We start from the raw sequence: 61,331 nt of genomic DNA on the forward strand, positions 1-61,331 counted from the left end.
GAGAGAGCACAGCTGAATGAGGGTTGGTTGTTATTCTGCCTGAGCTTGCTGTCTGTTAGCTTCACTTTGCCTGTCCATGGTTGTTTGGAGCTCCTTCTACTCTGCAGAACCCTGCCTGACTTTTTACCCTTTGCGTATATTCTGCTCTAGTTACACTGGACTCGGTGCTTTCCATGCCTTAATTTCTTCACATACTCTTCTCTACCTGTCCCTCTGCTGATCCTTTCTCTCCATCTCTGACAACTGCAGCAGATTTAGGAGAGGATTTCCATCCCCAAATGCATTTTTACATTTCAGTTTCACTGTCACCTTATCTCTGACAGGTACTTGACCCATTCCAGGCCTCTCAGCAGACCAGGAAAGACAGGAAAAGCTGAGGCTGTTTTTAGCTGCTTGGAGGAACAGGAGCAATGCTGTAACCATGTAGTTGGCAATGCAGATAACCCTCACACAGCTGCTCTGCTCCTTGGAGTACTCAGTAGTTTGCTCATTGAGTAATGTGTGGCAAGTCATCCTGGGCCAGACAAGAAGGGAGGGATACCTGCTTCCTACTTTTCTCCTGCCTGCTTTGAGACTTGCCACGGGAGGAGGTGTGGGGAGGAAGAGAACAGAACAGGGAGAGAAATTTAAACAGTCAAATGCCTTTCAGTTTATGTAGTAAGAGTCCTGTGCTGTCAGCTCTTCCACCTCCAGAGGTCATTTCCTTTTGTACTTTAGACTATCCCTGGATTCCTCTCTCCTCACCTTGCTGTTTTCCTTTACTGTCTTCCAAACTGCAGAAACCAAAAGCTGAATCTTTCACTGCTCTTACAAACCTTCCAAGAATTGCCCGTGGTGGGAAGCCACTCTCCAGAAGGGCACCTCAGACCAGGGTGTTTGCTCTCTGTAAGATGGCCAGTGGTGCAGTGTGCCTTCAGCATGCACTGCTGTAGTTCTGGTTGTCTGCTGCTGGACAAGGGAGAAAACCTGTCTCCTCTAGCAGAGCTAAGCAGTGCTACTGCCTCACCATAGTTCAAGAGCTCCTCTGTACAACTGACTGAGAGTCAGTGTTTGAAAGTCTTATAAGGGCTTTCTTCTTTTGTACTGCTTCAACTTCCTTCTAGAAGGAACTCTTCCATTTTACAGCCAGGAGACACTTCACGCCCTCCAGTGCTGCAGTGTATAAATACATCTGCAGAACCTACAGCACGTGCAGCAGAAAGAAGCCCGCTCAGGCAGGGGAGCCAAAACACACTCCCTGCTAAGTCCACACTGGTTAAACACAGAGCAGGAGTTCTGCTCAGGAAGGCCACCAGCAAGACTCACTTCTGAGAGAGGCTGCTGCTACCAGAGTCACATTTAAGTGACACCCACCCTCTGGCAGTCAGGCTTGGCTTGCAAGGTTCTGTCACAAGCAAGAAGCAGTTGTGAAAATGGAGGGAAGCCTCACTGGTGGTTTGGGAGAAGAATGGAAACTCCCTGTCCCAAACAATAATCTTAGTAGACTGAAGAGGAATACTGGAACAGTTTTCCCAGTGATGTGGTTAAGGCCCTGTCCCTGGAGACAGTCAAGATCAGTGTAGCCCAGGACAGCCTGATGTAGTTGGAGGTGTCCCTGCTGAGTGCAGGGGGGTTGGGCAAGATGACCTTTGAGGGTCCCTTCCAACCCAGTGCTATCTGTGACGTGAGACCTGTGTCTCCACTGTGAAAATGAAATACTTAAAATGTGATAGGTTACTTACAAAAAGCTACTGGAAAAGATGTCTGAAGTGGTTTTCTGCATGTTTTAAAACACACAGGTTTTATTCAGTGTACTTTGGTTAGCCAAGAACTTCCAGCCATCTGATTTGAGGCAAGGGAGGAGAATCAGATTTGTCCTAACTTAAACTCAGTTTTTGTGGATTCCTTCTCTTTGCTGAGGCAGTGATGATTACCCTGCTGTAAGTGACAAGTATTTAGATACAACAACCCAGATACATTAAGAGAATGTTTTACATAAGCAATGTATTAGTGGAAAAAAGCCCTCCAAATACAGGCAATGCCGTATTTTGGATGCTGTCCCTTTGCCTGAGCTCTTGAGCCCACCACCAGGCACACCCACTCCAGCACACCCACTCCAGCAAAGGCAAAAAATCATACCAAATAATCAACTCACATTTCGTGCCGCTGTGAAGTGCCATCGTCTGCCAGGGGTGCAGAGCAGGAAGCCAAGTCCATCCCCGACAGGACAGCAGTATGTCAGATGATGACTGCTTTAGCAAACAGCTGATACTGACCTGAAAAATCCTCCCAAGCCTGTTCCAACGCTGGGGGCATTTTGTAAGCAAAGCCCCCCCCCAGCCAGCCCCTGCCATTGAGCCCTCTGCCTGCACTGAGATCCTGGCACAGTGCTGCTCCTGTGACAGATGGAGATGGCAGAGGTTGACCGACACACGCTTGTTAAGTCCTATCCGCTGTCCAGCCAGGAAATCTGGATGTGAATCCATTGCCTTAACCCTACCCAAAGCCTTTCTTCCCTAATGGAGGATGAGCTACATCTGTCTCCTGTTGCATGGTGTTTAAAGCCAGCATCCCATCACTGTTTCGTGTTCAGGGCATGGCACACTCGATGAACTCTTGTATGCTTTTCTAAAATAAAAGTGTTTTCCAGCTATGTGCTTCTCCTTCCTGATGAATTTCCTCTCCCCTCTCCCTCCAGCATAGCTCCCTGAAGGAACCTGCCATTCTCCTTCTCCACTCACGACAGATCCGTACCAGCCTGAAGCCAAATTCCTAAGGTGGCAGTGAGGTCTGGCAGTCACAGGCACACATACAGCAAAGCAGGACGAAGCTCTCTCCCTGCCCTCACTTGGTGCATGGCCAAGTTCAGCAGCTGAACAGGGAACCTCCCACCGTCACCTACCCGCGGTAAAACAGCTGCAGACAAATGTGCCAGTGTACAGGCAGGTGCAGCGTTGCAAGCACATCTCCTTGATCAGAAAGTGGAAGTACTGCCACACCTCACCCTGCACTGGGCAGCCTCCAGCTCCGGACTGTGAGGTTACAAATGCAATCCAGTTCAGACTGTCACTCACAGTGTCCTGTAGGCTTCCATACCAGCCTGTTTGTGCTGTGCATTGTGTGCATCCCCTGTGTTCTCCCCACCCCACAGAAGGGAATTTTTGCCTACAGTTGGGACTTAAAGAGATTTTAATGTTTTGCAAGGAGGGCTCTGCAGAAGGATCTGGACAGGCTGGATCAATGGGCTGAGGATACTGTGTGAGGTTCAACAAGGCCAAGTGCCAGGTCCTGGACTTGCTTGGGTCACAATAACCCCATGAATGCTCCAGGCTTAAGGCAGGGAGGCTGGCAGTTGCCCAGTGGAAAAGGACCTGGGGGCATTGGTTGACACTCAGCTGGACACAAGCCAGTAGTGTGTTCAGGGGGCCAAGAAGGCCAACAGCGTCCTGGCCTGGATCAGCAATAGTGTCATCCCCCTGTACTCAGTGCTCCAGGCTGCACCTTAAGTACCAGGTTCAGTTCTGGGGCCCTCACACCAAGAAAGACATTGAGGAGCTGGAGTGTGTCCAGAAAAGGGCAACAAAACTGGTGAAGGGTCTAGAGAACACATCTGGTGAGGAGCAGCTAAGAGAACTGGGGTTGTTTAGTCTGGAGGAAAGGAGGCTGAGGAGAGACCTTCTTGTTCTCTACAATTACCTGAAAGGAGGTTGAAGTGAGGTGGGTGTTGGTCTCTTCTCCCAGGCAGCAAGTGATAGGATGGGAGGAAGTGGCCTCAAGTTGCACCAGGGGAGGTTTAGGTTGAATATGAGAAGAAACTTCTCCCCTGAAAGGGTTCTCAAACACTGCAACAGGCTCCCCAGGGAGGTGGTTGAATCCCCATCCCTAAAGGTGTTCAAAAAAGGCAGAGATGTGCTGAGGGACATGGTTTAGCACCAGACTTGGTAGAGTTAAGTCATGGTTGGATCTAATGATCTTAAAGGTCCAACCAAAATGCTTCTCCACTTCCAAAAGCAGTTCCCAGGCTCTAGGCTCACTGTCCTGCAGGCAGCGGCCCTCAGTGTACCGAGCAAAAGGTCATCCTCAGTGAATTATTTTCAGTGCAGGTGACTGTGGGGGCTGCTGGCACCATCGTGGGAGCACAAGAGGAGTGGACAAGGAGAGAAGTCAACACCTTATGGATATTTTATATTTCTTACCACAGCTTGTACAGTGTCACAAACACCAAACCCCAGGTGCACACGTCCCGTGCGCAACACAGAGCGACAAAACAACTCCCCCAGGAGCAGGCATTTTGAACGCATGATTCCGAGGTGGCAGCACAGCAGGCAAGCTCCTTCCACCCAGCTGCTGTGCACCAGCAGCCCAGGGAACACAGCAGCAACTCAACAGGTGCTTGCTTTGCCTCCAGATGATTTCTAGCATCCTTCCATCCTGTCACCTGTTCAGTCTTTAGCTCTCCCCCCACTCGATGTACAAAGATACAATAAATACATTGCTGATCTTAAAGGACACTTAAGACAAGTCATGAGGATTTATGTGAGTACAGTACATTTGAGTGCAAAAAAAGTAACTAGTGGCTAGTCATCAATGTTTCTTCTTGTCCATGGTGTTGGTCCCAGGCACCACCAGAACACGAGTTGTTCTAAAAGCACAGCTAAAGCACAGCTAAGGGATACCCCTTCCATCAAGCCAGCTGGATGTCAACGTGCAGGATGCCTCCTGCGTTGGTCAAGCTAGCTACACGTCCAAGTGCAGGATGTCTCTCCTGCTTCGCTGCTCTCTCCTGCTTCCTTTCCCCTGACCCCATGCCCCCATTAGTCCTGCCTCTGGATCACAGCACAGCCCCACCACACACCTTCCCTGACACAAAATACATCTGACTTCAAGGAGGGCTGAGCTGCATGCAGTCCTGTAGGAGCTGAGCACTCTCAATCTCCTGGGCAGCAGCTCTTAATAAAAGCTAAAGGGCCAAAGCACTCCTGACTAAACCCCACCAACTCCTCCCTGAGCCCAAGCATTCCCCTCCAGCAGCATGTCACCACCTGCAGCCAGTCAGCTGGCTGCAAAACACAACAGCATCCCAAGTCTTCCAGTGTCTGGACATCAGGCAAAGCAATTTCCTAAACATACTGCAGCTGGCTTCCTCCTGAGAATCTCCCACTCTGCTCCACAGCTTTGCTTCTACAATCCTTAAAGGGTTTTACATGATTCCTCCCTACCTTCCACCTTCCCTAGGCACTTAGAGCTTACAGTTTTCTTCATAAATAACCACATAACCACTCTGCATTAAATAAACCATTGTCCAGACGACAAAATAAAGCCCAAGCGGCAGCCTGACCATTGAAACCCTTCAGCAGCCTCAGGCTGTGCAATCCTGAGCTCCTCCCAACAAGCATCAAATCGCAAATGACCCCCAAATGACCCCCGCAAATGACGCCCAAGCCGAGGGCTGCGAGCGCAGAGGTGACCTTCAGAAGCCTTCCTTCAGTTCCAAACCTTTGCTTTGCAGAACTAAATCTTGATCTCAAACAAGATCACTTTAGCTTCACGATCACACTCTGAATGCGTCTGTGTGTGAGACTCCATCCATCACCAGAATGCTTCCTGCAGCTACTCTGTTGCTGAGAAATCCTTGCAGACAGTTTCATGCTGTTCCTGTATTTAATGGAGCGAGATGTTTCTTAACAGACAATGCAGGGAAACTCAGTTTCTCTCCTGAAAAGTCTTTTGATTTGGTCTGTAGAACAAATTCAAAGAAGAAGAGCAAAATAAATAAAATGAAAAACCATCACTCAGTGGCAGTCGGACACTCTGTGCCCCGACAAAGGAGGAGTGAACTCCTCTTCTTTCACAGGCTGCAAAGGAATCTCATCGTGCTTGACTCAGCTTCGGCAAAGCAGCCAAGAATTCCTCCTGCCATCAGACCCAGGCCACAGCACTTCCCTCTAGCACTCCAGACTTTCGGCTTCCCTGCTCACGCTGCTCTGTGTAGTCATATGAATATTCTTTATATAGTTAAAAGCTTGCACTGCATCACATTATGATCGTTAAGATGAAGGAAGTCCTACTTTTGAGCTCCTACTCCAGCGTTTTCCCAGGTGAGAAGCGGAATTCCATGCAGGGGATTTGGTGAGGTGAGGGCCCCTCAGAGCCGCGCGGCAGCGGGCTGGGCGGCACGATCCGACGCAACGCGGTCGCCATCCGCCGGGGGGTCGGATGTTGCTGGAGGTGTTGGTGCTGAACGGGTTCTGGACTGCCCAGAATCCGTCGGACCTGGGGGCTGTCCTGCCGGGCTGGCTGATGAAGCGCCGCAGCTCTCACTGGGTTTCTGGAGAGAGGGGAAAGGATGGCATGGCACAAAGTAAGGACAGGGCCTCGCGGCACTGGCCCCGGCGGGATACTGCCCCAATGCATTCAGGCACTTCTGGAAAGTCACAAAGCACTGACTTCGGATGCCCGCAACGTAACAAATCAAACTCAAAGCGGCAAAGCAAAAGTAGTACATTGAAACCCAGAGGACACCAAGAGCAAGCAGGACAGTCACTTACCTTCCATCTCTTTTCCTAACTGCACTTTCCCAAGAAGCATGCAAAAAACAAACTTGTTGTGTTTCAAGGGAAAAAAACCACAATTAACTGGACTTCAAAGCGTGCAGACAAGATCATTCCTTTGACCAAACAATTTATAGCCTGTTTTAATGCTTGCCTCAATGGCACCCTCCCGCCGCCCTCCCCGAGATACTGCTCAGGCTTTCTGCATGGCAGACCTGCGCTGCCGATGGAGCACGCTACTCAAACAGGCCTCACTGAGGGACACGATGAGCACGTTTCAGCACCAGTCATGTTGCCCAGGGTGAAGCAGCAAGCCTTCACACTCAGACGCTGCACATCAGACAGGTGGTGGAACGCTGCAGCGGGTTGCCCAGGGAGGTAGTTGAGGCCCCATCCCTGGAGATATTCCAGGTGGGGCTCAACAAGGCTCTAGGCAACCTGATCCAGTTGAGGATGTCCCTGCTGACTGCAGAGGGGTTTGGCCTAGATGACCTTTGGAGGTCCCTTCCAACCCAGAGCATTCCATGACACACAGGCTAGGATTATTTGTTTCGCACTTAAGCATACAGAATAGGACAGGTAAGACTCTTTGCTTGAAGCAAGCAGCAGCAAACCCAAGCTGAATCTGAATGAAGTAATTTTTGTCACTAATTCCATTTCCTGTGCACTGACTCTCCTTCCAGATAATCCATTTTCATTTGAAGGAGGCTGTTTAACCAAGTTAGTAAGAGAGCTAGGCAGCCTTTGTTTCTACTTTTGGTGTTTCGGTACCAGCAGCCCAAAATAAATGACTAGGCACAGACGTGTTCTGGAGCACCTTTGTCCTTTTGGGGATAAGAGGGATAAGAGATTTGTGGAGAATAGAGATGATGGAGAGGATAATACAGTGGGGTGAACTGAATTTTGGCAATCAACCACAACCCCCTCCCTGGAGGTGTTCAAGGCCAGTTTGGATGAGGCCTCGAGAGCAACCTGGTCTAGTGGAAGGTGTTCCTGCCCATGGCAGGGTGGGTTGGAACTAGATAATCTTCAGGGTCCCTTCCAACCTCAGCCATGTTATTAATCTATGAAACTGCTTTTCTATCAGCACTGTGTGCTTTCAGGAAGGAAAGGCCAATGAGGAGATCATGTACCACAGAGAACAGGCACGAGAGCCTTTCTGGCCTCTTCACAGTTCTCAGTGAAGCAGCTGGGTGCTGTCCAGCAGTGTGGGACAAGTACCCCTCAGACACCACACCACTACAAACCATTCTCTGTCACTGTGGAAGTTCTGTGCCACTGCTTTTCTCTGATTGTAAAGGGTACAGCTTATGCTAACCACCACCCTGAGGCCGTTTACCAGCAGGATGCAGAACAGTTTGGCTGGAAAAAGTACTTTTGATGTCACAGACCATGTGAGATCTTCAGAGTCACTATAAAAAACCATTTCTTTGACTCAGGGAGTTCAAAACCAAACCAAAGCCCCAACCAACCCAAAGCAGGCGTGCTCATAGATATATCTTTAAGCATAAAGCCAAATCAAGGCAGGAAACAGCTAACCGGGTGACATTCTTCCACACACTGCTCTGCTGATTCATGCTGCTGTCCCAAACGACCCACTTCCAGAGGCAGCCACTTCTGTGTTCAGGCACAGCTGGGTATGTAAGAAGGAAGATCAGCCACTCCTTCTGGACAGGCAAGCACCATGGGTTCAACATGAACTATGCTGCTCTGGACCTTGCACTGACAGCACTCCCCTTCTGTGCTCAGCAGTGTGCTTCAGCGCCGTGCTGAAAGGCGTGGCCAAAGCATCGGAGAGAGCTCTCGATCCCAGCCCATCCTGATGCAGCTGCTGAAAGGTACTGTGGGGGGAGGGACTGAAGGGAAATGGTGTAAAGCAAGCACCAGCAACCAGGCATTTTAAGTCACAGAATGGCTCTTATCTGGTGAATTGTAGATAAAAAGGAGATCAGAAGGCTCTGTATCCCATCAGCAGCTGTCTGGAACAGCTACTTTACCTACCATGCAGACATCTGACAGCACCAGCCAAGACAGCAAAACTAAACAGAAGTCATTTTACACACTGTTAAGCAGCTGTGCATCTTTGTGTTCAACTACTTTCTTTTGCAGAATTCCAACTGCTATGAAACCAATGTAAGCTTAAAGGCAATTCAAGTATATCCCAGCCATGCCTTTCTCTGTCTCTCCCTCTGCTCCCATCTTCAGGAAGATACCACTTGCATAAAGCTATTCCTGCTGTCCTATACACAGAAACCCACTCTGTTTCATACAGTAGTTCAACTGGTGTCTCACAGCTCCACGTCTGTTACAAGCTGACAAAGAATACCTGCCAGGTGCTACCAGATTTACACAACTAGATGGGTTTTCAAGCACCTAGCAAATACTTGAAAGCTTCCTGTAGGTTAGAGGATTACCTGCAAAGGCTGATTCTCAGGCGTTGGGTTGGTTTTGGACAGTCTAACCATCTCTTTTATCTGGTAGACAGCATAAGCTAAGGTGACCCAAGGAGAAGAGCTGATGCCCCAGGCAGGCTTGTTCACATCCTCTTGCTCCTCCTGGTGTTTCGTTTTCTTTAGAGGGAGCCTGGGCTCAGTTCGAGGCATGATGTCTTCTGCTTGCTGCTGCACAAGGTCAATAGTTGCTATGGGAACAGGACTGGAAGGCACTGGGATCCTTTCTGCCAGCATGGTCTTTTCTGAAGTTTAAAACAAAATAATCACTGGCAAAGCAAACAAACTCACAAAGCCCACAAAGCTGCCAGTGGAATGCTGCTTGCTGTCATTACATGGCTATCACTGCACTGAAAGCAGAACACCAGAACAAGGGGCCACCAGTGAGCCACACCACAGTCTGGTTAAGGGAACACCCTGTGGATGTCACCTGTCCTGCAGGCTGCAGCGAGCTGTGTTAGAAGTCTGCAGAAACAGGAGGGGGTAAGGAGTGTGAAGTGCTCCATTAGCTCCCAGCTAGCTATTAGAAGTCCCTCTTTTCACCTTACAGACACTGGCTGCAAACAGGAATCACCTCACAGAGCAAGGCTGTGTGGCTCACATCAGAGCGGCCATTTCTGATCTGGACAATTCCAAACCTACTGATTTGCCTTCTTGAAAGAAGTTGTACTACATCTGCATCACTTTCTGTAAGAAGCAAACCATCCCTCCATAGCTAAGATGGAGTTCTGCAGTTTGTGAGGTCCCTTCCACCCCCTGACATTCTGTGATTCTGTGTGCATCAAAGGGAAACCAAAGACTGACACAAACAACTAGAGTAAGGCCACTAAACAAACTATTCTTCTGGAGGCTGATGTGTAATTAACCTGAAGTTGATGAGAAACTGAAGCAGCAAATATCCTCTTCACCTTTCCTTTTTTTTTGCTACTATCATTTGAACAGAGGTGAAGAAATTGCCACAAAAATGACTACTTGAACACTTCTGCAGCAGCAACTTGGTAACAAGCCAAGGGCAATTAATTCAATACCCAGCTATGGAGAACTAACTTTCATTTCACACTCAAAGCTTCCACTGGAAAGTAACATTTGGGTAAAAAGCAGCTCCAAAATTCATTATTTTAAAGATTTTTAGTTTTATTGTCTGGCAAGAATTAGATTTATGTTAAGTCCTTAACTTTGCACCACAATATTTCATTTCTGGTTAGCCTCTGTATTAATAAAGGTAGACATGAAAAAGTTCCAAGTTCCACCTGAGGGGAAGCTTCCCAGGTACCAGAAGAGAACTGAAGCAGCTATAACAGTCTGTGTTCTCTGAAGCCATCTCTGGTTTCTAGCAAAAGGTGTTTGGCACTGGCAGAATGAGAACACACACAGTGGTCAAAGAGACCTTGAAGAACTGATGCAACTGAAATCACTCACTCCAGCTGTTAGGAGTAGCCTAAGGGATTCCCAGAACTGAGAGGACCTACAGGTACTAAAATTTGTTATGCTTTCCTCCTATTGACATCTAAGAGCTCAATCCTGTCCTTACACCAGCAGCACACCACGTCAGTGTCTATCATTGCTCAGGAAGAGAGGTCTCACTTGCAAACAACCAGTTTGGTGAGCACACCAAGCATACAAAATGATAGCTGCAGGGAGCAGCTTCAGAGACCTTTTCTTCACCAGCTCTAATTTTGTAGTGTTTCAGTGGCATGAATATTTACCTTCTTCTTCATCAGGAACCAGCATCCACTGGATCAGTGCAAACAGCAGAAGGATCACTAAACAAGCCATCCCTATTCCTCTGAATGTGGCAGCAGGGCCTGTAATGAGATTGGGTTGGGTTTTTTGCCTCCTTGGAAAATCTACTTACTTACTAAAATGAGTCAGCACTGTATGCTCCTTGGGTAAGCATTGTCCTGTGCAGACTCTGATTAGCTTGATTCATTGTATCTTCCGCCCCCAATGTTTCTTCAGCAGGCTTTGTAAAGGATTTTTAAGCAAGTAATTAGATTCTCCTTTGTTCATCAAGAGGCTGCACAGTATCAACCTGTTCTCTTGCAAAGGAGTCATTCATCCTATTTAAGGATCAGGCTGGAGAGCTTTGCTCAGACAACACTAAAATATCTAGGCATAACACAGTTAATCAATCTGGAACTTGACAGGACAAAGCCATGAGCTCTCTGCTCTGCATTCAGTGCTGACCTTGCTTTGATCAGTGGCCTGGGATAGAGATCTCCTCAGATCCCTCCCAGCCTGAGCAGTTCTATGATTCCATGACTTAACGCCCATTCCTCTTTAAAACACAACAATACCTTAAGAAGAAGTAAGTTTAAGGCTGGTAGTTGAGTGAAAAACCCAAAACTGCAATGAATAAAAACTTCAATATAATTTTTGCTTACCAAAGTAATTGACCAGAACCCCTCCAACCATAGCACCACATCCTCTGCCCAGGCCCAGGTGGAGCCCTTGGAGGATTCCCTGGGCTGATGTCCTCAGCTCTGGTGGCACAGCTGCACTAAGGTAGGAGATACAAGCTGCCCATATAGCTGCATGTGTGACACCTGGAGAGAGAACACAGAATCAACCAGGCTGGAAGAGACCTTCGAGATCATCAAGTCCAACCTATTATCCAACACTATCTAATCAACTAAACCATGGCACCAAGTGCCCCATCCAGTCTCCTTTTTAAACACTTCCAGTGATGGGGACTCTGCCACCTCCCAATGGCCAATCACTCTTTCTGTGAAGAATTTCTTCCTAACATCCAGCCTGAACCTCCCCTGGTGCAGCTTGAGACTGTGTCCTCTTGTTCTGGTGCTGGTTGCCTGGGAGAAGAGACCAACCCCCACCTCGCTACAACCTCCCTTCAGGTAGTTGTAGACAGCAATAAGGTCTCCTCTGAGCCTCCTCTTCTCCAGGCTAAGCAACCCCAGCTCCCTCAGCCTCTCCTCACAGGGCTGTGCTCCAACACCAACAGAAGGAGAACAGTTAAAGGGTAAGACAGTGAATGACCATCAGTACACAGGAAGATGCTGCAAGAGGAGCAGGTCTTTGAGCAAACATATGGTGGGCTTCTTGTGGAGTGGGAAGAAAACAGGACAGGGAAAAGCAGGGTCATGGAGAAGCTGGGAAAACAAAACAGCTCTGTAGCTCGTCACACACTCAATAAGCCTGAACTATTTTGCCACCCTCAGACTGAGTGGGAACATTCTTTTTCTTATTTGAGTGGTATTAAAAATAGTCCTCACAGCTTACAAAAGCCTAAGCTCTACTACCTCAGTTTGAATAAAAAAGTTGTCATAAGTGATGATTCAGTCAACATGTTTCTGTCCTCTACACTTGACTTACTAATGAAGAGCTGGACACTCAATAATTACTTGAGCATTTGGGCTGAAGACTCATTACAAAAAGAGAGTATGTGGGTTTGTAACACACTGCCAGATTAATTTGGATTTTGCTTAGCTGTAGAATGCTAAAGAGCACTGTGTGGTATTGAAACAGCTCAGGCATAGACATGTCAGATGTCCATGAGGCATCTGAATGCAGAAGTCCCAAGCTCTGGGTTGGTAAAGGCCTCATTGCACAGCTGGGGTTGGTAACAGTCACAGAATGGCAAGCTGGAATGATAGAATTGTCAGGGCTGAAAGGGACCTCAAGGATCATCGAGTCACAACCCCCCTGCCAGGGGCAGGGACCCCTCACACTACATCAGGTTGCTCAGAGCCACATCCAGCCTGGCCTTAAAAACCTCCAGGGATGAGGCTTCTACCACCTCCCTGGGCAACCTGTGCCAGTGTCTCACCACCCTCATGGTGAAGAACTTCTTCCTAACATCCAATCTGAATCTCCACACTTTCAGTTTTGCTCCATTCCCCCTAGTCCTATCACTACCTGACATCCTAAAGAGTCCCTCCCCAGCTTTCCTGGAGCCCCCTTCAGACACTGGAAGGCCACAATAAGATCTGCTTGGAGCCTTCTCCTCTCCAGACTGAACAGCCCCAACTCTCTCAGCCTGTCTCCAGATGATGAAGGGCATAATCAGAAAATGATCCATCTCTCCTTTTTCTATTGATTCATAACAGGAAAATGAGGAGGTTGAACAATGAATGACCATCATGGCAGTGTCAGACAAATGAAAGGTGCCACTTTACACAGCACCTGGGCACCTGATGAAATTTCCTGTCCTCTAAATGTCAGAGGGGGGTGAATGGAAACGCAGTTGTACAGCACAGTTGCAAGTGGGATGAATGCTGGGTAAGCATGGGGATGCCATTCCTGCAGTCATGTGCTCCAGCCCTCTGCTAATCCTTGTGGCCCTGCTCTGGACACGTTGCAGCATGTCCATGTCTTTCCTGTAACGGGGGCTCCAGAAGGGAAGGGACCTGTGTTGTCATCCTGGTAAAAGGTACAGCTCTTACAAAAGGATGAAGGTGTTTCGCCCTCCCACTTGCAATTGAAGGCTTTAAAACTCACAAGTTTTTTCCATGCCAAAAGCTCTGAGTTTCAAACTTACTGAATACTGACACTGGGTTTCAATGCAGGGCTGTGTATGTGCTGAAAATCACATCAGTGTGGAATGGTTTGGGCTGGAAGGAACCTTCAAGATCATCTAATTCCAGCCTCCTGCCACAGGCAGGGACACCTCCTACAGAGCGGTTTGCTCAAGGCCTCCTCATCCACCCTGGCTTTGAACAGCTCAAGGCTTGCAGCTTCCAGAACTTCTCTGGGCAACCTGTTCCAAGGCCTCAGCGCCCTCATGGTAATGAATTTCCTCCTAATGCCTAATCTGGTAGCAACCAAGAACTGTCCCAGTAACAAAGCAAAGCCAGTCTAACATAGATAATGTGGGTTTGTTTTCAGAAGGATATCAATTAGTGCCACACATTCCATTGTTAAGTTTTAAAGCCAGGCAAAACAAAAGCACATCAGAAATTATTTGACCTGTGAAGCACAAGATCCCTGGTTTGTTTGGAAACCAACAAGGTGAAGAGGAGTGCTTGTGTGTTCACAGCCTGATGACACCTGCACACTCTCTGCAGCTACCTGCAAGGGTGTCTTGACATTTTCTGTTGTTCAGGTGCAACCTAAGCTCTTTTCTTTCCTATGCATTGCATTTGCAGACCAATACAACACACAGATTCAAAACCCTGAACTAAGGAGTTTAAATTTGCTCATTTACTCCCTAGTGCACTTAGAGTCCTCCCCATCCCAGTTACAGACAGCAGCTGGGTTCTTATTACAATCAATAGAAGCCTGCAGAGTCATCCTCCAGAAATCTCCCTGTGCCCTTCAGCACTGCACATGGGACAATCCTCCTTTGATTCACGGAGTGGCTGGGGCTGGAAGGCACCTTCAGGATCATCTGGTCCCAACCCCCTCTTTGCCATGAGCAGCGATGCCTCCTACCAGGCCCCATCCAACCTGGCTTACAACACTTCCAGCCTTGGAACCTCCATCACCTTCTCTGTGCAACCTGTTCCAGTGCCTCACCACCCGCACGGGGAAGAATTCCTTCTAATGTCCAATCTAAATCAAGCTTCTTCCAGTTTGATGCTCTATGTCCTACTGCAGAAACATTACAAAGCAAAATGAAATCTTTGTAAAACTCAGCTGAGCATGCTGTTGAGATGAAAACCCCTCCAGCTGATGGAACTGCAGTTTAACACAGAATTTGGTATCTTGGGAAGAGTCCTGGACCATTATGACAAGGACTTTGCCAAGGGATTTATTTAAGACCACCAACCTGATGCAGTCATGTGGCACCTGCACCTGCTGCACAACCCATTATTCTCTTTTTTAAATACTCCTAACTCTTAAATATGCAAGGCAGCTACAACTCTTAGCTCCCCCTGTCAAAACCCTCACCGAACAAAAACAGAGCTTCCACCTCACCACATTTCATATGAGATGTCACCTCTTCCAGAATTGTAGGATAGTGTTGGTTAGATCACCGAGTCCTACCAAGCCTGGTGCTAAACCATGTCCCTCAGCACCACATCACTGCCTCTTTTAAACACCTCCAGGGATGGAGATTCAATCCTGGGCAGCCTGTTCCAGTATCTGAGAACTCTTTCAGTGAAGATGTTTCTTCCAATATCCAACCTAAACCTCTGCTAAAATGTCAGGCTGTTTCCTCTCCTACTTGTTCCTAGGAAGAAGAGAATAGCAGCAGCCTCCTTTCAGGTAGTTGTAGAGAGCAAGGAGGTCTCCCCTCAGGCTCCTCTTCTCTAGGCTAAACAACCCCAGCTCCTCTCCAACCCTGTTCTCCAGGTCCTTCACCAGCTTTGTTGCCCCTCTCTGGACCTGCTTCAGCACCTCAGTGTCTTTCTTGTAGTGAGGGACCTAAAATTGAACTGAGTTCTCAAGGTGTGGCCCCAACAATGCTGAGTACAGGGGGACAATCACTTTCCTGGCCTGGCTGACCATACTATTGCTGATCCAGGCCAGGATGCTCCTGGCCTTCTTGGCTACCTGGGCAGACTACTGGCTCATCTTCAGCCAGCTGCTGACCAAGACCCCTTTCTGCTGGACAGTCTCCAGCCACTCTCCCCAAGCCTGTAGTGTTCACGGGGCTGTTGTGACTCAGGTGCAGGACCCAGTACTTGGCTTTGCTGACCCTCATACCATTGGCCTTGGCTCATTGATCCACTAAACCTTATCCCTACCACTAGTTTCAGTGGATGTGTAGGAAAGGAAGCAGAGCACAAAGAAACAGGATTTGGTAACTGCTGCAAAGGGAATGAATCAAGAGATTCAAACCAGTAGGGACAAGGAAGGGAAAAGAACAAAGAGGAGAAAAAGATTCAGCTTTCAGTTCTGAATATACAAACTTAGATATCCCATTCAGCATCACTAGAATGGAATAGAATAGACTAGAATATCCAGAAGGTAACCAAGGTAGTGGCAGTAATTAAGCACACACATAGTTTACATATGGATTTCATGGACACTAATAAACCATGGATGAGGCCTTGAGCAACCTGATCTAGCAGAAGGTGCCTCTGCCCATGGCAGGGGCATTGGAACTAGATGATTTTTAAGGTACCCACCAACCCAACCCATTCCATGTACCTATGAATCTATTTTAAATGTAGGCTGAAAAGTGCTTGCAGAACACAAAGAGGTTTGGGGCCTGGAGTGCAGGGCTGTGTGTGCACGCACGGGTGTGTTTTCTTTTCAACTTTCTCATCCCAGACTATAAATAACAGCACATAGCAAGATCAGCCCAAGTGTCCATGATTCAGCAGTGGCTAGATATAGAAAGTCTGGCAGATAGATTTATGAGAAATAATTATTTTGGAGGTCTTTCTTTGTTGTGTTTTTTTTTGCATACATGTCAATTGCTCGGGACTACACCCCACAAACACCTCCCTCACAGCCTTGCTGTAAAACCAAACCTACATATATTAAGCAACTCATATTGAAATTTCAGCTGAATAAAACCATGATTCAAAATGAAAGACACTTCTTTCTCAGCCATGAGGTGGTTGAAGTGTTTGAGGCCCCATCCCTGGAGATATTCAAGCTGAGACTTGATGGGGCTGTGGGCAACCTGATCTAGTTGAGGATGTCCCTGCCCACTGCAGGGCGGTTGGACTGGATGACCTTTGGAGGTCCCATCTAATCTGGGTGATTCTATGACTACAGGGTGCTTCTGGGCACAAAATTATGCCTGTATTGTGGAAACAAAAGTTTGGGGGTTTTCCCCTCTATTTTTGAGGTAAGGTGTCTTTGAAAGAGGATTACCTGGAAAGGTAATATCTGAAGCTTTGTATTCATCATTTGCTCCATCTAGATGTTTAGGCAGGCAAGAGTATAGCACACACACAGTCTTCAGGTTTTCTCTGATATTTGCTGATTTTAACACTGAAGCAGCAATTCAAGAGTTTGGGCTTGGGGTTTAACAGCAGAATTCAGAAGTTTGCTGTTGTGGAAACTTCAATACAATAAACTGGTTTGGTTAGCAGGGAGGGAAGGAGCCAGGACACAGACTTCCTGCTGTGGGTGTGGAGAGATGGACAGGGCTCTCCAATGGCCTTTTGAGAACTCCAATCTACTTTACAAAGCCTTCTGTAGAAAAAGCTAATGCCAGTTCATTGGAGAAATAAGGACAAAATGCTGGCTTTAACAGAGATGCTACCACTCATTTTAAGGGCAGGGAAAACATTTTCTGCTCTTAAGAGTTCTTTTGCAAGCTTGCAAACCCAAACACTTCAGTATTCTTCAGGGATAAAGACACAGAAAGGAGAACAGCTTCGATTTTTCCTGGTTTTGATAAGTGGTATCCACTACAAAGATACCAAAAATGCAGTAAAATTGAAGTTAGAACAATTTAACATTGCAATGAAATGAAGACCTTAAAGACTTCTTTGACTTGAAAGCAGTTGAAATCATTTTTTGTAGACCACACCTCTGTCCTTCCAAATAAACTGAAGGACAAGTAACTTAATGAAGTGCTGTTAACACAGAGCTACTAAAGGAGGCCAAAGGATGAGCCGGGGGCTGGAACACCTCCCTTGTACAGATGGGCTGGGAGAATTTGGTCTGTTTGACCTGGAGGAGACTCTGGGGAGACCTCAGAGCAGCCTTCCAGTGCCTGAGGGGGGCTGCAGGGGAGATGGGGAGGGACTTTTGACATGGGCTGTGGTAGTGAGACAAGGGGCAATGGCTGGAAGTTGGAGGAGGGGAGATTTAGACTGGATATTGTAAACCAATTCTTTGTAGCAAGGGTGGTGAGAAACTGGAACAGGTTGCTCAGAGACTGTGGATTCCCTCTCCCTGGTTGGACAGGGCCTTGGGCAGCCTGGTCTGGTGGGAGGTGTCCCTGCCTATGGAACTAGATGATCTCTAAGGTCCCTTCCAACTCAAACTGTTCCATGATTCACAGAATCACAGAACATCAGGGGCTGGAAGGGACCCTGATGAGTCATCCAATCCAACACCCCTGCCAGAGCAGGATCACCTAGAGCAGATCACACAGGAACACCTCTGGTGGGTTTTGAGTATCTCCAGAGAGGGAGACTCCACAACCCCCCTGGGCAGCCTGTTCCAGTGTTCTGTCACCCTCACAGTGAAATAAATTTTCCTCATGTTTCCATGGAACTTCCTATGCCTCAACTTCCCCCCATTGCCCCTTGTCCTGTCCCTGGGCATCACTCAGCAGAGCCTGAGTCCATCCTCTTAGCACTCTCCCTTCTTATCTTTATAAACACGAATGAGGTCACCTCTTAGACTCCTCTTCTCCAAGCTAAAGAGCCCCAGCTCCCTCAGTCTCTACTTGTAAGGAAGATGTTCCACTGCCTTTGCCATTTTCATGGCTCTGTGCTGGACTCTTTCAAGCAGTTCCCTGAGGTCCTTCTTGAACTGGACACAATATTCCAGATATGGCCTCACCAGGGCAGAGCAGAAAGGGAGCAGAACCTCTCTCGACCTACTGACCACACCCCTTCTAATACAACCCAGGATACCACTGGCCTTCTTGGCCACAAGAGCACATTGCTGGCTCTGAAATAAATTCCCCTCAAGCTATTAAAAAAGAAAATGTTATAGTCTAAAGGTATTGATTGAACAATACCCTTAAGAACTATGCAATGTTTTAACAGAGACAGAATGTTGCAGACTGTGTTCCTTACTTTGATGGCATCCTTTCAAGAGCTGTGACCTTCTGCAGGCAAGGAAGCTCCTGTTTACCACCAAACAGGATTTGCAGTAGGTGTGCAGCCAGCTCCTGCCCCTGCCCCTTTGTTTGGTTAAAGGGTGTGCTGGTCTCAGGCAGTTCTGTTTGAATACACACAGAACTCTGCACAATCACACGCAAACCTCACCCTTCTGACGTCAGCTCTCTCCTGAGATAAACAGCAGGGATTTATGGAACTGGGTATGCTGGGGCATGGGGGGGGGAGGGGGAAATCAAGAGAAGCATCCAATTTGGACTCAATCACAGTCTGCTTGAAAACAAGACACCTGTCTTATACTGGCAGGGTGCTCCTGCACTGCCTTACCTTGAAGCACTTCCATCGGGAGAACAGTCCAGGCGTTTTCCAGGTAGGAGATGTAAATGTATCGAGCTGTGTTGCAGGCAAGGCCAATGTACAGCACTCTACAGGAAGGAAGGAAAAGAGAAGTCAGGACAGCAGGGCCACCAAGATGATCAGAGGGCAGCAGCACCTCTCCTATGAAGGCAGGCTGAAAGAATTTGGGCTGTTCAGCCTGGAGAAGGCTCCGGGGAGGCATTAGAGCAGCATTTCAGTATCTGAAGGGGACCTACAGGAAGGCTGGGGAGGGACTGTTTCAGAAGGGCTTGGAGGATGAGGGCCAGTGGTTTGAAACTGGAGCAGGGCAAATGTATGCTGGACATAAGGAGGAAGTCCTTTACAGTGGAAGTGGTGAAATACAGAACAGGCTGCCCAGGGATGTGGTTGAGGCCCCATCCCTGGAGACACTCAAGATCAGATCCAATGTGTCCCTGGGCAGCCTGCTCTAGTCGCAGGTGTCCCTGCTCACTACTGCAGGGGTGTTGGACAAGATGACTTTGGAGGGTCCCTTCCAACCCAATGCAACCTGAGAATCTGTTTGCACTTGACTTTTTTGGCATGTTGCACCATACCTGGCCTGCTTCAGAAATCATTTGTACACATGCAGTTTGCCAGTCTGCTCAACACAGAATACATCCTACACCCAAACATCAACTGTTTTCTTGCCCACTCCAAACACATACTCAAAACAAGGCTCAAGTTAAGACTTTCTTCAAAATCCCAATGGAATAAAAAATATTCTGAGGGACAGCAGATCCACAGACCTTTTAACTAAACTCTGCAGCTCCACACCATGCTCTACACAGGATTGTATTTCAGATTCATAGAATGGTTTGGGTTGGAAGGGTCCTTCAAGATCCAACCCCTCTGCCCAGGGCAGGGACACCTTCCACTAGATGAGGCTGCTCAAGGCCTCATCCAAGCTGGCCTTCAACACCTCCAGACAGGAGGCATCCACAACCCCCAAGGGCAACCTGTTCCAGTGTCTCACCACCTTCACCATCAAGAATTTCTCCCTAATGGCCAGTCTAAATCTGCCCTCCCCAACCTTCAATCCATTTCCTCTCCTAGAGCTCCAAGCCCTTGTAAAAAGTCCCTTCTTGGCTTTCTTGTAGGTCCCCTTCAGGTACTGGAAGGCTGTTCTAAGGTCTCCCTGGAGCCGCCTTCTCTCCAGGCTGAGCAGCCCCAACTCTCCCAGCCTGTCCCCATGGAGGAAGTTCTCCAGGCCTCTGATGATCTTCGTGGCCTCCTCCAGACCTCCTCTGCTCCAGCAGATGTCCTTCTTGTGTTGGGGGGCCCCCAGGACTGGACACAGTACTCTGGGTGGGATCTCACCAGAGCAGAGCAGAGGAGGAGAATCACCTCTCTCATCTTGCTGGTCACACTTCCAGTATTTCAGAGTGATCCTTCCTAAGCACATTCAACAGCCCTTCCAATCTTCTTTTCTAACTGTTCCAAGATTCATTCTTCTATTTTCACAGAAGCCTGGTGCAGGTTTCAATTAGCTGAATTAATTTCACCCCAATCAGTCTAAGTTGATAGCCCAAGTATCTGCAAACTGCTCAGAACTACTCTCCAAACACATCCCACAGAAGCAATATGGTTCACAACAACATGCCTCAGGATAAAAACTTCACCATCCTGTTGAAAAGCAGCAGATGCTGCATCTCAGAAGGAAGAGAAAAAAGCTCCTCTAACAGCTCTTAAACAATGAAGCACAAAGGCTATTTCTGAGAGTGCATTTCCCATTGCACTTTTACCCTGATGTCTCCACCCTTTCCACTTTTCACATTCAGTTTAGCTCCCCTCCAGGGTGCCTACGCATCCAGCTACCTTTGCCTTATTTTCAGATGGATTTAGGAAACAAAAGACTTCACTGCTGAGGGAGCTGGAATTGTTCAGCCCAGAAAAGAGAAGGCTCTGGGGAGACTTAATAGCAGCCTTCCAGTACCTGAAGGGGGCTACAAGAAAGCTGCAGAGGGACTGTTTCCAAAGGCCTGCAGCAATAGGATGAGGAGCGATGGTTTGAAATTAGAGCAGAGCAGATTTAGATTGGATGTTAGGAACAAGTTCTGCACCATGAGGGTAGTGGAACACTGTAACAAGTTGCCCAGGGAGGTAGTTTTGATCCCATACCTGGAGATATTCAAGGTCAGGTTTGACAAAGCTCTGAGCAATCTCGTCTGGTGGAGAATGTCCCTGCTGACTGCAGGGGGTTGGACTACATGACCTTCAGAGATCCTTTCCAACCCAAACCATTCTATGAGTCTATGTTTTACTTTCAATAGGCTGGGTAAGCTTGAAGGATGTTCCTCCTCCCAGTCACACATCTGACCAAGCCATGTTGCTTCCAGATAGATGCAAGGTCCACAGACAGCTGATTTAAGCTGCCTTTAGGCAAAACAAATCCAAGCATTCGTTAAAGAAACCATGGGAAGCCATGAAAGCGTTATTACACAACAAAGGAAACAACCTTGCTCTTTGTGCTTTGTGTCAGAAATGTCATCTCCCCTTCTAATGAATGTCTTCTGTTCCAAAACTTAACTCCTTTCATAGCTACAACTTACTGAAATTCCTGTGCACAAGGACATTTCTGAAGTATACTGGGCCACACCTGTCACAACAGAGAAGCAAATACACGAGGTTTGCAGGCTCCTTTCTTCACTCCCTATCAGTAAGGCCCAGGGTGATGCGTGCTCTTGGGCATACAAAGCCATCACCTCAACATATTCTTGGTTTTCCTCATCAGAGGTACAGATGCAAACAGCTCTTTGCTTAGGACCTGTTCTTGCTAGCTTCATTTCACTTTTGCCCAGCAAAAGCTCTGCCTGTGCACCAAGACTTTCCCATCTCAGCTGCTCCCTACACAGCCAGACCGGGGATATGAAGAGTTCTCTTCCTGCTTCATGTTTTTTCCATCAGCACTAACACACTGAGCCACCTGTGCTTTTCTACCATGTTCTGCTTGCAGAAAGATTTGGATTCAGAGCTTAAGAACAGAATCACAGAGTCATTTTGGTTGGAAAAGACCTTTAGCATCACCAAGTTCAATCATGATCTAAGTCTACCAAGGCTGGAGCTAAACCATGTCCCTCGGCACCACCCCTCTGCTTCTTTTAAGTACATCCAGGGATGGGGCTTCAACCACCTCCCTGGAGAGCCTGTTCCAGTGTTTGAGAAGCCTTTCAGGGAAGAAGTTTCTTCTCACATCCAACCTAAACCTCCCCTGGTGCAACCTGAGTCCATTTCCTCCCAACCTATCACTTGCTGCTTGGGAGAAGAGACTCACCTCACTCCAACCTCCTTTCAGGCAGTTGTAGAGAGCAAGCAGCTCTCCTCCAAGCCCTCTTTTCTCCAGACTAAACAACCCCAGGTCCCTTAGCTGTTCCTCGTAAGACTTGTGCTCTAAACCCTTCACCATCTTCATTGCCCTTCTCTGGACATGCTCCATCACCTCAACATCCTTCTTGGATTAAGGGCCCCAAAACTGAAGGCTGTACTCAAGGTGTGGCCTCAATAGTGTTGAGCACAGGGAGACAATCATTTCCCTGGTCCTGCTAGTCACAGAGCAACAATTTAGCCAGGTTCTACCTTTTGATTTGTTGGAATATGTACAGAATTTGAGGTAAATTACAGTTTATCAAGTGCTGTGTAATTATGCTTTTGGAGGACTATGTCACATCAGAACTTGTGTATTTGCAATGGCATTTCAAAAATCTGTAACAATCACTTAAGCTCCTTACCAGGCCTTGATCAATGTAAAATGGATGCTCCTTATGAACCCTGTGTGCAGAACACAGGCAGACAGCCTCTCCAGGGTACGGGTTAAACATTTAAAGCACTGAATCTGCTTTTATGTTAAGGAGATGAAGCTGTTTACACCATGACTACCAGCCTCTGCTTCTTGTAACAACTCACATGCTGGAATTATGGTCAGAAAAACATATTCAATCTTAACCTCAAACAGAAGGTTATTTATGGAGGTTAACATCATCTTCCTAACCTCCATGGCAGCCAAGAGAGCTTCCATACAGGATACCAGGCAACAATGTTGTCTACGTGTTTGATAGGCAGTTTTGTGTGCTTTTCCATCACAGATTCTGCTCAAAGCACTCCTGGCCTTCACAACACTTTCTGATGAGTGAGTTACTCATCACTCTTTAATTTTAAATAAAGATCTACTCTATGGTCTCTCAGAAGGTGACTGGAGGAGGCAAGGTAAAAACCACCCAGCATAAGAAGGACACAGAACTACTGGAGCTGATCCAGAGGAGGGCCACAAAGATGATCAGAAGGCTGGAGAGCCTCCCCTGTGGGGACAAGCTGGGAGAGTTGGGGCTGTTCAGTCTGGAGAAGAGAAGACTCTGGGGAGACCTCCCAACAGCCTTCCAGTACCTGAAGAGGGCCTACAAGAAACTTGGGAAGGGACTTTTTACAAGGGCTTGGAGTGATAGGATGAGAAGGGGTGGACTGAAGCTTAAAGAGGACAGATTTAGACTGCAGACTAGGAAGAAATTATTTACAGTGAGGGTGGTGAGACACTGGAACAGGTTGCCCAGGGAGGTTGTGGATGATGTTGGATAAGGCCTTGGAGCAACCCGGTCTAGCGGAAGGTGTCCCTGGCCATGGCACGGGGTTGTAACTAAATGGTCTTCAGTGTCCCTTCCAACCTAAACCATTCTATGGATCTATGAATCAGGCTTTCTAATCAAGACACATTTGGTGTGGTCATGCTTTAAATGCCTTGACAATAATTAGAGTATTAGTTGAAAAATAACCAAGCTAAAACAACTGTGCGAAGTTTCTCTGCTCTTCAACAAGCGATACATTATATGGAGTGCAAAAAGCACGAGAACAAAGGCAACCAGGAGGAGCCAGCTCTGGAAGCTTTTCAGGCCAGGCTGGATGGGGCTCTGAGCAACCTGATCGAGTAGAAAGTGTCCCTGCCCATGGCAGGGGGGTTGGAACTGGATGATCCTTGAGGTCCCTGACAGTTCTCTGATTCCAAGATCTCAAACTGTGATGACTAAATACAAGTAAGCATTAGGTAACAATAAACTATGACTAATGTGCATGTCCCAGGTGGAGGTATAAAGCAAGCTATTTCACTGCAAATAAGAGCAAGTGTTTGAACAACAACTTCTTGAGCCAATCTTGGCTTCACAGGTTTAACAGTGCAGAGGGAAAAAGTTAATGCTGTACATCATCTTTCTTTCTATGGGCCAATGCTTCTAACCTCTTCACTTTTTCTCACACCCCTGCCATCCTTTTGGTTTGCACTCTTTCTCCAGTTGAATGCAAGCCTGAATTTTACACTCCAACAATATACATTAAAAAAGCACACTCAGGCTATCTTTAGCTATTGAGATTGTGATCTGTTCTCACCACTCCTCCATCACCATGTCCTTCCTCCAGTCTTCGCATGCGAGGTGTCAGATTTTTCTCATTCTAATTATCACCAAAGACAGAGATTAAAAGGCTGACTCAAAACAAAGATCTTCCTCAGTTTAAAGCAAGGGAAAAAAAAATATAAATCTTTTAAGTAATCTCTCAAATTATCCCAAGAAGCTCAACCCTGTTTAGTCTAGGTCAAAGAAATCAAAGTATCATCCCAGCAAAAGCGAAATGAATAAAAATAATCGAAGAGCAAAACCACAGAACAGAGAGCACAAGAAGAACAGTGGATGAAAAGTATTTTAGTTCTCAATGGCTGTATGATTAGAAGCAGGAATATTTCTTCTTAGGCTGTAGAGGGACAAAGGGCTGTAGTAACAGGACAAGGGATAGTGGTTTGAAATTAGAGAAGAGCAGATTTAGATTAGATGTTAGGCACAAGTTCTGTACCGTGAGGGTGGTGGAACACTGAAGCAGGCTGCCCAGGAAGCTGGTTGAGGCACCATGCCTGGAGATATTTAAAGTCAGGGCAACCTGATGTAATGAAGGATGTCCCTGATTACTGCAGGGGGTTTAGCAAGATGGAGGTCCCTCCCAACTCACACCATTCTATGATTTGTAAGTATGTTAATTGTTTCTTACTGATCCTACATGTGACAGCTGACAGAAGTAGTCACAGACACCTCTAAAACCAACAAACTGTAGGGAAGTTGGACTAGACGACCTTTGGAGGTCCCTTTCAACCCAACCTGTTCTATGATACTCAGAAAGGACATGATGCTAACAGAACGCAGAGCCCTGTGCTCAGCTGCAGAGTACCTCACTAGATACAGAAAACTTCTTTTTCAACTTCATGAACTCTGATTTCCTCATTTTGTCAGTCAAGAGGTTTTTTTAAAGAGCAGTGAAGGGAATTAGAACACACAAGAGTGAGCCAGTTGTGAAGTTGGTGCAGAACATTCACTGATGTGCTGGAAGTAATCAGCAACACGAACTTAAGCACTACAGGAGAAGCCCTGCAGCAGCCATCTCACTTCAGTAGCTAACACAGGCAGCTGCAACTGAAGTAAGAGAGGGAGGAACTGAACTGGTAAGTGCCACTACCAGGCTGCAACCTCATTCTGCCAACACCCAGAGTCTCATCAGAAGGGCATGTGCACAGGAGGTGCTTGCCTCGCTGATTGGACTCACCCAGCCCTCACGGTGTGCAAGTGACGCCTTTCCAGGCTGCCGTGGGGGCATAGAGGGTTCCAGAATGCTGCTACTCATAGGAAAAAAACATGCAAAATTAATGGTATCTCTATGTCAAAACAGAGAGTCCCTGAGTGGGTGGCAATTTGTAAAGATCTCTAACAAAGCTCTGCAGCACTGAACTAGGATGTCTTCTGGAACAGCCTGCAAAAGGTTAGAGTGCCAGGCGTAATTCATGGAACTCACATGCAACTCAAATGCAAAGGAAACACTGCAGAGCATTTTCAGCTCCTAAACTTGTAATCAGGCAAGCCACATAACTGAGCAGCACTTAAAGCTGTAAAATAAAAGGATTTGCTTGAATTTAATTTTGTAAGATGAGGCTAAACCTAAAATTCAACATGCCCTAAATAGCTCTTTCATGATTGCTAACATCTTACCTGATATGACCAACCAATTCAATCAGTTTGTGGCTGAAGAAGTAGGCAGTCAGCTCAGAGACATGACTGAGCACAGAACAAACTCCAAAAAGAGTGGTGGTGCCATTCAGGTCTTCCAAGTGCCAGTAAAGAAAGGTGAACACAAAGCCATATCCAAACCCCATGAACCATGCCACAAAGAGCACTGAGCCGTACTGGATACTACACAGCAGCTTTATGAGGTCCCAAAAACTGAAAGACTGGGACTGGCTGACATTGGTGGGAGTGTTATCAGAGGAGTCGTTGGAGGCACTTCTGTCTGCCTGTGAGATTTCCACCTCTTTCCTCTTGTTTTCATCTTGCTTGAAGTGTGTGTAATGAAATCGGAACTGGGTGGCCACAATCAATGCCATCGTCATCAGAACACCAAAAACGATGAAGACTATCCTGTAGTTCTTGTACTCAGGGGCTTTACATCCTTGACCTTCAATGGCAACTTCTGTATGGGTGTAGTCGATGCCAATCCCCACAGAGAGCATGGCCAGCCCCCAGCCCAGAGAGCCCCACATACGCTGCAATCCATACCGGTCCCTGTGCTTGCCAAGGTACTGCAGAGTTACAGTGTCCACAATAGTAACAGAGGAAGCACTGAAAAACTCTCCTATGATGACAACCAGCAGAATGAGTAGAAAGATGGCTTCTACTTCTTGTTGGTCATAAACCAGCACGGCTTGGTCAGAAGGCATCGGCTTCGCGGTGATGGCAGCTGAGGTGCTACTTGGAGTCACGTTCCCCGGGGAGACCGGGCTAAGGGTGGTGTTCTTCAAAATCACATGAGTGCTGTTCTCCAAGACAAACTCCAACTCACTGCTCTGTGTAGGTACCAGGGAAATTATTTCAGGATTAGGTGTCCCTGTTGTTTCAGCAGTGGCTGGACTGGAAGTGGGCAGGTCTCTCTTCCCACGAACTTTTGGGGGTGCAGTACTGGCTGTGGGCAGCGGGGAAGACATGGAGGCATTTTGTGGAGCTGCTGTTAAAAGGCTGCTCGCGTTGGTGGGATGTGCTGGAGGAAAGCCCTTTGGTACACATCTTAAGGTGGCTGGTCTAACAAATCCAATCCCCAGGTTAAATAAAACCCAACATAAAAGTGAGAACAGGAGGACTATCTTCCCTTTCTTGAAGCGATCTGCCACCACTCCCCAGAAGGGAGCACTGCAAAACTCAATAAAGTACCTGATGCCCACCAGAAGTCCGCTCTGACTGGGTGACATTCCCAGCTGCTTGTAATACACAGGCAGCAAGGGGTAGAGAGAGCCATAAGCAGAATAGAAGAAAAAATAAAAGACCTTAGAGATCAGAAGGTCATTGTTTATCTTGACACAGTGCTTTTCCAACCAGTCAAGCTCTTCCTCTGGGACAGCAGTCGTCTCTGTCGACGGGGATTCATTGTGGGGTGGCAAGTCTTGATCCTTGGAAATGCCATTGAAAGGATCAGCAAGCACATACTTCCTCTTCTGTTCTTCCTCGTCATCAGTTAGAATGGCAACCTTATCGTCAGCTGCCATGGTTTACCACAAGCATCTGCTAGCTGGTGCGCTCTCAAGGAACTTGGGCTACCCTGCAAACAAAGCAAACACGAGATGGTGAAGGTAGCAGAGGGGAGCAGACCTGCAGTGCCAGCCACCGAGGACAAAGACAGCTTCTTCTTTGTAAGCGACATTCCCGAGCAACACATGCAGCACCAGGGTGGGGAAGGTCATTTGTCTAGACTAGTGGTGCATGGGAGCATCAATAAAAACGTGCTTTATAACCACTTCTGTGAAGCTCTCCCAACAGCAGCTTTAATACTGTGCCATAAAACCCCTTTCATGTTTAGGGCAGAAAATCATTTCTATATTCAAAGTTATTGTGGCAATTAAGTGCTAGTATTGGCAAGTCTTTTCTTTCAAGTTGGCTTTTCTCCCTCAAGGCTAACTGCTTCCCCATTATACCAAAGAATAGCCATGACTTCATAATTAAATAATGCAGCCACACATGTACCCAGCTTTTTTTAATTATCAAACCAAATTATTATCCCAAGCCTCATGAGGCCTTCAAAAGGTTCATCGATCTCTGCTTCAAATATGATTTTCCAAGCATTTCACAACCACAGCAGAAACAGGCAGGAAGCTTGAGCTTCTAGGCTGGATGGGAAGAGAGGTGGCTTGATGATCTTAAAGGTCCTTTCCGACCAAAACAACTCCATGATTCTAACTAGGATGGGCCTTTAGCATTCAAACAAGGGATCCGCAGAATTAGGCTAAGAACCTCAAAGGCATCAAAGACCTGGGAGTAAAAAACCCCACAGGAGTAGAGGGTAAGTACAGGCCCCACAACAATCTCTTCAAGTCAAATTCTGAAATCCAAAGAAGGTGGATTGGCAGGTAAGTGCACTGCAGCTGCCCACACAGATCCTATGCAGAAGGAAAAGACTGCAGGACTGACAAGCAACACTGAAAGACAAATTCACCACTACTGAGACTGTGATTTGATCAAGCAGCTTTCATATTTAAAAATGACAAACCATTCTAATAAGCTAGGCCAGCTAACAGCAGCTTTCCTTTCAAGAGATAAAATAAAAGCTCTACCAGCAGGCTATCAGCTCAAAAACCTTCCATTAGACAACGACTTTTGCTATATTAATACATCAGTAAATTTAACCTAGGATGATTAGCTCATGTTCAATATGAGAACGTTGAATGCTTAATATATCTCAGCTTTGCCATGCCTTTGTGGTTTGGATTAGTGTTATTATCACACAGGAACAGGGAACCTTTTCAAGGACCTACATTTGAAAAGAGCATTTTATTCCAGCAAAGCCTGACATTTCTCTGTGAGCGTTCGGTTTACAATTGGGAATATCATCCCAAGGAATGCGAGGTATTTTTTTGACACTATTCCCACTAGAAAGGAAGCCACAGTCTGTCAAAACTCAACAGAAAGCCCAGTATTGCCCCCTTCAAAGTACTCATGCATTGATATATGCAGTGCCTTTAAGTTACTTCATTATAATTCAGAATGTACAAATACAACAGCTTCAAAAAACAATGCAAAGCTAATGACAGAAAAGAGACTCTAAAATTCAGTGTGCACTTGCAGCCCAAAACTCTAATCACATCCTGGGTTGCATCAAAAGAATAGCCAGCAGATCAAGAGAGGTGATTCTGCCACTGTGCTCTGGTGACACCTCACCTGAGTGCTGCATCCAGCTGTGGAGCCCTCAACACAGGAAGGACGTGGACCCAATCGAGTGGGTGCAGAGGAGGACCAAGAAAATGGATGATGAGGGGGCTGGAGCACCTCTCCTACAAGGACAGGCTGAGGGAGCTGAGATAGTTCAGCCTGGAGAAGAGGAAGACTCCAGGGAGACCTGACAGCAGCCTTCCAGTATCTGAAGGGGGGGCTACAAGAAGGCTGCAGAGGGACTGTTTACAAAGGCCTGCAGTGAAAGGACAAGGGGCAAGGATTTGAAATTAGAAGGGATTCAGACTGCATGTTAAAACAAGTTCTTTACCACAAGGGTGGTGAAATACTAGAACAGGCTGCCCAGGGAGGTAGTTGAGGACTCGTCCCCAGGGATATTCAAGGTCAGGCTCCACAAGGCTCTGAGCAATCTGATGTGGTGAAGGATGTTCTTGCTCACTGCAGGAGGGTTAAAAAGGATGACCTTTGGAGGTCCCTTCCAAACCAAACCATTCTATGATTCCATGATTCACCAGTATGTTAAATTAATTGTTTCTTACTGATCCTACACATAACAGCTGACAGAAGTAGTCATGGACACCTATAAAACCAGCAATCCATTAAAACAAATGAAACCTTACACAGTTCAGAGACAGACAAGTCTAAAAATACCAGCATCAAAATCTCAAATGCTCACGAGGTTTGTGTGTTTCACTTTTAAAGGTCATTTCCATGGGATACTATCTATGAGGATCTCTGGTCTCACTTTGAAAAGGCTGCATAAAAAAACCTTGGTACTTTAAGTATTCATTTATTCAAGGACAGAAGTTAATCAAACTGATGCCAACACAGAGACACAGGCTGCTTCTTTCCTCCAGTTTCTTCAGAGATAATCTGATTTAACAAAAAGGATTGCAGCTGTCAAAAGATTAGAAAAAGTCCTCATTAAGTTGTTAGAACATGTGAAAACACGTTGTCTTGCTCGTACCTGCTACCATCACAAACACACCAACCAAAACCCAGCAGCTGTCTAGTCAGCTCCCGCCGCTTTCAGTTCAGTCAACCACTTCCACCTGCCAGTGAGCAGGGCTGTGAGGTTTTTGCTCCTCTATTTGCCCTTTTCTGGCTTCTCTGCCCATACACTAAGTGCTGCTTTTATTTTCTTTAGGCCTCACTTTGCTTGTACAACAAAGATTCCCTGTTTCAAGGGGACATACCTGAGGTACCAGTTTTGTTTGTGTGCCCTACCAAAAGCAGTATAGGCTCCTCTGTTTAAAAGCACTTGCTTAGCAGCTCTGCGAGAGCTTTACAGCATTTCCTTCTGAAGAATAAATTTCCTCCCCTGTTCCCATGGCATGACAACACAGAACTCACATTTTAACTACTCACATATTAGGACAACTTCTTTGCAAGTATGAATTGAAATTCACAGATTACATTGGGTTAGAAGGGAGCTTCAAAGGTCATCTTGTCCAATACCCTTGCAGTCAGCACGGACACCTCCAACTAGAGCAGGCTACCGAGGGTCACAGCGAGTCTGATCTTGAATGTCTCCAGGAATAGGGCGTCAACCACATCCCTGGGCAGCCTGTTGCAGTATTTCACCATTCTCATTGTAAAGAACTTCCTCCTGATGTGCACAATACATCTTCCCTGTTCCAGTTTCAAACCACTGCCCCTCATCCTTTCACTCCAAGCCCTTCTAAACTGTCCCTCCCCAACCTTCCTGCAGATCCCCTTCAGATATTGAAATGTAGCTCTAAAGTCTACCTGGAGCCTCCTCTTCTCCAGGCTGCACAGCCCCAGTTCTCTCAGCCTGTTTTCACAGGAGAGGTGCTCTAGCCCTCTGATCATTTTGGTGGCTCTCATCTGGACCCATTCCAGAAGGTCCATGTCTCCAGTGCTGGGGGCCCAAGAGCTGTAGCCAGTACTGCAGGTGAGGTCTCACCAGAGCAGAGTGCCAGAATCACCTCTCACAACCTGCCAGCCACACTTCTTTTGATGCAGCCCAGGATGCGATTTCCCTTCTGGGCTGCAAGTGCACATTGCTGGCTCATGTCCAGTTTCTCATCCACCAGCACCCCCAAGTCCTTTCCTGCAGGGCATCATTTAAACAACACAGCCACTTTTCCTACCCTTATATACGAGCTCTGAACCATCTGGTTTCATATAAATTATACTGAAGGTTTTTAGAACAAGTAGTAATTGGTCTTTTAAAATTCAGTTTCCCTTTTCCCTTGGCATGGGACTTCAATTTTGTATGCTGTACAAACAGTGGGGATATTAAAAAATTCATACTGCTGATCCCTGAACACTGCAGTCACTCCATCTTCTTCTCCCCACCATACCTTCCATCTGCCCTAGCTTCCACCTTCTCCTAACCCACTCTGTGCAATGATAAATCCAAAAGATCCACTCCTAGTATTCTGACTAGAACATCTTGCATTAGAATGCTACGAAAAGTATATTTCATAATAATTCCAGTAAATATTTTCCCACCCTGAGGGTGCTTCACTGAGTATTATTAACAACACAGAATATACTCTTCAGAACTATAACAGCACCATGACTGGTAGGAGCCATATGGCATTCTTTAATGTTTTGATCACTAGTTTGTTTAGGAGTCAGGTTTTTGAAAGCCATTTCATTTAGCTATTTTTTTTTTTAAGTTCCAAAAATAAATGACTGAGAATGAGATAAACCAAGAGAGTGGCATTGTTACTGAAAAATCCACAAAAAGCTTAATAATCTCTGGGGCTTTCCTTCTCCTGGCAAAAATAGCACACCAGCCAGGGACGGAATGTGCAGCAAATCAAACAGATGGAAAAAACATGTACTTATGAGTGAGAAGAGACTACTTATCTACTGGTTATTTTAACCACAGCCTTCAAATACTATAACATCACTTTTAAAAACCTTTTCTGATCCACACGAGAGCAGAAGGACTGAAGACAGCACTACTGGCAGGTTCAAAATGAACAACAGAGAATAGGAGTGAAGAAGAAAGGTTCAGGAGAGCAAACAGAATGGATTTCAGAATTAATATAAATTTTAGAATCACAGAATTCTTTTGGCAGAAAGACCCTTAAGATCATCAGTTCCAACTATTTAAGATCACAGATTCACAGCGTGCTTTGGGTTGGAAGGGATCCTCAAAGGTTATCTTGCCCGACACCCCTGCAGTAGTGAGCAGGGACACCTGCAACTAGAGCAGGCTGCCCAGGGACACATCGAGGGGACAGGGCCTCAACCACATCCCTGGGCAGCCTGTGCCTGTATTTCACCACTTTCACTGTAAAGGACTTCCTCCTTATGTTCAACACACATCTGCCCTGCTCCAGTTTCAAACCACTGCCCCTTGTCCTATTGCTACATGATCTTCTAAACAGTCCTATGCCAGTCTTCTTGTATGCCCCACTGCGGGTACTGGAAAGCTGCTGTAAAGTCTCCCTGGACCTTTCTTTTCTCCAGGATGAGCAGCCCCAATTCTTTCAGTCTGTCTTCACAGCAAGAGGTGCTCCAGCCCGCTGAACATTTTCGTGGCCCTCCTTTGGACCTGCTCCATCAGGTCCACGTCTCTCTTGTGTTGGGGGCCCCAGATTGAACACAGTACTCCAGGTGAGGTCTCACCAGAGCAGGTCAGAGCAGAGTGGCAGAATCACCTCTCTCAAGCTGCTGGCCATGCTTCTTTTGATGCAGCCCAGGATGCCATTGGCCTTCTGGGCTGCACGTGCACATTGTTGGCTGATGCCCAGCTTCTCATCCACCAGTACTCCCAAGTCCTGTTCTAGAGGGCTGCTCTCAATTTCATCATCCCCCAGACGGTTCTGCCTCAAACTCATCTAAGGCAAAACAGAGCACAATGTTTTGGTAGTGGTCTGTTGAACATCATCAGTTCAGCCAGGACAAGTGAGACCAGAGAGGTAGCAAACTGTTGACACTCCTTTAAAAAACAGGAGCAAGGGGATTGAAGACTAAATTTAGGCAAGTGCACAAACATTCAGCAAAGCCTTAACAAGAAAATTAGAAGAAACATCTGCAAAGATCCTGAAATGCAAAGATGATCTACAAATGGAAACTTCTGCAAAGATCCCTGCAAACAGAATGGGAAGAGGCACAGCAGATGTGCGTCACAAGAAAGCACCTTGGTCCTCTGGCAAACAAACAAGATTTCATCTTCCCACAGGTTTATGTTTCCAAACCACTACAGAACTCGGATCAGGCAATCAAGTCGCTGTTCCCTCATCATCCCACCATGCCTCATGACATGGCTACAATGCAAAAAAAAGCCTTGAATTCAAATCTGAACTGCCCACTTCCCCCCACCCCCTGATCCTATTGTACCAGCCCTGGAGCATCAGAACCTTGCTCACAGCAGCACAGGAAGCTTGTGGCCAACTCGGCTCGCTCAGGACGGGGATTATTCTGCAAGATCACTCATGTTTTCAGCCTGTTTATGCACAAGTGCTCGTGCTTCCTTTCAGATTAATACTTGGTAACCACAAGACTATTCATCCTTCAAGCTTTGCACGGATAAGGTTGGATTTTTTTTTTACCCAAATGCTAGAGTGAGGTGAGTTGAAATTAAACCCCCCCCCCCAATAAAATTGGCAAACTAGCTCAGATGGAAAGCAAATGAAGCTGTATTTATAAGCATACCAAAATCTGGAAATAAGGAATGCCATGACTATGCACAAAACATACAGCATTCACAATTCATAAACAACACAAGAACCCCCCTGGACAAGGGGGGTTGCCAGCAGCTTCCTCCTCATCTCCCTTGTACACAGGACAAGAGAAAAAAAGGAGAAAAGCAGGGAATAGCTTATTAGTACTTAGCCAAAACAAAGAATGCCCAGGTCAGCACCAGTGAAGCAAGAGAACCAGCTAGTATCTGCTAGAGTGAAGAAATCAAACACAGGAAGAGTTAGTTTACACAACTAACTTTATGTTAGATATCAGACCAATGAGATTATCGAGACCTTATAAGTACTTTTCTTTTGCATCCAATGGGAATTTAATTCTATTCTACCACTTTCCTACTCAATCTGTGGAAAACTTTCCTAGGCACAGCCTATAACTGCCACAGAGAGTCTATTCTTTTTTCTGAGTTTCCTGACACAGGTTGCTGCTGCTTGGTTTTTATCACTCCAGCAAGTCAAAACCCACTTTCAAAGCCTCACACCTAAGACACATCCTTCATTCAGTCATCTTCTGCCAACTACAGCAACCTCCCTGCGGAGCTGCATCTTTGAGTCACAATCTGATGAACAGAGGAAAAACCATTTGACCCAAGGAATTGAGTGATGAGAATGCAACGGTCACTTTAATGACTGTAAGGAGGCTCTTTGGCAGGTAGGTGGCACGAGGCAAATACAGGTATTCTGCATTTAGTTAAGTATCTTCCTGGCAATGTTGTCTATTTTATTTCTTAAATCGATCCTCGTTTACTCTGGCTCTCCTAATAATTAGGAGGATTTCAAGATGAGAAAGGATAAAAAGCTAATCTATTCAAGACAACCTGACCTTACAACAAGTTCCCCACAAGACAAAAGAAAACAGTAACAAGGAAAATAATAATATAGGATACTAAAAGCTCTCTCCCTGGGGTCACTCTTCCCAAAACATCTCAGAATACCTGGTGTGGACTGTATCTTTTATATATATATAAATATAAAGCAAATCAGCAGATCAGACTGGGGCAGCAAATCCCTAAACCTCTTAAGGAAAGCATCATGCTACTTACAGCACAAGGCATTAAAACTTCACTTGGAGACCAAGAGAAAGATTTAGGGCGAAGGAGAACCGCTGGACTTTATTAATGTTCAATTCAGCACAAATATTCCATTCACTGGGCTTTGAGAATTAAAGTAAAGACTCACAAAGAGGAGCTTCAAAATCAGGGTTTAGATCTACAGTGGATGTAAAGAAACAACTGAAAATGCCCTCCAGGGCAGTTCATCACGAGACAGTGCAAATGACCATGAATAGTTCAACCCAATAAATAGCTAGAAAATCATGGGTAGAAGATTTATATAGTCCCAGAAAAAAAAATACTCTGAAGAGTATTTCAAACCAGGAATCATTCATTAGTCTCTCAGGCAACACACTGCTGTAAGAAAGGGGCAGACCATCTTGCTGTTTGCATTGTGTGGATAAATCAATGCCAGCCAACATGGCATCACATCTTATTTTACCTTTCAGACTTTCACTGACTAGGAAACTGACTTGGTAGAAAACACATCGAGTTCCACATGAAGTTTGCATAGCACCATTTTAAAATCTACTAACAGAAAGCATGTTTCCTGAATAAACCTTTTTGTTAAGAGTCACTAATTATGGCTCGCTCTAGAACAGGTCTGTGGTAGAGAATTAGACTGAGAAACTACCCATCACTCTCACCTCACTCATCCCCTGGGCTGGTGGGACTGCCACAATGAGTGCACTCGTCATACTGCTCATGCACACTGCCTCCTCCTCAGCCCTCCTCATCTCACTGATATAAACTACAAAATCTCTGGATCAAAGACTTTCTGCCACAGCACCTGGGCAGCATGTCTAAGAATGAAGCCCTCCATCAGGAGGCCTGTGAGGCGGTGCTGTAATAAACATCAACAACAGACCATGCTTTCCATTTCCAAGCAAGTTTCACCCATAAAGAACAGCCTGGTGCTGTCACCTGTGTCCCTGCCAAAAAGGAGAATGTTATGCAAACAACTTGCGTCATGACAGAGGAGTGCACTGCCTTCCTTTACTCTTGCATCAGGTCACCAAACCCCTCCCAAGGAGGCCAACCTCGAGGCAGAGCCTTTGAAGGGTCTGTCCCCTGCCAAGCTATACCACCACATGCCACAGGTTGACCCACCTGCCCTACCTCACCATCCCCTGCGATGCCCCAGCATGGTTGCCTTACTCAGAGCTTCTAAAGTCAGGAACAACTCACATTTAGTGAATTAACTTGGTGCTAGGAAATACATTTGCCTCAAGACTGAAGTGAGACCTTTGTGTTGTAACGTTCACCACCATACTCAGGGTTTCCATGAAGTACAACACTGGACTCCTAAAACTGCTTTATCTTGTGTTGCTTGGTGTTCACTTCCTTAAAGCCTTGGTTTATAGGTTTCCTACTTCATTCAGTACTCATTTAAACCCCCCCACACTGTGACACATTCAGTCAACTAGATTGAGAGACAGCAGCGTATCTTAAATATGGCAAGATCGAGTTTGTAATAGGTTTAAAACACTTTATAATCAGTCTGGAATTGATAAGTTGATACAACAGTGCTAGAATTAACATCAAAGAAGAAAAGAAGATTTCAGCTCTTCATCTGTTAAATAAAAAAAACCCACCACATTAACTCCCATCTTAGACCTCCTGCTTTCTTTTCCGTTTAGCATGTGCAAATCACAACGTCCTAGTTGGCTCCTTTTTTTAATCAGTTTATTTTTAGTCAGTATCAGACTCGGATTTTTTGACCAATTTTTCATTTACCAACTACATGCCCACAGTGCCAAGGTTTACATGTCATTAATGATGCCAAAACAACAAGCATGCCTTCAGCTACGAGGAGGGAGGTGTCCAGAGTGAGAACACCAAGGAGGGATGTGGGCACCCAGCTGCACTACAGAGTCTGGCACCGGCAGGCGCAGTGGTGGTTTCAAAAGAGAGAGGAGGCCTGCCAGGAGACACCCAGCCTCAGGGACCAGCTGCTGCCACTCCAGTCTTCAGAGAATACAAACAATAACACAAATGTAGCCTTTGTCCACTATTTATATCCAGAAAAACAATAACCAAGCTAGAAAACTAGGGCTTTTCTTGTTCCTTGGACATCACTAAATGCAGAGCATAATCAGATCCTGTATTTCTTAGTAACTGAATGTTTCGGGCAAGCTTTTGCTGGAATACTTCAGTGTTACAAGCACACAGCTGCTCACCTCTCTCCTAAGTTCATCACTCTTCAACACTGCATTTCTCATTAACACAGCGTTTTAAAAGAGTTTGCTGGAACAACTTCAGAGTCGCTACCAAATATGGGTTTTAAACTCCATCCTAGAACACCCACAATGCCTCTGGTACCTTCAGCACTGATTTCTCACACCAGCTCCTATTCCTGTGCTTGTTTTAATAAACAAAGCAGCAACTGCTTGCCAAAAATCACGGTGTTTTGAACATGTAAGGGTTCAGAAACCGAGTGACAGCCATACACAACAGCCTGCCTGGTTGCTGGCAGCAGGGACAAGCACGGAGATACCGGTACAGAAGTTCCCATGGGACACAGCCCTGCCAGCGGCCACCTTCGGAGGCCCAAACAACGTCTCCAGTGTTCCTGGGACATTGGTCATCGGTGGTTACAGTCCACAAGGCTGAGCTGCTGGCGCTGAGGGTCGGCGTCCTCAGGAGGTCACCGCTCTGACAGAAGTCACGTCAGGGGACCTCCACAAGCGCGATGCCAGCGCACCGGCGGGCTCGGCTCAGGCGCAGCCGATCGGCCCCAGCGCGGCGCGGGCAGGAAACACCTCCGAAAAGGGCACGCTCGGCACCGCGCCCATTAAGGAAAAGGCTGAAGCGAGGGCCCAACGGCAGCATCCTGGGTGGCTGCGGGGACAAGGCCTGTCCCCCCGCTGGGGAGGGAGCTGCAGCCGGTCAGAGACCGGGGCTCGGTGGCAGCGGCCTCACCGGCCCGGCTGCTGCCCAGCCGCCAGCGGTGAGATGCGCCACAGCCGGCCCGCCGGCCGCCTTCCCGCCCACAGCCCCGCAGCCACCGCCGGGTCGGTACGCGCCGGCCCGCAGCCGGGCCCGCGGAGCGCGGATGCCTACAGGCGACGGCACCCAGGCTAGAGGCCTGCCGCGGGCCTGGCTGCCGGCCCGGCCCCCCGCGCACCGCCGGGCCGCGCTGACTCACCTCGCCCGGGGGCGGCTCCGGGGGGGCGCTCAGCCGGGCGCATCGCAGCCCCCTCCCGCCGCCGCCTCCTGCCGCCGCGGCTTTGCGCACCCTCTACCCGCCCCCCCGTCCCGGTCGTGCCGTGCTGTGCCGGGGCGCTGCGGGGAGGGACGGAGCCGCCTCCCGCCGCGGGAGGGGGGGAACCGCGTACCGCCCGCCCGGCACCGCCTCCGCGCCCCCCCCGGGCAGTGCCAGCCCGGTCGGACGGCAGGCGGGGGAAGAGTCGTTGTACTTACGTGGTGCGGCGAGGCTGGGGGTGCCGGTTCTGTGCCTACGCTGGGCCACAGGATGGACACTGGGTTTAAAATAGGTGTCTGGGGAGCATTCGTGCACCGTCAACAACCAAAGTCAGCGTTCACGGTGCTTCCTGCTCCTCAGAAGTTCCAAACACGTTTTACAGCATAAAGAATTCAATTATGACCTGTGGTGCCTTCCGTGGCCACTGGCAGCATCCCTTTGGTAATATTGTTTCGAGAATCATATACAAATAAAATTACGTAAATGCTTACAACAACAACAACAAAAACATAAGCTTTAATTAAGGAGGCAGAAAAACCCAGGCAGGGAGGGTAACCTCCAGAGCAGCAGCTCAGCCCTGTTCCACTATGTCAGCAGTGTTGAGGCTGAAGGGGAATAATGAGGCCAGAAAGCAAAAGGCCTGGCTGAGATTGGGGGTGTTTATCTGCCCTGAGCTGAACAGGAGGCAGTAAACTTGTTTGAGGATTAAGCTGAAGTGCTGGTGTTCTGCACAATGGAGCTCAGACTGGGCCATAGCCCAAGAAGAGTCAATAAAGATGAGTAGGCTCCACAGCACAGGCAGCTTCTGCCCAGGACGGTGACCTGGCTGCAGATGATGTCAACAGGGATAGCACAGGGCACACAGGTGCACCTTTCTGTCTCCCTTTGAGGGAGGATCCTCCTTTCCTCAAAGAAGAAGAAGAAAAAAAAAAAAAAAAGGAAGGGAAAAAAACCCACCACCAAATTTGCTTATTTTGCCTGTAGTAAGAAATAGAAGAAAAAATTGCACATTGGTGTAATCGAGGCAGCTAGAGAGGAATGAGGGCACCAGTGGTGTTCAACCCATTTAACTGGAGTCCTCACCCAAGCAAAGGGGACACCAGTCCTCCTGGAAAACAGTGCTCTCCCCAGGTCATTCCTCTACCATGCCAACATACCAAGGGGATGCGATCTTTGCATGTAGATATGAAGGTTACCAAGGAGCCCATCTGATTAAAATCTTGCCTACCTACACCTACAGTGAAGGCCTCACCTGAAGGAGGCAGCAGGCAGCAGCTGCATTTCATAGGGGAGATGACCTGGGGCAGGAGAAGGCTTGTTTATTATCTTCTGTCTCTGGAAGGATTTTCCAGTCTTCACCTTTGAGACTCCCCCTGCCCCCCCAGCTAATTAACCACAGAGAGAAACAGTGTCTGAGGAAGCCTCCTGTAATCTTGCAGAATTCACAGACAAGGCTCAGCACATGCAGTTTTATTCCCAACTACCACTGGAATAAAACAGATGCCAGCTCCAACCACAATTAGTTAATCTTGATGGAGACTTTTCAGCAAATTACAAATGCTTTTAAGGAGAACATGCATTTGAGATCACTTCCAGTCATTGTTGATGAACTGAAAAGTGAAACTCATCTTTGCAGTCACAGGCTGCATCTACTGAAGCCAAAAAGCAGTCTTTCCTTGAACTCTCTCAACACTGCCCACTGAAAAGAGCCTGGCTCCTCTCCTCCCAGCCGAAGCAGCAGCACCCAACCAAAGCATCTTGTGGGGGTGAGGTGGTAATATAGTTCTTTTCCTGCTCTTCTGCTCTCTCTCTCTTTCTCCTTTAACAAATAGCCTTTTGGATATTTGGCCTCGTTTGTGCCTTTAATTTCACACCACGGGAATGTTCAAAAAAGAACCAAGTCTCCCTCAGGACTGGGACAGTCTTATACCACTGGTACCTTATACCATGGTGAGAATACTCACTAAAATCAGTTACAGATGCCCCACTGCTTAAAAACAAAATAATTTAATATCTAAACGCTCCAAGTGAACTGAAAAATTAAAGTTGTATCTTTGGAAGGTAAAATAAACAAAACTATATCCAAAGACCTGCTGGAACTGAACCTTGCTCACTGTAATACATTGTGCTTGAAGAGCACTCAGTGGTATCAGCTGACTCAGTGGTTTGTTCCTTAGGTTAGAGAAAAATAAAGCAAATCGAGCATTAACACACAGAAAACCCTCTGGTGTCTGTATGACAAATGCATCTTGTGCTTCAGCTCTTTTTCCAGCAATGGCAAAGGAGCCCCATCTCATGGAAATGGTTTCTAGGAGCTTGAATTTTAATGTATACACAGAAAAACCCCTTCTTGGTTTCCTTCAGAAGCTAGGGCTTTGAAAACAAGAATTTCTGGTTGACACAAAATATTCTGCTGTCCTTCAGCAGTTTTTAACTCTGAGGCAATAAATAAATAAATAAATGAAATAATTTACATCAGTCAGATAAGAAAGATAAATTGAAGGTTAGATTGATGCTGCTAGGACTTGCTCCAGAGCACAGTGAAGACAACAACAAATCATTCCTTTCCATCAGACCTGTAATATATTTTGCATAACATGAAGAAAATGACCTTTTTTATTAATCCTTTGCTAGGAGAGGCATTGCATTAAGGCAGCTAAAGCATTCATTTCTTTCTCTTTAGGAAGTTCTTTGTAATACAACAGCTTGTATGCATCCCAGTGTAAACTTGGCAAGAAGTTGAATCACTGTGAAGAACAAAGTGACTTTTCCCACTGTTTCAAAGACTAAAAGCAACCAGTAAGAGAAAAAGCCAGAGGAACTGGGAAATAGGCACCCAGTGAATCAGCACATCAGACACAGCTGCAAGCAATGTTAGTGGTAACTGGGGACAAAACAGTCACAAGCCGGTAAGAGATGGAGCCATGGTTGCAGTGGTCTGTCTGGTCTGGCAGGGAAACAGATTCTCTTCCTTTGATATTTAATCTAACACTTGTAGAAGTATTCTGTTCATTAGCAAAGAGAAGACAAACTAGAAGAAAACACTAGTTAGAAAGGCTGGGCTTACTGATGCTGTGTTTACTGGGGGTCTATATAAGTACTTCTGCCTACTGGGTAGGCTCCCCCACCTTTCCTTGCCCCAAGAGCCTTTGAAGCCACTGGCAGGTATCATATTTGACGTGTGGTGCACCAATACTGAATTCCTACAAGGCTGTGTGAACATCAGTGGCAAAGAAAAGAAAAGAAGGGCACTGCCCTTCATGGGAGGAAAGCCCTCTGCGTGAATTCCACCACCTTTCGGCAGGGAATCATTGTGCCTGAGCAGCAGTGAAGTTACCCTGTGAAGAGCTGGGGGTGGGGTAAGTGAATATAGGTAGAGCTGGCTGCCCAGAGTTACAGTGACTCTGATTTGGAATGTCTCCAGGGATGGGGCTTCAACCACATCCTCGGGCAGCCTGCTCAAGTATTTCACCACTCTCATTGTATGTCCAACCTAAATCTGCCATGCTCCAGTTTCAAACCATTGCCCCTCATCCTATCACGATAAGACCCTCTGTACAGTCCCTCCCCAACCTTCCTGTAGGTCCCCTTCAGATATTGAAATGCAGCTCTAAGGTCTCCCTGGAGCCTTCTCTTCTCCAGGCTGAATGGCCCCAATTCTTTCAGCCTGTCTTCATAGGAGAGGTTCTCCAGCCCTCTGATCATCTTTGTGGCCTCCTCTAGACCTTCAAGCAAGAGATTTTCTAGCTTTGTCTTTTACATTCACCAAAAGCCCACATACAGGGTCAGATATCCCTGTTTTCCTAATTGCTAGTCAGTGACTTGAGGTCAATGGGAACTTGAGTTCTCAGCTTTTGACTAAATTAAGTTTCTGTGAACAGCTTTTAAAGGCAATATAATATCACTGCACAGCCAAACCAAGTTTTATTTGAGGTTCAGAATTGAAAGATTACTGAAGAAAATGACCTCTGATTTACACAGTGTTACATATTCTGCTCCTTTAATCCAAAGACCAACTCTCATCATTGATGTGGCTAGGAAAAAAAATGTCCAAATGCTCAAAGCAGTTTTTAACTGAGATACAAGTATAGTCATATGATCTTATCTGCCTGATTAAATTCACAGAACTGAATCACAGAGCCACAGAAATTAGAGGTTGGAAGGGACCTCCAGATACCATCAAGTTAACCCCCCTGCCAAAGCAGGATCACCTAGGGTAGTCTGCACAGGAATGCATCCAGGAAGGTTCACAGAATGTTAGAGGCTGGAAGGGACCAGGAAAGACCATCCAGTCCAACCCCCCTGCCAGAGCAGGATCCCCTAAAGCAGATCACTCAGTAATGCCTCCAGGCAGGTCTCGAATATCTCCAGAGAGAGACTCCACACCCCCCCTGGGCAGCCTGTTTCAGTGTTCCACCCTCACAATGACAAAATTCCTCCTCATGTTTCCATAGAGCTTCCTACACCTCACCTTCCACCTATTGCACCTTGTCCTTTCACTGGGCACCACGGGGAAGAGCCTGGCTCTATCCTCCTGCACTTACACTGAGGTCACCCCTCAGTCTCCTTCTCTCCAAGTTAAATAGCCCCAGCTCCCTCAGTCTCTCCTCAAGTCTGCTACAACTTAGCTTTGCAAACCCAAGCCCAGAATAAGAGGCATTTTTATTTAGCATACACAAGTCTGATTTTTGAGCAGCACCAGTAGAGAAAGCACCTTTTGTACTGAGGGACACACTGCAGCATGCTGGGGCCAAGGCTAGCTGCTGACTTCAGAAGCTTCACATCCATCTCCCTCTAGGGCCGAGTTTGCTTCATGATGAATAGGAGCAACAAATGTCACTTTTCCCACAGAAGGGAGGCATGATGTCAGCCAAGCCAGCTAACATGTTTCCCCAGAAAGCAGAGTGATCTTTTTCAGTTTGTATTTCATCTCAGGACCTCCTGCATAACTGCTGGGTTAAGCTGTTTTTAGCTTCTTGGTTAATATGAGATCATCCAAGCAATACTGCTTACTGGAAGTCACTTTCAAGGTGAATTTCAAACAGTCCCTCCCCACTGAAGTTTGAAAACAATGAGCAATTTAGTGATACCCTTCACAGAGCCTCCGGATGATATTCCTTACTACACAGAACAATGTACCCTAGACCTGACTTACTAGAGAGAAGAGGTGGATGGGGCAAGGGAATCTCTTGGTGAACTGTGTTTCGTGCTGACTGGAGAGATTTTTGAGCTGTGAGGAGTGTTCTGGTGGGTCAGAAAAACATTAACTGCAGTTGTACAAGTCACTTTTGGAAGAACTATCAACAAGCATATCCCTGACACTGTGCACTGGATGTTCAGTGAGCCAGTATTTTTAATTTTCTGGAACCTCCAATGCAGGAAGGACATGGATCTGATGGAGCAGGTCCAGAGGAGGGTCATGAAAATGATCAGGGGGCTGGAGCACCTCTGCTATGAGGACAGGCTAAGAGTGCTGGGGTTGTTCAGCCTAGAGAAGAGAAGGTTCTGGGGAGACCTAATAGCAGTCTTCCAGTACCTGAAGGGGGCCCCTGAGAAGGCTGCAGAGGTCCTGTGTGAAAGGATGAGGGACAATGGTTTGAAATGAGAGAAGAGCAGGTTTAGACTGGATGTTACGAACAAATCCTTTACCGTGAGGGCAGCAGAACACTGCAACAGGTTGCCCAGGGATGTAGTTGATGCCCCATCCCTGGAGATATTCAAGATCAGGCCCTACCAGGCTCTGAGCAACCTGATCTAGTGGAGGATGTCCCTACTGACTACAGGGTACTTGGACTAGATGACCTTTGGAGTTCCCTTCCAACCCAAACCATTCTATGATTCTATTACCTCAGTGGCAGCAGGAAGATTGCCATAGACTCATTTTACACTGAGATGCAAAGCACCATCTGATCGAAAATGACTGAGCAATAAATAGAACTGTTTCAGACAAACAAATACTCAGCTATTTTAAATGTTCTTAGGACAGGGAAACTATGTTGTCAGTCATGCCATAGAACAGTAATAGCAGCTTTAATGTTCCCTGAGAATATTAAAGGATAAAGCAATGTTTCTATTCAGAATCCTGGCTGGAAATAAAAATAATTACTAACATATAAGAAATGTTTCAGATGTTTTCTCTTCAGGGCTGTCAGTGATATAAAGATTTCATGCAATGGTACAAATTGTCTCAGAGAGCTTGTACACAGCTATCCACCTGTTCCCTACAGCATCCCAATAATCACAATGTATTTAAGATAGGACTTAACATACCGTAGCAGTCTCAGTGGAAAGCTTCAGAACATCTGTTTGTTTCAGAGTCTGAAGGGGAAGAGAAAAAGAAGAAAAACAAATCTGCAGAAGATATGAATAGTTCCATACTCCCTGAGTTTATTAATGCATTTATTGGATTCCTCCCCAGCAATGTTTCTTTTCCAAACCTGGAAACCGAATTGTTGACAGTGAAAAAAACCCACAACAACATATGTTTAGCTTTCAATAGAATGTTAATTTAGGTTTGAAAAACCTGATTCTGCAGTGTATATTGCTTGAAATTTCCATTAAAACAATGACAGCTGGAGACACTTTTCAAGCAAAGGTCCTACAGGTCCTTTGTTAGAGGTATGACACTGTATTTGGCCAAGATGGAAGAATCTATAGGCTATGGCAAGCTGCTTGCCATGATTCTGCCACTTTGCTCTTGTAAGACCACACCTGGAGTACTGTGTCCAGCTCTGAAGCCCTCAACACAGGAAGGACATGGACCTGATGGAGCAAGTCCAGAGGAGAGACACGAAAATGCTCAGGGGGCTGGAGCGCCTCTGCTTTGAGGACAGGCTGAGGGAGCTGGGGGTGTGCAGCCTGGAGAAGAGAAGGCTCCAGGGAGATCTAGTAACAACCTTCCAGTACCTGAAGGGAGCCTACAAGAAGGCTGCAGAGGGACTGTTTCCAAAGGCCTGCAGGGATGAGGGGCAATGGTTTGAAATGAGAGAAGAGCAGATTTAGATTGGATGTTAGGAACAGGTTCTTTACAATAAAGGTGGCTGAGCAGGTTGCTGAGAGAGGTGACTGAGGCCACATCCATGGAGATAGTTACGGTGAGGCTCAACAAGGCTCTGAGCAACCTGATCTAGTTGAGGGTGTTGCTGCTCACTACCAGGCTGTGGGACTAGATGAGCTTCAGAGGTCTCTTCCAACCTGGGTGATTCTATGTAGCTACCGTGAAACTCAGCCTGGTTTCAGGATGAGGCTTCTCTTCAAAACAGAAACATATCATAGAGAAGTTTGTCCCTTCCATTTAAGGTCACATTTTACCCACAGGCACCAAACCATATTGCTCACAGAGATTTTAACAAAATTACCTACTCAAAGGATAAGAAAGTGGTCTGCAGCTATCTGTACATGGCTGGAAGAATACCACCCCCAGCTGTCAGGTTTCAGTGCAGGACAACTACTTGTCCTTCTGAAGTCTGTCTGGAAGTATCAGCAGGCTCTAAATGACCTTACAAAGGAGGACTCAGACAGAAACAAAAGGATATTGGACTGTTTCCCAGTTTTGATTTTTGCACTGTCTTGTTGGACAAGAAGATTTCAACCATATGCTAAGACACTTCCCTGAGATTAAGGGGGTTTGGAGGGAAAGTGTACTAGGGGAGTAAACTTGATGAATCATAGAATGGTTTGGGTTGAAAAAACTTTGAAGATCATCTACCTCCAAACCCCTGCCATGGGTAGGAACACCTCCTGCTAGACTAGGTTGCTCAAGGCCCCATTCCACACTGCTTTCACCACTTCCAGGCTTGGTGCCTCCCCAATTTCTCTGGGCAACCTGCTCCAGTGCCTCACCATCCTCATAGGGAAGAATTTCCACCTCCTGTCTAATTTAAATTGAGCTTCTTCCAGTTTGAAGCCATTACCCCTTGCTCTGTCACTCAATGCCTTTGGGAAATGTCCCTCTCCAGCTCTCCTGTAGCCCTATTCAAATACTGGAAGGCTGCTCTAAGTTCTCCCCTGAGCCTTCTCTTCTCCAGGCTGAACAACCCCAACCTTATCAGCCTGTCTTTGTAGCAGAGGTGCTCCATCCCTCTGATCAGTTTTGTGACCTCATCTGGACCCACTCTAACAGTTTTATGTCCTCCTTCTGCTGAGAGCTCCAGAGCTAGACACAATGTTCCATGGGGATCTCACCAGAGCAGAGCAGAAGGACAGAATCCCCTCCCTCGACCTGCTGCCCACGCTTCTTTGGATGCAGATCAGGGTACAGCTGGTTTCTGGTCTGTGAGCACACATTGCTGGCTCATGTTGAGCTTTTCATCCACCAGTATCCCCAAGTCCTTCTCCTCAGGACTACTTTCCATCCATTCTCCACCTAGTCTGCCTTTGTGCTTGCCATTGCACTGACCCAGGTGCAGGACCTTGCACTTGGCTTTGTTGAACTTCACGAAGGTGGCATTGGCCCACCTCTCAAGCCTGTCAAGGTCCCTCTGGATGCCATCCCTTCCCTCCAGCATGTTGACCACACAGCTTGGCATTGCCAATAAACTTTCTGAGGGTGCACTTAATCCCACAAGGCTACCAATTCAGAGTGCATCAGTACTTCCAAAACAATTCCAATGCCAAAGTGAAACATTCCAATTTAGTGGCTCTAAGGGGTTGCAACACTTAATTGCCTGCTCTCTTTTAGCGGCACAGTAAGGAACTGCAAGGTGCCTTCTGTGAGCTCCTGGAGACAGGGTTGGATGTCATTCTCTGCTTGGCACTGAGACCAAAAGTACCACCTGATTCCACCTGGTTGTTCCCTGCTGCTGCACAAGGAGCACGAGTTCCTGTGCTGCAGTTACTAAAGCATCTCAAAGTGAGTACTTCCACTCTGGGAGACATCTGAATCTCAATCCACATCTACATTTTTTTTCCAGCTAACGTTCAACAAGATTTCCATTCCCTTTGTCTCCTGCAGATTGGGATCTATTTATAACAGCTCAGCTATTTCTAAACCTCAAGCAGACAGAAAATTGATGCATCATTGGAAGGAGATGCCTTTGAAACAGTTGGGTGGGAAAAGAGAGGAAAAGAAACACAACAGAGGAAGGTGACAAAAAGCAGAAAAAAAATGAGGTTTTGTCTGTGTAACACTTTTTTTCCTATGCCTTCCTAAACCAGCACATCAACTATCAATCCTAAAGGGTTTTTTAAAATTCATTTACTAATTCCTTTTCTTCTTTTCCTCTCTTCCCCTTCATCTATTAATAGTTGAGAAAAAGTCTGTTGCCTGCAGGGTTGGGCAAATTTTCTCTACTTTTAGGAGGTAAAACCAAGCTCCCTGAGGATTCTTTGTATTGCTGCAGTGTGGCATCAGCTGTTTATTACAGTAAGGTTCAAAGCTGTCAAAGGGGGGACAAAAAAAGAGAAATACTGTTAAGTGCAAAACCAATTGCAAAGAAAGAATCCTATTTTAGCATAATAAATGGATTTTTCAGACATAGGTCCCATATGAATTGGGGGGGTGGGGGTGGGGAAGAGATCAGTATGGTCTCCTTGTTTCAAAAAAAGAATATATTAGATTTGGAAAGGGTTCAGAGAAGTGCTCAGAAGTTTGGAATGAATTCTGTGCTTGGAAGAGCCAAGTAGTCTATATTTCACCAGTCAGGAAAAGAGGCATCTTAGCAGGGGTATAGATTTACAAAGTCATGCACTGGAGAAAGTAGGTTAATTTGCTATTTTTTTTTCTCTTGCATGGATTAGGGAACATCAAATGAAGCTAGGAGGAGACAGGAGCAGCCCTGAAGAAAAGAACTTGAGGGTGCTGATGGATGAGAAACTGGACATGAGCCAACAATGTGCACTTGCAGCCCAGAAGGCCACTAACATCCTGGGCTGCAACACAAGAAGCGTGGCCAGCAGGTCAAGAGAGGCGATTCTGCCACTCTGCTCTTGTGACACCTCAGCTGAAGCACTGTGTCCAGCTCCGGGGTCCCCAGTGCAATACAGACACAGACCTGCTGGACCAGGCCACAAAGATGATCAGAGGGCTGGAGCACTTTTTCAGACGGGCTGAGATGTGCCTGTTCAGCCTGGAGAAGAGAAGGCTCTGGGGAGACCTTGTAGCTACATTTCAATCTCTGAAGGGGACCTATAGGAAATCTGGGAAGAGGCTGTTTAGAAGGGCTTGTAGTGATCGGACGGGGAGCAATGGTTTGGAACTGGAGCAAAGCAGATTCAGGTTAGACACAAGGAGGAAGTTCTTTACAATGAGGGTGGAACACTGAAACAGCTGGCCCTGCTCCAACAATTCCATGTCCTTCTGTTGCTGAGAACTTCAGAGCTGGACACTGTACTCGAGGTGAGGTTTCACCAGAGCAGAGGGGCAGAATCCACTCCCTTGACCTGCTTCTCACACTGCTTTGGATGCAGCCCAGGACACAGCTGGCTTCTGGGCTGTGTGCACATTGTTGGCTCATGTCCAGCTTTTCCATACACCAGTACCTCCAAGTCTCTCTCTGCAGGGCTGCTCTCAATTTCATCATCCCACAGTCTGTACTGAGAGCAGGGATTGCCCCAGCCCATGTGCAGGACTTGGCACTTGGCCTTTTTGAACCTCTAGAAGGCCACTTCTCAAGCTTCTCCAGGCCCCTCTGGACGTTACCCCATCCATCTGGTGCAGTACCTGACTACCTTCTGTGCCTCTCTTGCTTTCTAAATCAGTGACTTCAGCATCAACTACTATTCCAAACAGCACTGCTGGAGAAGACTTCTCAAGGCACCAGACTGCAATATAGTTTACATTTTGACCCAACAGCACCAAGTTTTAAGCCAATGCAGTAGCACTGAACGAGAATGAAGGAACTGGTTTACAAAGCATGTCTATGCTTTAGATTTATGAGCTAAAAATACCTGGTAAACCTTTGGACTCTGAGCTGGATGAAGGTGATCTCCTTCTGACAACAGTGGCTGAACAAATAACACATGGTTTATACACAAAAAGCTTGAAAGGAGGAAATGGCCACTGGAAAGTTAGCTACTAATTAACTCAGACCTGTCTGGAAAGCAGAGACAGAAAGTGAACCAAACTGTTGTTGAACTTTCCAAGTTGAAGCAGTTTAAAACAAGGCTGAACTATGTTTTTTTTATCAGACAGGTAAATACTGCCCACATCCTACGAGGAGTGGAAGGTTAAGACACAGCTAGAAACAGTCCCCCTTCCTGAACAAGAAAGGTGAAGGTTACACAGCACAGGGCACTGCAATCTTTGGCAAAAAGTTTCTAGGTATAAGATGAAGAGACATCTTCTAGGGAGGATGTTTGCCTTTCACCTTCTTGAAATAACTCCACTTAACTCCTGAGAGATGTGCTTGTGGATGTTATTATGCTGGGACAAAGTCACAATCTGTTGTTAGAGTAATTTTGTTGCAGGTAATTCTATTACCTACAAGCATTATGAGGGCTTGTTGAGAGCAACTGACAGAAGCAAAGGAGTTACTGTGAAGCAGAAAGCTGACTGCTTGTTGAAAAACCTTGCAACCTCCTGAAACTCTGCTGGAGGACCTGAAAAAAGTTTGGTGTTTTTTACTTCTGTAAACATTGTATTGCTTTGGTTTGTTCTTTCCACTTAAAAACTGAAGCAGGTGGAAAATTCTCAGACAGGTGGGATAAAAATGAAAGACATTTTAATACAGCATGGATTTGTTTGTCCTGTGCTAAAAGAATCCCTTGTATCCTTCTGTAGAGATGGGGAGCAGCTGAGAGCACTACAGGCTTGCAGTGAAGCCATTGTTAGCTTATTTGTTTAGGAAAAAAGAGCCTCTCCTCTTTTCTCCCCTCCCCTCTCCTCCCCTGAAAGCTGGAGCACCTCTGCTGCAAGGACAGGCTGAGAGAGTTGAGGTTGTTCAGACTAGAGAAGGCCCCAGAGACACCTTATTGTGGCCTTTCAGGATGTATAAAGGGCCAAGTGGAAAGCTGGGAACGGAGTTATTAGGAGGGCCTGTTGTGACAGGACAGGGTGTGATGGATTGAAACTAAAAGAGGGAGATTTGGATTAGATAGAAGGAAGAATTTTTTACAGTGATGGTGGTGAAACCTTGGCAGAGAAGTGGTAGAAACCACATCCCTGGAACCATTCCAGGTCAGGTTGTTTGGAGTTCTGAGGAACCTGCTCTAATTGAGGATGTGCCTGCTCAGTGCAGGGAGGTTGGACTAGATGACCTTGAAAGGTCCCTCTCAACCTAGAGCTATTCTATGATTTCAGACTGAAACTGGAGTTTTCTTTGATTTTTTTTCCCCCAACTTCTTTCTTAGCAAATTGTTGAGCTTTCACATAAGCCAAAGACCTTTCTTCTTGGAGCTGGCCAAAACAACATCTTAATTATTATCTTTTTTCCCCTTACAATACAAATGTCAACAGAATGGCTTTTCAAATTGTCTCAAATCTATGAAATCATGCCCCAGGCTAATTCTACATGGAGCTACATCTCCTAAGCAGAAGCTCAGCCCTTAATTCAAGCAACAGATTTGTGTGCTTTAATATCTTGGCAGTTCCCAGATTGAAACCCTGCTGTTAACTCCTGCAGCTAACCATACAATAAAGCATCTTCTCACTCCTAGAGCCTGGAGGGAGGAGTGCTCTTAGCAACAGCTCTGTAAGGCAGTGCATTTTTCTTGGCAGACAGAGGTGTGTCAAAGTATGACTAAATCACACTGTGTTGCATGTTATTTCTGAAATTATACATTCCCATATCCTGCTCTAAGCAGCATGAACCTCTGTTCCAGTCTTGCTGTCACAGAGAGATGATGAGCAAAGAGGTGGCACTGCCAATGTCTGGACAGGAGAACCAATGCAATCATGCAAGCCATGGGGCAGAAGGAAGATTGAGATTACAGCGAGGAACTAACATTGCCAGAGACCATGTACTTCCCTGTGAAGAACTCAGACCTATACTGTGCCCTGCCATGGCTGCCACTGCCTTTCTTCACCATGCAACGGATCCCTGGGAAAGTGTACTCCCTGAGTGGGGATCCAGGAACCAAGTATTCTGCCACTTCCATTTGAAGTGTTTATGTTCCAGGATGACCCTATTTCTTTGTAAAAACCACCTTCCCTTCTGACTTGCTACATGTCCTTCCCACTGGGTTAATAATTACACACAGAGCTGGTAAACTGAGTTGCACTGAAGCAAGCATTTCCTCACAAACAGCCCAAGCTGGAGGCTGATCCCTGGACACACACAGAACAAGAGAGCAGCAATCGGAGATGGTGGGGTTTTTTTAATAACCTAAAGGACTCTGTATGGGGACCTCATGAAGTTCAACATGGGCAAGCAGAGTCCCACTCCTGGGACCAGTCCCTGCACCAGAACAGGTCAGGGACTGATGGCATGCAGCTCCACAGAGAAGAACCGGGGAGCGGTGGTGGATCAAAAAATTCACCATGAGCCAGAAACGTGCTCTTGTGGCCACAAAGTCAGTGGTATCCTGGGGTGCATTAAGAAGGGTTTGGCCAGCAGGTCAAGGGAGGGTCTCCTCCCCCTCTACTGTGCCCTAGATTAAACACATCTGGATTACTGGGTCCATTTTTGGGCTCCCCAGTTCAAGAGTCTGAAGAGAGTGCAGCAGAGGCTACAAGTCTTTGCTGAGGGGACTGGCTGAGAGACCTGGGGCTGTTTGGCCTGGAGAAGAGCAGGCTGATCAATACATATAAGGGTGGGGGATCAAGAGGATGGGGCTGGGCTCTTTTCAGTGGTGCCCAGTGACAGGACAAGGGGCAGTGGGCACAAACTAGAACACAGCAAGTTCCACCTCAGCATGAGAAAAAAAACTTTGCTGTGCAGATGCCAGAATACTGGACGAGGCTGCCCAGAGAGGTAGTGGAGTCTCCTGCTCTGGAGAGATTGCAAACCTGCCAAGGTGTGACCCTGCTTTATCAGGGGAGTTGGGCTAGATGATCTCCAGAGGTTCCTTTTGACCCCCACCATTCTGTGTGATACTGTGATTTATTCTGCCTACCTACTTTTTATTTTTGCCCCTCTCATTTTTAATTGCTCCAGTCAGCCACATCATTTGTGGCATTAAATGAGTTCTTTCCCTAGGCAATGTTCTCCAAAGGCATTAGTTTTATGAACAGTTTTATTGGTACCCCAGAATTTAGTAAAATAGAAGGAATTTTTGAAAAACATTCTTAATAGAGACTTTTCAAATCAACTGTAGATCTTGCCAAGTGAAAATGAATACCCGTGTGGGGCGTCAGAGGAGTAGCATGGAAAGGTTTGTACACACACACATCCATTTAAGAAGATCCTGACTGTCACTCTGTCAGCCAAACTGCCCTGCTGAAGAGCCTCTCTTTAATTTGGAGCAACAAATTCTTAAAATAAACATCTGAGGTGCTCCAGGTGCCACTCAAATCCCTGGACTGTCAGAAAGCTACTAATTACCATCAAATGCTTTTGTGCTTAGCTCACTGATTCTGACTGAAACAAGGTGAGGTAAGAAGATGTTTACTACAACCCTCAAGAAGGAAGGGTTCAGGACTAGATAGCTCAACATCAAAGTGTGTAACATTCCAGCTGAACAATAGATCACAATTTCAGGGGCTGGAAGGGACCTCAAAAGATCATCTAGTCCAATCCTGCTGCCAGAGCAGGATCACCTACACCAGATTACACAGGGAGGCCAACAGGAACGTTCCACACAGAGCCCAGCTCCTAAAATAGGTTTTTAATGATTAAAAATGTTTTGTTTTTTTTTTTTCACTGCTTCTGGAATAACATCATTCTTCTCACACTGGATCATAGAAGGAAAATTCCAGGCTAAGGGTAGTTGGCAAGAAAAGAGTATAAGCTGCATTTAAAATCTGATGTGCATTCATTGATATCAAAGGTAGGACAAGCACTACCTTTAAAGTTAACTGAACCAAAGTTAAATGAGAGGCAGGGTTACAAGTGAGCCAACAGTGCTTCAAAATGCTGCTGCCAAAGGAATTGCTGCAATGTTTTAAAGGAAATCAGGCAAGTGACATGAACTTCCTACTTGGAGTACTGTTCATCCTCAGGGCTGCTACCTAACGGCAGCAGATGATGATGGAGAGTTACACAAGATTCAGTGGAAGGTTATAAGGATATATTTAAAATATTAATCACCATTTAGTACCAGGACTTCTAAAATGCCAGGGCAGGAAGTTCCATTGAGGTTGTATCTCTATTCATACTGTTCTAACATAAATCCATCAGCTGATTCTTATGTTGTGTCACATGCAGATGTGTTAATTAGCCTTACTCACAACTTCCTTTGTTTTTGAGCTGATCACTGTAGGAAGTAAGCCTGCATTTTTAATTCTTGCTTTAGGGTAAGATCTCCCAGAGCTACAGGAGAGAGGCTGGCAGGGGAGGAGGCACTGAAGCCGGTGAGACCAGCTCCCTACTGCACTTTATCTGTGCGGTCCTGTGAAACGAGGCTGGCAAACTGCTGTGTCTCGACTGGAAGGCAAGTTGCCTTGTGACAGGATTTCACACTTCAGTGTGCACTCCTGTTCCATGAAGGAAGTTACTGCACAGGGCTAAAAACAGGCAAGTATCATCTCGCTAGGGGAAAATCACATGCCCTAAGCATGAGAGTCACAGTTCATTAACTGGCTGGTACTGTATCTGAAACCATTAGGGAACACATCTTGAAAGAAGATGCTGGATCAAGGGGGCCTACAGGAGAGCTGGGGAAGGACTTTCTACAAAGCCATGTGGGGATGGGCTGAGAGGTAACACCTTCAAACTGGAAGGAGCTCGATTTAGATTAGATGTTAGGATGAAATTCATCCCTGTGATGAGGATGAGGCACTGGAACAGGTTGCCCTGAGAAGTGGTAGAGGCTCCAAGCATGGAAGTGTTGAAAGCCAGGTTGGATGGGGTCTTGAGCAACCTGGTCTAGTAGGAGGTGTCCCTGCCCATGGCAAGAATGTTAAAACCCAAGCCCTTCTGTGATTCTACAATCGTAATATAGATGGAAAGTCTGATGCTGCTGAGAAATCTAACCAAAATAAATGTCTAGGTAGAGCTTTGGGTTGAGAAGAATGCATGTAACTAGCTCAAACTAGGATAGCAAATTAGGACAGGTTGGGATTACATAGTGTAAAACCTTTATTCCAGACAGCTAGGTCAAACCAAATCAGGACCTGAAAGCTGTTCTGTACCCTTGGTTCTGGGAGTCTGTGAGATTGCTTAAGCAGCAGCAGCACTTTGCACTCTACGCCACTAGTCTTACAAGTTCTATTTTCCTGTACTAGTTTCACTGCTATTTTCATATAATACAAGCAAAGCACCTCAAATAACATCTTTTACCACGTAAATAAGCTTGAATTTAATCTCTTATAGAAGCACAAATTTAGAGTAAAACTTGAATTAACTGATATTCTGGGATAGTGCTATTTCAAGAGGTCCAACAGGGATGGTATTTCGAAATACATAGCTACACTGTGTGACAACCACATGCCTCTTTCTCTTCCTACATACAGGCAGCTCTGACTCTCACAGAGTCAAGCATATGCATCATGACCAGAACAAGAGATGTGATGGCACAAGGGGTGCAATGAAACATCATTTGCTAAGCAGGTGAAAAAAAACACCAAAACAACAACAACAAAACACCACTTAATAAGCAAACTTCCCTGAGCAGAGTTCTGGCTACCACCACTTGCACTACCAGGGACAAAGAAACTCAGCTGCATTCTTTCCAGACCTGAGAAATATAACCTTAAAAACGAATTATACATCCAAACCCACCCTCAGCAGTAAGATATCCTTGGGGGATTTTTCTGGTCCACTAGAAGTTAACTGTCCTACCAAAAGAAAATTCACTTTCTTTTGGCCCCATTCCCACACACACTCCCTACAGCTATTTCCACCCACGCCACAGCTCTTTTTAACCGTGTTTAAAAAGCTGAGAGAGAAATGTGCTGCTGCTGCTGCTAGTGCTCCTCCTCCTCAGGTGGGCGGGTTGGTAGCTGGTCAGTTTTCTGCAGCATTTCTCATCGCTGGATGCGTGGGAGGCCGGGAGCAGGAAGGGAAGGAAGCAGTCCTCTTAGGAAGGGAGGCATATCAAAGCAAGTGGGAAGCAAATAGCCCCTTCCCACCCGCACATATGCAATTATATGCAAATGAAAAACTAACACAATAGATCTGCAAGCACAGCTCTCCAAGCTGTGGCCCTAAAAGGTATCAAAGAGCTTGGGTCTCAAAGCCAAATTCAGGGCTGACCAGGATCTCTGGGAGAGAGCATTTTTCACCCACGAAAAAGAACAGACCCGTGGGGAGGGAAGAGGGGAGGGAAGAGGGCGTTCCTTACAGCTCCGGGTTTGTACGTGGGTGGAGGGTGGTTCGAGGGGAGGAGTGACAGATTGCTTGTGGCAGCAGGGAAGAAAGATGTAGGAGGGTGTTTGCCCAGGGTCCTGTCTAACCTAAGGGGGTGCTGCCAGGGTGGATGCAGCGCCAGAGGTAAATCTAAGCCGGGGTGGTGGGAGGGCAGGAACCCACTGGTGGATGGACCTTGCCTGGGGCCTCTCTCCCAGCCTCAGCAGCACCGCAGCGTCTGCAGCAGCACCCAGCCGCCCACACACTTTCCCTACAGTGCCCTCTGAGGCCGAAAGAAAATGGAAATTACTTCACTCACACAGTTTCATTATGGATTTGCTTTCATCCTTTTCCAAACACTTCTAGTTCCCCACTGATAAGATGCAAATTAACTGGCAAGAAAGGGGGGGTGGGGGAAAAGTGTGATTTTACCCTCAAACACACTTTTTACTGAAGCAATTCACTACTGTGTGCCATTAGCTGTGCTCTCATCCCAAATCTATGACTTCATGGAGGCATTATCTGAAAAGTCTTTGACCAAAAGCCCTGGGGAAGGCACAGTGTTCCCATGGGACCACTCATGTTGCAGACAAAGGCAAAAATCTGCTTCTCCATGTTACAGATGCATTTCCTCTAGTTCAGTCTTTCCCTGGCCAAGCTTAGTAGAGAGTGGGAAAAGATTCATTTTTCCACTTCTTTTAAGTCTACTTCTACTCTCACTGATACCAGTGGAAGACTCTCCATGGCAGATCTAAGCCTTTAGCACTTGGTGATCACACTGGTGCAAGGAACATTTGAACCTGTGTCATTAGTGGAGGCATTTTAGAGTATTGTCACCTGAGCTTGGACAGAGGAAAAACAATCCAAAAATTGTTTGCCGCAAGAGTAATAACCACTTAGCAGGGATTTTGTCCCATTCTATTCCTCAAACCTTCACAGAGTCACTTTTCCTTACCTTCATACACTGCAAAGATGCAGCTACTACCCACACAGAGAAACTGGAGGCTGTTAGGCCAGCAGATGAAAAGATTAAATTTACAGCAAGCCTGGATGCAGGAGAACAGGACACAATGAATTATTGTACCATTTATCATCTAGTCTTGGTGAACCACACCAGGAGCCCTCAGAGGCAAAGGGAGAGGTACAAATGAAGGATTAATTAGGGGTATATAAGTGGCATAGAGTACACATCTGAGATGCTCTTGGAATCCTCCTTGGGAAGAAGAGCTCCCACATCTCAAAGTTGTGTTTTCTTCTGGAAAAGAAACCAAAAAGCCCCAGAAACAAAACCTGAAAACATCTGCTCAGTTCTAAAGTCCTCCTACAGTCTGCAATTTGTTTTCTCTTCCCAAACCTGCTGAAAAACACTGTCAGGCAATTTCTCCAAGGGGAGGAATTGCAAGCTGCCTATCCTTCTGGCTATTGCAATTACATTCCCTGAGTTCCATGTACATCCAATCTCCCACAGCCCTCTTTTATATTAGTAACATCATCTATGAGCTCCCTGGTTAAAGGTCATTTCACTTATTCTCATATGACTTATTTTTATATTTAATAAAAAACAACAAGGGGGAAAGAACAACCCCCTGGACCAGTACAGGTTGGGGACTGACCTGTTGGAGACCAGTGTAGGGGTCCTGGTGGACAGAAGGATAACCCTCGTGCCCTCGTGCCAAAAAGGCCAATGGCATCCTGGGGGTGGATTAGAGGGGATGTGGTTCGTAGGTTGAGAGAGGTTCTTCCCCCACTCTGCTCTGCCCTGCTGAGGCCACATCTGGAATATTGTGTCCAGTTCTGGGCTCCTGAATTCAAAAAGGACCTTGGGGAACTGCTTGAAAGAGTCCAGTGCAGAGCCACAAAGGTGTTGGAGGAAATGGAATGTCTCCCTTGTGAGGAAAGGCTGAGGGAGCTGGGGCTGTTTAGCTTGGAGGAGACTGAGGAGTGACCTCATTCATGTTTATGAATATCTGAAGGGCAAGTGTCTCAAAATTACAGAATATATCTGGTTGGAAAAGACCTCAAAGATCATCCAGTTCAACCTTCAATTCAGCACTGAAGGGTCAACACCAAACCATGTCCCTAAGCACCAGGTCCACACGCTGCCTGAACACCCCTGGAGATGGCTACTCCAGCACTGCCCTGAGCAGACCATTCCAATGTTTGAGAACCCTTCCAGTGAAGAAATGTTCCCAGCTTAACTGAAATATATCCAGCCTAAACTTCCCCTGGCACAGCTTGTAACCATTTCCTCTAGTCCTGTTGCTTGCCACCAAGGAGAGGAGGCTGCTCCCTCCTTGCTCCAGTGTCACTTCAGCTTTGGGAGGAGGGAGCTAGGCTCTGCTCAGTTATGTCCAATGATAGGACAAAGGGGCAACTGGTGCAGGCTGGAGCAGAGGAGGTTCCACATGAACACAAAGACAAAATTTTTCACTGTGAGAGTGCCAGAGCCCTGGAACAGGCTGCCCAGAGTAGTTTTGTAGTCTCCTTCTCAGGAGACATTCAAAACCTGCCAGGATGTGTGACCTGCTCCAGGTGATCCTGCTCTGGCAGGGGGGCTTGGCCTCGGTGATTTCTAGAGGTCCCTTTCAACTCCTAACATTCTGTGACTCTCTGATTTTCACTCTGTTTTCCTATTTCTTGCTTATAGAAACCTTTTATTCACTTTTTAGAAAACATTTTCAGTTTGATATTTCACTTGGGAAAAAAGGGGGGGAAAAAAATAACTAGGTGTGCAGCCTAGAATGATACCCCAGTTCTTTTTGAACTGCCTTGCTGGCTGTGAGAAAATTGCCATTTTCTAACACCTGCCACCTCCCTACCCGCCCCCCCACCCAAAAAAATAGAGGTAAAGTCAGCCCATCTGCAGCATGTTTTAAAATGAAGAACACCTGGCTCAAGAAAAAAAGGCTTTTTCTGTCACCAGAACAACCATATAGTATTTTAAAAGGGAAACAATTTAAAGAAAACATGACATGTAAATTGTGTCAGTACCATGGAAAGGAATCAGTGTCTGTTGCAAGGCCATGCTTTCTGGTACTTCAAATGAGCAGGCCTCAGTGTTGTTCTAAAGCAGACATACAGGTGGAAGACAGCAAAGAGAGGGTCTACAGTGTAATTTATACTTAAGCTAGGAAGGGGGAAAAGATTAAAATCATCTCAAATGAAAGGTGAATCAGACCACTGACTTATATTTTGGACTCTAGAAACAGCCATCTCTATGTAATCATGTCCTGATCACAGCCTTGCCCATGTGCACCATGTGCAGGTGGAATTTATTAAGAGCTTTGCAGAGGCCTCCACCTGCTCTTACCCAAGGTTAGCCTCCACACGCTGATTTCTTCATTTCCACAAGCACACTCCTAAAAAGATTACCCTTCAGAAAGGTACAGTTCATATTTGTCTGAAAGATGACTTTCAGACATAGGATATGAAACACAAAAATGCTGCCTATTAAACTCCCCTTTATTAAAGTCCCCTTGATTGGGTTATTCCTGGATGAGAGATGCAGTTATCCTAAGTGTGGTAATCTGGTTAGATTTAATTTCACTGTACTTGCTGTGGAACAGTATACAAAGAAGACACCAATAGGCTGCATCCTTGATGAACACATCACCAGTAGGTAAAAGCTCCCATTGTCTGGATTTATCTGATGAATTCTGCAATTAATCAGTTTGCAGTAAAGTCTCCCAGTGCATGCAAAAGCACCTCATGTCCTGTTCAGTTCACAGTGTACAAGATTGAAGACTGAGACTGCATCATACAGAAAGATTCAGGTGGTTTTTTTTCCCCCTGCCTATTTAGTTTAAGATTTGTACAACCAAACTTAACATACTCTGGGAGTTACTGCAACAGAAATGCCAGTACAGAGGAGAGATTCATCGGGGGGGCTGAATGGTTTCTTGAAACGAAGAGCAAGGTTGCCCCCTGGGGACTTCTCTAGAAGTGCTCCAGCCAGCTGGGAATTTTTCGCTCCAGCAAAGAAATTTTGCTACAAGGGTTTAAGATTATTTTTGTTTTTGTTAAATATGAATGTGAATCCAGGCAGCCAATGCTAAGAACTTGCTATGTCGTGAGGTGATGAAGCTACATTGCTGCCTGCTGCACTGTATTCTCTTTTACTCCACGGTTCATCACACTTTCAGTATCAGTCTCATGCTGGTATGCGCCAGCCTAGAAAAATCAGGTCTGGCATAGTTACTGAAATCAAAAGTTAATTTAGCATTATAGACTCCTATTATGATGTCCATAAATTCTCACATGCCTTAATCTTATCTGTTTTTAAAAATGGCAAATTTCCTGGTCACAACTTCTGTATCTGTTTACACTGCACACACTCTGTTTGAGCTCACAGTTCTGCCTGTAGCTACTGCCAGGGCAGTAACCGTGCTAGCTGAGTTCTCCCTGCAGCTACTGCCAGGGCAGTAACCGTGCTAGCTGAGTTCTCCCTGCAGCTACTGCCAGGGCAGTAACCATGCTAGCTGAGTTCTCCCTGCAGCTACTGCCAGGGCAGTAACCGTGCCAGCTGAGTTCTCCCTGCAGCTACTGCCAGGGCAGTAACCGTGCCAGCTGAGTTCTCCCTGCAGCTACTGCCAGGGCAGTAACCGTGCCAGCTGAGTTCTCCCTGCAGCTACTGCCCAGGCAGTAACCGTGCTAGCTGAGTTCTCCCTGCAGCTACTGCCAGGGCAGTAACCGTGCCAGCTGAGTTCTCCCTGCAGCTACTGCCAGGGCAGTAACCGTGCTAGCTGAGTTCTCCCTGCAGCTACTGCCAGGGCAGTAACCGTGCTAGCTGAGTTCTCCCTGCAGCTACTGCCCAGGCAGTAACCGTGCTAGCTGAGTTCTCCCTGCAGCTACTGCCAGGGCAGTAACCGTGCTAGCTGAGTTCTCCCTGCAGCTACTGCCAGGGCAGTAACCGTGCTAGCTGAGTTCTCCCTGCAGCTACTGCCAGGGCAGTAACCATGCTAGCTGAGTTCTCCCTGCAGCTACTGCCAGGGCAGTAACCGTGCCAGCTGAGTTCTCCCTGCAGCTACTGCCAGGGCAGTAACCGTGCCAGCTGAGTTCTCCCTGCAGCTACTGCCAGGGCAGTAACCGTGCCAGCTGAGTTCTCCCTGCAGCTACTGCCAGGGCAGTAACCGTGCTAGCTGAGTTCTCCCTGCAGCTACTGCCCAGGCAGTAACCGTGCTAGCTGAGTTCTCCCTGCAGCTACTGCCAGGGCAGTAACCGTGCTAGCTGAGTTCTTCCTGCAGCTACTGCCAGGGCAGTAACCATGCTAGCTGAGTTCTCCCTGCAGCTACTGCCAGGGCAGTAACCGTGCTAGCTGAGTTCTCCCTGCAGCTACTGCCAGGGCAGTAACCGTGCTAGTTGCTTAATCTTTACATTTACCTCCTAGGATAACCAGGTTTTGGTGGGATGTTACATTAGAGCAGCTCCTTAATCCCAGTTTGCTGATTGAGATGAGGAAAATGGCCTCAAGTTGCAAAAGGAGATGTTTAGGTTGGAAATATCCAACCTAAAGAACTTCAGCTGAAAGGGTTCTCCAACAGTGGAAGAGGATCCCCAGGGAGGTGGTTGAATCCCCATCCCTGGAGGTGCTTAAAAGAGATGTGGTGCTGAGGGACCTGTTTTGGCACCAGACTTGTTAGGAGTTAGACAATGATTGGACTCCATGATCTTAAGAGGTTTTTTCCAACCAACACGATGATTCTGTCAGTAGCTAAGAGGGCAGCACAGGGGTGGGCACAGGTGTAAAAGACGAGGGGAAAAAACAACCCAGTAGGTGAGAAATTAAGGAAGTGGTTTTGCCATTGAAAACAGCACGTTGTCAA

The 61,331-nt window shown here is 46.6% G+C and overlaps 1 protein-coding gene across 4 annotated transcripts; it reads right to left on the reverse strand.

The window, feature by feature from the left end:
- Positions 1–5,790: 5,790 nt before the first annotated feature.
- MFSD6 (major facilitator superfamily domain containing 6) lies at positions 5,791–38,440 on the reverse strand. Of its 4 annotated transcripts, none has more exons than XM_054177034.1 (8): positions 38,129–38,291; positions 26,025–27,621; positions 18,967–19,064; positions 11,365–11,526; positions 10,687–10,785; positions 8,945–9,225; positions 6,528–6,546; positions 6,237–6,307 (listed from the first exon to the last, which is right to left on the reverse strand). In XM_054177034.1, the coding sequence occupies exons 2-8, from the start codon at positions 27,566–27,568 to the stop codon at positions 6,297–6,299; spliced, it is 2,214 nt and encodes a 737-aa protein (XP_054033009.1). In that variant the 5' UTR covers positions 27,569–27,621; positions 38,129–38,291; the 3' UTR covers positions 6,237–6,296. The 4 variants fall into 4 exon arrangements, with proteins under 4 accessions (XP_054033007.1, XP_054033006.1, XP_054033009.1 ...); XM_054177033.1 differs by having other exon boundaries at positions 6,265–6,307; positions 6,528–6,579; XM_054177032.1 differs by lacking the exons at positions 6,528–6,546; positions 38,129–38,291 and adding an exon at positions 38,404–38,440 and having other exon boundaries at positions 5,791–6,307.
- Positions 38,441–61,331: the final 22,891 nt, after the last annotated feature.

The sequence above is a fragment of the Dryobates pubescens genome, chromosome 37, assembly GCF_014839835.1.
Source record: "Dryobates pubescens isolate bDryPub1 chromosome 37, bDryPub1.pri, whole genome shotgun sequence".
Taxonomy (NCBI): Eukaryota; Metazoa; Chordata; class Aves; order Piciformes; family Picidae; genus Dryobates; species Dryobates pubescens.

What these genes read in the sequence shown, in the direction of transcription:
- MFSD6 (XM_054177032.1), bottom strand. Translation starts at nt 27,568, where the DNA reads ATGGCAGCTGACGATAAGGTTGCCATTCTAACTGATGACGAGGAAGAA. An exon ending in GGTTCCTGATGAAGAAGAAG is followed by an intron (nt 9,226 to 10,686) that starts GTAAATATTCAT and finishes TTTAAACTTCAG; the next exon opens with AAAAGACCATGCTGGCAGAA. An exon ending in CTGAGAATCAGCCTTTGCAG is followed by an intron (nt 6,308 to 8,944) that starts GTAATCCTCTAA and finishes CCCTCTCTCCAG; the next exon opens with AAACCCAGTGAGAGCTGCGG.